Below are 72089 nucleotides of genomic sequence, written 5' to 3' on the forward strand. Positions count from 1 at the left end.
TTTTTCCCAGTGACGAAGAAAACCCAAAATCGGTTTTTGTCAATACTCACATAAACCGATTATAACAATCGGTTTTTAGGGATACCCACATAATCCTATTATTCCATACTTTCAGAAACAAAATATTCTTTACATAGTTTAGGAAATTATCGAATTACATATATAGGAAAATTCAGTATGTGAATTCTTGAATGTGGCACATCAATACATCGTCAATGAATCTCCTAGGACACCGACACAACACCACAATTTCTTTGCGGTGAATGAACTTCTTTTCTCCATTGCGAATTCTTCATAGGTTGTTGAATCGTTCCACATGCAATTAAATTGATTATTCAATGTTGTATGCAAACCTTAAACGATGAGATAGGTATTAAGATACCAGATCTCACTTTTTCAAACCTAATACGAAACCTAGAATAATCTACCTTTTCAAGTCCAACATTATTAATTTTACACGAGTGTACATAATTTAGATGACCATGTGCACGTTGGTGGCCGACTGAATAATTGAATTTATTCGAGCAAACGAAGTTTATCACAAATTTATCATTTTCCACCGTGCTAGATATTAGCAACGTGCAACCTAATGTAAAGTGTTACTTCTACTTGCAATAATAATGTAGAATTGAAACAAAAAAACCATAAAATAAAATTACTAATCTTTTAAATTAAGCTTCTTCTACCCTTAGGATAAGGAACAAATAAAAATTAAAGTTCTTCTTTATAATACTTAGAACTTCTACCCAAAATTAATTGAAGTTACAAGCTTATTGAGGCACCTCCTCACATCAACTCAACTCAAAGAGAAATATTGAAGGAAAGAGAAAAACAAGGGTTCCAACCTAGTCTTTCTTAAAAAAAAACTTGGGAGGAGTGGAACTAGGGCTTGAAACCATATAGTAAAGATGAAGGATAGAACAAGAAATAAAACCAAAGAAAGGGGGCAAAAAAGAGAACAAGATTAACAAGGGTAGAAGTGGTATTTAAGGAATACCACTATGCATCATCCTCCCCAACGTAAGATAAATTCACCCTCGAATTGTCAATATCGGCTTCCTTAGCGTTGTCACCCCAATATGGAACCAAATGCTTCGCCTTAAACACATCGGGTGTGCGAATGGAGCTTGGTAAGTTGAGGCGATAAGCATTGTCATTAATCTTTTCTTCAATTTGAAATGGTGCAATCTTCCTTGCCTTGAGCTTGTTGTATTCACCTACGGGAAAACGTTCTTTAGTAAGAACTGGATAAACAAGATCTCATACTTCAAGCTCAACTACACGACGCCTTTGATCAACCTTGTTCTTGTATTTCCCTGGTGAAGCTTCTAAATGATTTCGGGTGCTTTCATGTATAAGGTGGAATTGGGAAATAAAGTCTTCCGCCTTAGCTTTTGTCCTTTTCAAATCCGGTACTAAAGAGAAGTCAAGTGGTACTCTTGGATTGAACCCGTACACCACCATGAATGGTGAATACCCACTACTATGATTTACCACATGGTTGTAAGCAAATTCCACCTTGCATAAAACTTGGTCCCATGTCTTCAAATTCTCCTCAACCAAGCAACGGAAAAGATTACCTAGGGAATGGTTTACCACTTCTGTTTGTCCATCCGTTTGAGGGTGATAAGCGGTGCCAAAACATAAGTTAGTCTTGACCAACTTCCATAAGTTACGCCAAAAATGCCCCACAAAACAACTATATCTATCCGATACGATGGAAGAAAGAGTACCATGTAAACGGTAAATCTCTTTAAAAAAGAGTTGAGCTACCATGAACGCATCCGTTGTCTTTTTACAAGAAATCAAATGAGACATTTTGGAAAAACGATCTGCTACTACAAATATTGAATCCATACCTCTTTGAGTACGCGGTTGTAGATGGTGGATTTTCGACAAAGGCTAAAATCGTAAACCCATAATTATACGAACTCCTGATCCAGCAATCAGATGTGAGTATTGAGACACGGGTCTCTCATCGAATCCTCTGACTGAGAATACTTTCTCTCAGAGTACATGCAGATATGTAGTCTCTCGGCTGGACAACGGCATATCTCAGGAATACTGAACACTTCAGTAATTATTTCTATATAGAATCACAAGATTGACGTCTCCTAGACAGCTTGCTCTGCTAGTATAGAGCGATAAATCTTCAGGATACAAACAACGAGTTTCCCTGACTATATAAAGGATATGAAGCTCCAGCAAGCTCATGTCAGAATAATTAATGCTCCTAGACAGCTTGCTCTGCTAGTATAGAGCCATAAGTTAATTATTCCTAAATTCTTGGATTCATCCACTGAATTTCCGAAAATATTCAAATATTTTCGCAGTATTTCGTTACTTCAATCTATGGTTCTTCCCAGCAGAATTCCATGGGTTAGTAATAAATATTCGACGCACGGGCATCTGAGCTACCTTTGAATAATACCCGACTAAAAAGGTGCAAGTGTACTCAACGATGATATACTAACAATCACCGCACGAACGAGTATTTCAAAATACGACGAAAGGATGAACCTATGCAAAATAGGAAAGAAAATAATAAATAATTAAAATATTGACCAAGGCGCCAAGGGATTGGGCTCATCGACCCGCCGGCCATGCCGTGACCAATGCCACGCCAGTTTTATATTTTATCATATTTTTTGTTATTTTCCTTGATCTTATGAAAATCCTTTCATTTGAACAAATATCCTTCGTTTTGAGGAAACTCCTCAGTTTCATGGTGCTTCCTTCGCACGAAGGAAATAATATAAAATTGGAAAAAATATTGTGGGGCCGTGGTTGTTGGCCAACCGGTCATGCCTTGATCCCGGCCAGCCCCACACCTCATGGTTCCTCATTATTTTATTATTATTTCCCTAATCTCATGGTATTTTCACAAATCCATGAAAAATAATATAAAATTAGGAAAACTCGTGGGAGCGGCCCCAGCCGTCCGGCAATGCCCTAGCCGGTCCCACACGCCCCTTTATTTTATTATTATTATTTTAAAATTTCCTTCATCCCATGAAACTCCTTGATTTCATGGTATTTCTCTCAAAATTAGGAAAATTCCTTCAAATATGGAAAAATACACGGAAAATACATAAAAATTAGGGAAACTCGTGGGACCGGGCCCAAGCCGGCCAGCCATGCCCTAGTCGGTCCCACACGTCCTTATTTTTATTATTTTAATATTATTTGCTTCCTTGATCCCATGGAAAATCCTTCACTTCAAGGAAACTCCTTAATTTCAACAAATTCCTTTATTTCATGATATTTTCATAAATTCATGAAAAATAATATAAAATTGGGAAAAACACCACGGGACCGTGGTCACTGGCCGTCCAGCCATGCCTTGGCCTCAGAGTTCCCACGCTTCATCATTCCTTCATTTTATAATTATTTTCCTTCATCTCATGAAGTTTCCTCAGTTTCAGCAAAACCCTGATTTTGTCATATTTTCTCAAATGGTTGTTCAAGCGCACGCTAGAAAATATCAAAATTCTCAAGACTGAGACAAAGACGTGTTAACGATGCGAGCATGTTACCTTGACCGACCAAGGTTGGCTCTTTGACTTGCAATGAGCCAGTCCTGCATATTTTCATGATTTGACCTAATTTACGCAATTGCACATATTAGGTCAAAAACTCTTCCAAATAATTTTGGAATTTCATGGAGTGATCGTCATTCGGTCCCACGACCATCCAGGCCTGGTTTCATGACTCCTTGGTCGGTCTCTCACCTCTCCATAACTAATTAGGTTTTATCACCTAAGGCTCAGACGAGCATTTTTCGAATAAATGATTAAACCAGCATTTAATCATTCTTTCATCAACAAATCACCAACTCTTCAAGATACCTTGGTGTTTACTCACATGAGCATATGTGCGCTACATGGTCGATCCATGGTCTCATGTAGCATATCCCTCTTTCATTCCATGGTTGATTTTGAAATAAACCATCAATTGGTCATCAATTGATCAAATTAGGGTTTCTGAGTCCCAGGATCATAATTCTAGATTCGAACACTAATAACTTTACCGCGATATCATGATCAGTATTTTATTAATTATGCTCGGTTCAACTACCAATATTCTAATTAATGTTTTATTTTGGTCACGCTACCAATAATTCATCAGACGAGCAACACTTGCTCAGATGAGCAATATTTGCTCAAACCAAGGAATATTGGTTCAACTATCAATATTCAACAATTCACCGAATGAGCAATACTTGCTCACCTCAACGTGAGAATTACACCTCTGTCTCAACGGACACGTTCAATTTATGAGTTTCAGAATATTTTGCAGAATCATGTTCGACTCAGCAATACATGGACTCATCGTCCCATGAAGTCAGCAACTGACTAAATACACGTCTTCCCTGCAGACTCCACGTTCACGAGACATCAATCGTGTCACTTGGGGGGATATCAACTAGGGTTTTGGTCTGGAGGTCTACGGCACGTGTGTTCATACACACGATGGAATGTGAGCAAGTCGTGCAATCAGATGAAGGAGTTAACAAAGTAGTGGATGGAAAATCGACCAAGTCTCCACACGATGAGCAACTGGTTTCAAACACGATTTCCATTTCCCCACTATTTGATTCCATCAACTGTCACACTTCATGGGATCATGGTGCCTACAATTTCAGAAATATAAATAAGTCTCTGAATCATGATTGAATATACAACGAACAATCTCACGTCTCACATACAACACGATATCAACACCTCATCAATTGAGCAATTACTCTCAACTGAGCAACTTCAATCATTCAGAACTTATCTTATTTAGAATTCACAACACACCTACAATCTTTGATTACCATTGTTTCCACACATTTCTAAGCTTCCCTCCTACAGATCGACCCATCCTCTCTTGTGACCGAATTTACTCTGGAACAACCATTGTCTTGGTTTAGGCCGGAGTACTACAGATTGATCTCTCGAATTCAAAACACTCCCTTCTTGCAGTGCATCTGTGTGAGGTTGAACATTTCGCTCGGTTCAAGGAGTCTCCTCCGTACGGTCGTCTCCTCAATTCCGTAAGAACCAGCAAATTGTTTTGCCCCATCCACAGCGGTAATCCCAAGAAGAAATCCATGATCAAATCTTCCCATGGACGAGAAGGAATGGGAAGTGACATGTATAATCCTGCATTAGTAGTCGTTGCTTTAAATACTTTACATATATAACATCTCTTCACATATCGATGAATCTCCTTCCACATTCCCGGCCAAAAGTATGAGATTGAAACCAAGTTCCAAGTACGATTAATCCCCATATGCCCCTTATCGTGAAGCTCTTTAATAATTTTCAATCTCAAACTTGATTGCGGAATGCAAAGACAATTTTCCGGTAAAGGTACCCATCGAAAAGAACATAATCACTATTGTGGAGTAACCTTTCATCATCCATAAGAGGACCAAAATAAGTATCATTTTTTTAAAAGCTCCCGGATATCATGGAATCCCAAAATACGAGCCTTCATTTGTGTAAGAAGATAAGTACGTCGACTCAAGGCATCCACTACCTTGTTTTGTACACCTGACTTGTGCTTGATGGAAAAAGTGAATTGTTGCAAATAAGAAGCCCATTTACCATGCCTAGTAGAAAGCTTGTCTTGAGAATTGATGTGCTTCAATGCCATGTGCTCCGAAAATAAGATGAACTCATTGTGGATAAGATAGTGTCTCCAATGTTTGAGTGCTTGAACAGTAGCATAAAACTCAACATCATAAGTGATATATGCAAGTCTAGCCCCATTCAAAATTTCACTATAAAATGCCACAGGTTTCCCTTCTTGGCTAAGAACCACCCCAATGCTAGCTTAGAAGCATCACAATGAAGTTCAAATGGTTTATGAAAATTTGGTAATATTAAAATTGGATAAGTACTTAACTTTATGTTTATCAATTCAAAGGCTTCATCCGCTTCGTGATTCCATGAAAACACCCCACTCTTCATGCATTCGGTTATTGGAGCCATTATTTCGCTAAAATTTGCAACGAATCGACGACAAAAAGAAGCTAACCCATGAAAACTTCGAATATCAAACAAAGTTTTTGGCTTGGGCCAATTCCTTATGCATTCAACTTTATCTTCATCTACCGAAATCCCATCCTTACTAACCACATAACCGAGAAACAAAATTTTATCGGTCATGAATGCACACTTCTTCAAGGTAGCATAAAATTGTTGCGCCCGCAAAATCATGAGAACCTCACGAAGGTGACATATGTGAGATTCCATATTGGTACTATATACAAGTATATCATCAAAGTAAACAACCATACACTTCCCAATCAACAGTCTCCGTGCTTGATTCATTACTCACATAAATGTAGTTGGAACATTTGAGCGCCCATATGGAATAACCATCCATTCATACAAACCATCTCGAGTATTGAAAGCGGTCTTCCATTCATCTCCCTCCTTGATACAAATTTGATGATACCCACTTTTAAAATCAAGTTTGCTAAAAACACATGCTCCATTAAATTGATCAAGTAAGTCATCCAAACGAGGAACTGGAAATCGGTACTTCAATGTGATTTTATCGATTTCCCTACTATCCACACACATACGCCATGAACCATCTTTCTTTGGTACTAACAAGGTCGAACCTCACAAGGGCTATGGCTCGGTCTTATAAAACCTTTGATTAAGAGCTCTTCAACTTGCCGACGTAATTCTTCATGTTCTTTGAGACTCATCCGGTAATGGGTTCTTATGGGAAGACTTGAACCGGGTACTAGATAAATTTAGTGTTGCACTTCTCTTAATGGTAGTAATGCATCCGGTAAGTCGGTAGGAAAAACATCTTGAAATTCTTCGATAATTGGCTTGACTAAAGGTGGCACGTAATCATACGATGAAAACTATCTAGCAAGAAGTATATAGAATACCTCGGAATCATCCAACTCTTCTATGAACTTGTGATAAGTAAGTGGAATGCGTAAAGTATTACTTTTACTTGAGTTGAAATTCTTCTTCAACTTCATTCTCACTTTCTTCTTCATCACCTTAATTTTCTATTTCTTCTTCATCAACTTCCTTGCCACCACTTTCTTCTTCATTAACTTCCTCCTCACCACTTTCTTCTTCAGCAACTTCTCTATCACCACGTTCCTTTTCAGTAGGTGTAGCAGATCAGATTCTTCTTGTATTGGTTGCTCCGTGGTGGTGGATCATTGATGCTGATCCCTTTGGCTTTACTCCCCGAGCCCCTTCGATGGGAAGCATTCAAATTTTTACCACCTTCTCGAAGAGGTCCCAAACTCTCTGGAGAATCAAAGTCATTTTTCCTCTTATATTTCTTTTCAGCTTGCTTTTGTTGCTTTCCCTTGTTTTCCCTGGAGAATACAAAGATAAACGGCAGACAACAATGGAATTCAATGCATATTTTTGAATTCTAGGTATACAATCGGTTTACTCGATACACATATAAAGTTCGATTCTTAACATAACACATCTCGGTTTATTTAAGTGCTCATGTAATCCGATTCTAACAAAAAAAAGATACAGAAAAATGGGCATTTTTTCTTACAACAATCGGTTTACTCGATACACATATAAAGTCTGAATCCTAACATATATAACACATCAAAAATCGGTTTTAATAAGTGCTCATTACATCTGATTATGGGATTAACAGTTAACATATGAAAGGCTACACAATCCATATTTGTGGATACACACGTAATCCGATTCTAACAAAAAAATAGTTATAGAAAAACGGGTATCCCTACCATAACTGAATAGGGCTATGTGGGCATTAACATTGACCGATTCTGGTTCAAATTTCTCGAACCATAAAATACATGCAGGATAAATGGTGTTTGTGGGCATGGGCATAACCCGTTTTTATATGCAATCGGTTCACAAGTACATTGACATAAACTGATTCTGGTAAACCCGGGAAAATTTGATTTCAAAATTTCTATTTTTGAGCGATTGCATGTTATTAAAATCTAGTTTAGACGATTGGGTTGATAGTAAAGTACCTGGTTCGATCTGTTCCCCCTCTTGTGCAATCAAAGATGGTTCGTCTTCCTCAACCGTTTTATTCTTCGATATGTTTCCAATTGCTTGAAAAATTCCAGGATTGCTCTCACTAAGAAAATTCATGTTAGTAACATGCTTCACTCTTGTTTGTTTCAACATTTTATAGAAAAAAAAAACAATTAATCGTTTTTGGATTGTCGATAATCGACGATGTTTTGGTTTCAAAAAAAAAGGGGGGGAGGAGAAGATAAGAAGAATCGGTTTATGAGTGGATGAAAATGAATCCGATTTTAGTTTTAGGTTTTATTGTTAGGAGTTAATGGGAATATATTGGTAGTATTAATATTTAAGAGAGGGTAAATTGGTAGTTTCAGCAAATTTAGACACCCCTTATCATTTCCTATTGGGTAGATGAAGTAATCTATAGGCCGCAAAAGATGTGCATAGGCCCCAAACTAGCCAGTTAATTTTGATGGTACATTGTAAAACTTTTCGGACGTGAATAATGTATATATTTTTTGAGTTCCATAGCTATGATATTGTAATGTACTTTAACCAGAAGAATTTATATTTGATAAATATTTCAGTTCTAATTAAAATTTCAGCAACCTAGAATAATCTACAATTTCAAGTCCAACATTATTAATTTGACATGAGTGTACATAATTTAGATGACCATGTGCACGTTGGTGGCCGACTGAATAGTTGAACTTATTCGAGTAAACGAAGTTTATCGCAGATTTATCATTTTACACCGTGCTAGATATTAGCAACGTGCAACCTAATGTAAAGTGTTATTTCTACTTGCAATAATAGTGTAGAATTGAAACAAAAAAATCATGAAATAGAATTACTAATCTTTTAAATTAAGCTTCCTCTACCCTTAGGATAAGGAAGAAATAAAAATTAAAGTTCTTCTTTATAATACTTATAACTTCTATCCAAAATTAATTGAAGTCACAAGCTTATTGATGCATCTCCTCACATCAACTCAACTCAAATATCTTTGGTTTGATCTTTTTACCATCACCATTTTTTGGCTTAGGCATAAGCTCACGATTAGGTACAAGAGTCAACTTCTTATTGCTCCAGATGAAAGAATAGTTGTTAGATATCCCATCATGATTCACAAACCGATTATATTTCCAAGGCCGTCCATGAAGTAAATGACATCCATCCATCAAAACAATATCACACAATCTTTTTCTATATATTTGTTACTAACAGAAAAATTAATAAGACAACGTTTAGTGACTTTTACCTCGCTCCTTGGTTAAGCCATGATAAAGAATATGGAGAAGGGTGTTCTTTTATCTCTAACTTCAACTTTTGAACGACTTCTTTGGAAATGATATCACAACTCCCCGAATCAATCACAAGCTTTCAAACTTTCCCTCCAATTTTCCAAGTGGTTTGAAAAATATTGTGCCATAGCCATCGATCACCTTCATCGAGTTTTGGAGTAAAATAGTTACGCAATACAACCGAACATGGTCATTGGTCACTGGTGATAAACTCCTCTTCCACTTGTTCGTCGGTTTCTTTATCAAATATTGGTGGATCCATAAGATCCAAATATACACCACTTTCATCATCACCATGAACAAGTAAGTTATTCCCCGTGTGACCACTCTTCCTGCATTCGTATGCTTTGTGGCCTCCTTCTCCACACTTATTACATTCACCTTGGAAGACTTGTTTAGAAGTATTGGGTTGTGATGGAATGTTAGTAGTTGGAGCTCGATTAGTTGGCATTAGAGAATTAGTAGTTTTAACACCTCCTTGAGTGTGAATACCCCAATTGGCATGAGAAACTCTCCTTACATATTTCTTCTCTAAAGATAATTCCCTTTGATAAGCTTCCGACATCGAATAAACATCAAATAATTTTAAAGTATCTTGATATTTCATTCTCAAGCCTCATATATACCGTGATACAAGTTTTTCTTCCGTTTCGGTAATATCGTTCCTTGAAATCAATTGATAAAACTCTTTGGTGTTATCATTAATCGACTTGGACCCTTACCTAAGATTTTGGAGTTGTTGATAGATAAGTCTTGTATAATTGTAGGGTAGAAATACAAGTATCATATGTTTCTTAAGCTTCTCCCAAGATTCAATTTTATCTTGACCTTTCCTTAACCTCATTTTTTTAAGTTGTTTCCACCAAGCGTCGGCTCTTCCTCGAAATCGGGTTGCAACCAACCCAACTTTATTATTTTCGGGCACTTCCTTGAAATCCGAGATTTCTTCAACCACTGCCAACCAATTAACAAAATCTTCTTGAGCTAGACCCCCATGGAATTCCGGAATATCAACCTTGAGTCCACCTTCACATCGGTTTGAAGTAGTAACATTGTGGTATCTCAATCTTTCTTCAAACATTTGTCGTCTCCCTTGTGGATGAACATGACTACTAAAAGAAGTGGCCTCCTCATCCGTCACTTCTTCTTCATAATTGTGATGTTGAGTTTTAGATTGATCTTGATGGATATTTAAGTTAACAAGTCTTAAAAAAAAATCTTCAAAATTTGCATTCATTCTTTGTTGCATTTCATCAAACACTTCATGCTTAAAGACTTATGATTCTTCTTTCAAAGAAATTTCACCTTGATTAACTCTTTTTCTTGGACCCATCATGAAATCACAAGGAAAATGAAACCAATTTTACAATATTACACAAAAAGATTCAAAACCCCTAATTACTTGACAAATAAAGAAGTAATCTCCACTAATAATTAAAATTTTCACCACAATCTTCCCCCAAAAAATCAAACCAAAGCTCTTGATACTAATGTAAAGTATTACTTCTACTTGCAATAATAATGTAGAATTGAAACAAAAACACCATGAAATAGAATTACCAACCTTTCAATTTAAGCTTCTTCTACCTTTAGAATAAGGAAGAAAAAAAATTACAGTTCCTCTCTATAATACTTAGAACTTCTACCCAAAATTAATTGGAAGTTACAAGCTTATTGAGGCATCTCCTCACATCAACTCAACTCAAAGAGAAAGATTGAAGGAAAGAGTAAAACAAGGGTTCTAACCTAGCGTTTCTTAAAACAAAACTTGGGAGGAGTAACTAGGGCTTGAAAACATATACTAAAGATGCAGGATAAAACAAGAACTAAAACCAAAGAAAGGGGGAAAAATAGAGAACAAGATTAACAAGGGTAGAAGTGGCATTTAAGGAATACCACTATGCATCACAACCCCATATTTTCTGGTCGAATATTATGTTCATCAGTTATAATGGATAAAAATGTTGTTCAAGGATTTTGTTTTTCAATTTTGATTTGAAGAAATAGATCTGATGGATTTAAACAATAAATTGGGTCTGGAGTACCTTATTACGGAACCAATTTCGGAAACGAGTGATCGAATTCGATCAAATAGGATAAATTATATATTTTATATGTTCTAAGGGATCTGGTACCCTCCCAAATAATGTCGAGATTGAGCGAGAGTTATTCCCAATGTCGATCCCTCATGAAAGAAGGGTGGGACCGACCGACTTTACATAACATCCTACCTAGAAACATGCTTTTGAGAATTCCTCACAGAATTCACGATTGAGAGAGGTGGTTGGCCCCACTTATTCTTTACATATTTCAACGATAGAAAGCGGTTCAGATCACCATCATTCTAACCATACTGATTACATATCCCAATGATAATAATTTAAAGTCAAAAATCCTCGAGTCAATTTTGCACCATTGTAATATATTTTTTTCTTTTTTTGGTAGGCTATTGTAATAGTTAACCACCCAATAGAAACATAGCTTGGAACTATTTAGGAACAATTGCAGACCATGTCTCACTAAACAATTTTCCATGGGTTCTTTTAGGGGATATGGACATCATCTTTGATCAGTCATAGAAATCGGGTGGCCTCCCTTTCAATAAAAATGATAGTATTCACCATAAAAACATGTTGCAGTCTACGGGCCTTTTAGACATGGGGTTCTCAGGTTATGATTACACATGGAATAATCATAGGAAATGATCAGCAAACATACAAGAAAAACTAAATAGAGTTGTCTCAAATGTTGAATGGAATTTACAATTCCCCCAAGCTAATTTAACGCACTTGGTAGCAGTAGGTTTGAATCATTTCCCTATAGCACTAACTTTGAATAACAAATTTGAAAAAATAGAATGGACCTTTAATTTCTATGATACATAGGCAAAAAAAAGGCCTCTTGTGTGCCAATTATACAATAATCTTCGAATCATACTATTAGAGATATTCCAGATAACACATTAGTTAAAAATTTAACACATTTAGGAATCCAATTGTTGGACTAGGAAAAAAAATTGGTCTTCCTTCTAAAAAAATCAAAAAGCTCCTCAGGAAAATTGAAAATCTAAACTCAATAAATTATATTCACAAAAAAAAGAAACGATACAAGACAAATTATGTACTCTATAAAATTGTATTACACACAGGAGGAAATAGCCAAACAACAATCTAGAGACAATTTTGTCAGATTGGGAGAAAGAAACACTAAATATTTTCATACAGTAACTCTTAAAAGAAGGAAATGGAACACTATTGAATGCCTTAGAAACAACAACAATTTTGTTACATTTGACAGACAAGAAATACAAATCATACTAACGGAATATTTCAAGAATCTCTTCTATGAAAACACCCCAGCGGATAATACAAACCCTGAAATTTTTAACAATATAGCGACATCAATTTCTAAGGAAGATAATGAGAAGTTGTTGCTGATCCCCACTAGAAAGAGATCTTTGGAGTTCTAAAAAATATGAAACCTAATAATAAGTAGGAGAACAAGTTATTTAAAACAAAATTGAGGCATAGTAGGAGAACAAGGTATTAAAACTAAAAACCTTAATTAAAAGATTCTCAATTTATTTCGATTCGGGATTCTCCTATAGTTATTAAGGAATATCTTTGAACAATAAAAGATAAGAATTACTGCACATGTTCAAAGTACGTCAATATCTTTATTTTGTAAATCCTTTTTCATATTTACAATCTTGGAACTGATTTGCCACGCTTCCAAACGAGTTTAGAATTGGTTCATCCGACTTCCAAGAACTATGTGATTGATTATCCTATCAAATCACCATTAATGGGTTTCACGGTTCTACCTCAACATAAAGTTTCGGTTCTACCTGCATGTGGGTACTAGGATCGGTCACACTAGTTACCAAAAGTTGGTTGACTAGGTATTAGGATTGGTTACCATATATATATGGTATTTAACTTGTATTCGGCTGCACAAGTCATAGGATCAATTACCAATTACTAAGACTTGTTGCACCTCTTACTAGGATCGGTTCCCCAATGTCTTGACTTTGGTCATACTGATGTGATTTTAATTGTTGTAGAAAAAGTGGTAATAAGATTCGTTCAACTCGGACTCGATAAGATTGGGTTCTAGACTTAAAATAAAAATAGAAAATATATATACAAAAGGTTTGTCACAATGTCGAGAGAGACTGAGACTCAAGATTCCACCAAATTCCATTCATGCGACTCAAATAATAATTCCAATCAATTAGAGTTCAAATAATAAAAATATGGACTCTTGTGCTTTGCCAAAAATAGATTTTTGAAAATCAATGACTGTAAATCAAAAGCATGATGTATCAAAAATACATAGACCAAGCATACACCATCAAACGAAATCACACCCATTCAATAAAAATCATAAATCGATTAAAAATCAATGCAAATAGTCATAAAAGAATTATTAGAATTACCACATGCGTGAAATAGGGCTTCCTCCGTCATCCCAGTAATGGGGTTTAGCTCCTCATATTAATCACTTGCTCAAAATACATGTTTGTTGCTCAAAAAGTTGATTAATAGAGTGAAAATAATAAAATCAGTGATTTTGCGACCCACGGAAGGCGTCCAGAGAAGAACGATAGAAAATAAGTGCGTCTGTTGCTGTTGTTTTAAGACTGACAGGCGTCTGTCCTTGTCACAGTTGAAGAACGACTGTCTGTGGAAGTCTGTTCTTCGTGTTCTTCAGGATCTTCGTGTAGCAGCAGCAGCAGAGACGGGCCTCCTGTAATCTCTGATTCTCGCCTCCTGAGCTCTCATCTCGACCCCAAACTCTCCGTAATTCTTCTAGGGGACCTAAGCATCCTATTTATACACAAAAGGGTCATTGAATCTTTCCCAAGTCGCATCAAAATTCCCTTTTTCCTTTCTTGGAAGTCACGGCAATAATTCCTTCCAGAAATTATTTTACGCGTTTCTGAGCTTTCCCACTTATCTCAAACTCTTCCTTAGATAGATACCAATCTTTGGGAAGTTTTGTAGCACTTTAATCTCCCTAGAATTCCAAAAATAGCTCCAAACAGGGACCCGTGTGTAACTTAACCTTGATTTCCTTTTTCCGGCTATTCTAGCCAAATTCAGCCCATGAAATCACCCATATAAGCATTGTATATCCATATCACGTCCATCCCATGAAAATAGGCCATTGAATCTCATTAAAACACGTCCAATAATCCAACCCTAAATCTGCCAGAACTGTTGTAACTTTTTCCCGCCATTTTTTGCATTTGAATTTTGAAGAAGATGACCTCCCCCTATCCAGTTCTGGTGTCCCTTTAGCACATGCCCGAAATGGGTTACCCCTTATCCAAAGTGAGAGTCCGTATAGTAATTTTCTCCCACGATCACAAAAACCGCTTTTTGAGCCAATTTCGCCGCAAAAGCTTATTTCTCCAAAAACACCTACAAAGAGATAAAATACCGAAATAAGTACAAAAATGGGTACTAACAATATACACAATAGAGATGAAAATACACACATAAATGCGTCTATCAAATACCCCCAAACTTATTATTTGCTAGTCCCGAGCAAATCAAAACTACAAAATAAAATCCTAACTCACTGTCGCAGGTATCGTCGATTGCATTTAGCGTATGCAATAAGCCTTTAAAACCCTAGGTATCCCTAGTGGCGAAGTGTTGTCTCCGGAGGGCTTACCAGAGATATACCCACAAAATCTTTACTCCAGACCCTAGCTATCTACGCAGAACCTTGGAAGGCACTAAAGAATCTCCTTGGTTGGCATACTTATTGACTACAGGAGGAAGTACCCTGATGCGAAATTCCAATTGTTGTACACGAGTTTGCACTCAAGCATACTAAAATTCATATAAAGTGACAGAGCTCTACTCAAATAGTTGCATTATGGACATCAATATCCGGAGTCAAAACTAATCACATGGATAGATCAAGAAGATGGATATAGAAAAACATAGATGGTTTTGATGTTTACTAAGTGAACGGCGTTTCCCATATCTGTCTGAAGGCCTCCGCCAAAATGAACCTATCCTAATGGATTGAGATATTAGTCTGACTAATATCAACACACTGGCATATACAAGGGAACCAGTGGTCGACTTTATTGAATTTGTTCCTTTTGGTCAAATGGTCTGGTCTCAATTTTTTTCTCTTTTTTTTTATAATAATTTTTTTTTCAACTTTTTGGTAACTACCATTTTTTTTTAATCTTTCTCAATCACTCTAATTCACCCTAGCATTGGTAACAACTTGAATCGTGGGCCCCACCTATCACTTAGAGAAACATAGTTTAAAAACAAAATAAAAATAGAAGTGAAAAGGACTCAACGAGATATGGTGAAACTATCATGTTATTTCTAACACCTGAGCTCTGTGCTTTTATGAATAGACTCTTTAGATGTTTCCATCTAATCAGATTGGTTCCTCAACTCCTACAATCAAAATGCTTCCATCCACTTAGGTTGGTTAGTGCCAACCTTAATAGGCATAAATTTCTAGGCTCTAGAGTTTATTTATTCATATTGAAACTAAAAAGTTTCTCCCATACCCCCAAACTTAAATCTAACATTGTCCTCAATGTTCTAAAGATGAAATTAAAAGCATGAACAAGGAGAAACTGTTACCATTTGAAGCAAAAGAGATAAGGAAAGATATTACCGTGTCGCATGAATGTTGGCTTACCTCCCAAGAAGTGTTAAGTTTAAAGTCTTCATCCATACTAAGAAAGGATTAGTCACCTCATAGAATAAAGTAATAGCCGAAATTTCTGTGGGTCATCAAAACCAAATAGAGCTATCACAAATAAAAGGAATCTGCAACCTGCCAAGAAAATTAACAAATAAAGCGCACCCTTGTCTAGTTTCCTGTTTAAGACAACTACATCTAGCTGTGGTTCAGGTTCAGGTTCTATAACTGGGTCCAAATAAAATATTTTCATGGGTTGGAATTCCTCAAAGCTAAGATCCGGTTCAGGTATTAGAGTCTGAAGAAACTCAAGTAAAAATTTAAAAGAACATAATAATAACCTGAATAATTGAGGATCCTTAAAGTCAATCAGTTTTGACTCACACAGCTGACCACAATGAGAGTGGTGGTCTATCTTAAGCAAATGTATCGACCCTAATCTCTTAAAGTAATTAGGTTTAGTCTCAAAACTAAATAATTGACACATCTGAAATTTATACGTTCCCACAATTGGTTGAAAAATATTTGGTGGGAAAACAAAGTCGATCTTGGTATCATAGCCTGGTCTAACCTCATCAACCATAGGATGGGTTTCTAACAACTGAACTTCCTTATGGACATCACTAGGTTCAAGAAAACGTGTGTGAAGATAATCTTGTAAAATGGTTGAGGCACATATGTCAAGTCCCAAGTGAGGGACCTTTCTAATAGTTAAAGCACATGGAGAATGATAATCACCCCCAAACTTAGAGTTTTCAGTGTCTCTAGAAAGACTAGTCACAACTTCCCTAATTTTAAGATCATTAGATTCCTGGAAATGGTCAATTGATTCTTCTAAGTCAGGTTCATCCTCACTCATATCTACGAGTTCATCTTCTTCTTCTAAGACTATTGTTTCTAAATCGCTAGACTCTAAAACATTATTCTCAGAATAAACTCGTTCCTCTACATCATTATCGGCTTTGTAAACAGGAAATACTACATCGTCTAAAACGAGGGTATCTCTAGTCAAATCCTCGTCCTTTTGAATAGGTGAATAATTATTAAAATTATCGGGATCTGAACCAGAAATAACACTATCATCATAAAGTTCATTTGGAGTAACAAATTTCTGATCACTATGCCTACATATTTCAAATTCTTCATCAACAGTATCCTCGTCATAATCATCATAATAGCATGAAAATGGTTGAACCTCATCTAAACAAGTAGTGTTACCAATTTTATCCTCGTCATCTTGATTATGCAAATAACTATCCTCATTTTCAAGGGTACTATTGGAATCGCTGTATTGGAAAGTAAGATTATTTCGAGCAAGTCTTTCGTTCTTCTCAGCCATCAGCTTGAGGGATTCCTCTATAGAAAGTTCACTCATTATTGTAGTTCTTTCGTCTATAATTACACTATTCATCTCAGCTAACTTACGCGTTGACTCAGCTAACTCCCTGAGGGACTCTTCTAAAGGAGGAATAGGAACAGAGGGATCATAAAAAGGACTACTTTTCAATAGTTTGATTGTATCCTCTAGAGACGAAGAACTAGTACTATAATCTTCTTGCTCGTAAGACTGATGTATGTGTGGATAGTAATTGGGCTCACCAGGGTATGGCCCATATCCTTCCAAAGGATGGCGTTCCCAACCACTATTCCCAACATGGTCATAAAAAGGATGATGTCCATATTCAAATTCAGGTCGATAATCATTGTATTGGCTTCTATCATACCAGTTCGACATTCTTAATTGCAAGGGAATTCTACACAATCACAAACAAGGCTGACTCGACCAAAACAAATCTAAATTTCTAGCAAACAAAAAGCATGATGGCTCCACTTAGATTGTCACTAGACCAGCTTCTATTCTTTCGAAAAGGAACTCGTTACAATCTGAGCAAACCCCTCTGGAATCAATCCGAGTCAAAGTAAGTTGAATCAAGGCGAGGGAAGCTCAGTGGAGCTTTGATACCCAAGACCTCACCGGTTACAAGGCGACGCAGTCACGCATTCAACTCACAGAAACCGTCAAGAACTTCGAAGTATGCTCAAAAGCGTAACCAATATTCTTCGAACGACTTTCCTATTAAGCTCGTTATCCTATAGGTCTCGTTCTAGTCAAAATTTTAGGCTTAGGTTCGCGTTTGGTTTCGTGTTCCTAAGGCGGGCAAGAAGAGAACGGTGATGAAATTCGAACCCTTATCTTGTATGGCCAGTCCTTGCCCTTTACTAGGAATTAAAAGCAACCGTATTCAAGTCCTCATCATATATTCACCTTAAGTAATACAGTAAACCCGCTGACAGGGGATTCGCGGGTGTTTCGAAAAACTTACCTCCCGTACCAGACGGGCGAAGAACCGCTGAAGTCGACTCGGGCCACAACTCCTATGTTATGTACGAACCCGAGGGGCCGAGGTGATATTGTAATCACCGTCCTTCCCTGCACACAGTTTGTATTTAAACCAACCCTTCCTTAGGGTTTAAAAATAATAACGTCCAAAGTCCAATGTCCAAGTGTCCAAAAAAAAAAGAAAAAATTACAAAAATAGCAAACCCTAATACAGTTCTCTCTCTTTTTTTTTTAATAAAGGAAAATAAACAAACCCTAAAAAAATAAAATATCTAAAAATAAATTGTCTTCTTTTCCGTTCTTTTCGCTTTAATTTTTTGCTCCAAGTCTTTATGCTTTAAGTTCCATTCTTTACGAAATCACCAAACTCCTTGGCTCAATTCGCTTTATGATCCAAAACCTGTAGACAAAAGACAAATGCCCAAAAACGTAAAAAAGAACAAAAATAATAAAAACCTAAAAAATAAAAAAAAGAAAAAAAAAGAAAAAAAAGTCTAAAAACCCTAAAAGCAAATCCCCGGCAGCGGCGCCAAAAATTGATGTGATTTTAATTGTTGTAGAAAAAGTGGTAATAAGATTCGTTCAACTCGGACTCGATAAAATTGGGTTCTAGACTTAAAATAAAAATAGAAAATATATATACAAAAGGTTTGTCACAATGTCGAGAGAGACTGAGACTCAGGATTCCACCAAATTCCATTCATGCGACTCAAATAATAATTCCAATCAATTATAGTTCAAATAATAAAAATATGGACTCTTGTGCTTTGCCAAAAATAGATTTTTGAAAAGCAATGACTGTAAATCAAAAGCATGATGTATCAAAAATACATAGACCAAGCATACACCATCAAACGAAATCACACCCATTCAATAAAAATCATAAATCGATTAAAAATCAATACAAATAGTCATAAAAGAATTATTAGAATTACCACATGCGTGAAATAGGGCTTCCTCCGTCATCCCAGTAATGGGGTTTAGCTCCTCATATTAATCACTTGCTCAAAATACATGTTTGTTGCTCAAAAAGTTGATTAAAAGAGAGAAAATAATAAAATCAGTGATTTTGCGACCCACAGAAGGCGTCCAGAGAAGAACGATAGAAAATAAGTGCGTTTGTTGCTGTTGTTTTAAGACTGACAGGCGTCTGTCCTTGTCACAGTTGAAGAACGACTGTCTGTGGAAGTCTGTTCTTCGTGTTCTTCAGGATCTTCGTGTAGCAGCAGCAGCAGAGACGGGCCTCCTGTAATCTCTGATTCTCGCCTCCTGAGCTCTCATCTCGACCCCAAACTCTCCGTACTTCTTCTAGGGGACCTAAGCATCCTATTTATACACAAAAGGGTCATTGAATCTTTCCCAAATCGCATCAAAATTCCCTTTTCCTTTCTTGGCAGTCACGGCAATAATTCCTTCCAGAAATTGTTTTATGCGTTTCTGAGCTTTCCCACTTATCTCAAACTCTTCCTTAGATAGATACCAATCTTTGATAAGTTTTGTAGCACTTTAATCTCCCTAGAATTCCAAAAATAGCTCCAAACAGGGACTCGTGTGTAACTTAACCTTGATTTCCTTTTTCCGGCTATTCTAGCCAAATTCAGCCCATGAAATCACCCATATTAGCATTGTATATCCATATCACGTCCATCCCATGAAAAAGGGCCATTGAATCTCATTAAAACACGTCCAATAATCCAACCCTAAATCTTCCAGAACTGTTGTAACTTTTTCCCGCCATTTTTTGCATTTGAATTTTGAAGAAGATGACCTCCCTCTATCCAGTTCTGGTGTCCCTTTAGAACATGCCCGAAATGGGTTACCCCTTATCCAAAGTGAGAGTATGTATAGTAATTTTCTCCCACGAGCACAAAACCCGCTTTTCGAGCCAATTTCGCCGCAAAAGCTTATTTCTCCAAAAACACCTACAAAGAGATAAAATACCGAAATAAGTACAAAAATGGGTACTAACAATATACACAATAGAGATGAAAATAGACACATAAATGCGTCTATCAAATACCAATTACAATATATCGATCATACCATCTCAGGTGATTACTTAAGATCGGTTTCACTAATAAAAGTCATACCAATACAAAAGTCAGCCCTTGTGAATAGTTTTACCAAGATACATAAGCAAGTTATGAGCGATTATATTAAACACACATATTGGTAATCCAAATATTTGCAATGAATAACAATACCAATAAGCCTAGCGATTTCCCTTTCGATTCACAAAACAAGTTTATAAATGTACTTCCTTCAAACGAATTTAAAACATTGTTTCCTATGACGAAATCTTTACCCATACCCATACATAATCACAATAGCATGCATACGATTATGTCGATGTCTTATATACGAAGTTCAAAAGATAGACGTTATACTTCGTATTGTAATTCCATAATACTATGTCTAACTAGAGTATAATATTCACAGCTTCACAGTTATGTTTTCAATATGCACGACTTGAAAGATACGTTAGGAATGAAATAGTTCAAGTCAAATATTACTAACCTCAAGAGGAAGGATGATGTTGTCCATGTAGCTCTTTACTTCTTCACATTCTTCAAGTCTTCACGTAATACTTGTAAATCTCACATCCTAGTAACTTTCTAGCTAACCTATACGAAGTTGACTCTAGCATACAATCAAGCGACTCTTCAAAAGAGTTTTGGTTCTCTAAAATATGACAACCAAACTTGACATACCAACGCTTGGTGGGTTCAACCGAGCTATGCTCTAACATTTGGTATCAAGTATTTTTGTTTAACGAAATTTCGGTGCAATTGCGGTGCTACAATGTCTATGTTTGTTTCAATTGCTTCCATTTAAGAGAAATAATTGTGCAAGTCAATTTACTTGGTTTGTATGTATCTTTTATGGCTTAAAAAAATACGGGATCATTTGTTTAGTCCAATTAGATTCTGGATAAGAGAAACTAAGTTAATTCTGATCTTAGTTAGACTTATCAAATTGAAGGATTTGGTTATTCAAGTCTAATCGAATGCCTTGACAAGAAATACTAGTTAACTAACCTAGTACTTGTCTTGTCTAAATTTAAAGGTCTAAGTTATTGTCTGAATAATTAGAACCTGATGAGAAAAATAAAGTTAATTCTGATCTTTATTTTGGTCTTATCAAAATAAGCGATTGTATTTGTGCAATCGGTTTAGCAAGGGAACTAAGTTTCTTAGTCAATTTGTTTAAACTATTAGAGAAAATTGCTTCGTGCAATTGTTTCCTTGATAACATATTAAAACCCAATTACTTGTACTTTCGGTTTTGATATTGGTTATCTAAAATAGTATGTGAAACCTTCGTGCTTAACTCTTATAGGTTGTATAAGTCTTTTAGATTTGTAAGATCCTTTCGGTTTGACCTTTATTTGCTTGAACCTTTGTCATTTTGTGACAAAAAGGGGGAGAAATATATAGAGTAAACAAGTGATTTGTAATCACTAAGGAAAGGACAATAGTGCTTAAACGTTATATCTAACGAAAGAGTAAAGCATTGACTAAGGGGGAGCAACATATCATATTGTTTTTGTAGTTATCTTGACTACAAAAAGAGAATAAAAAAGATGTTCGGATTGGAAATATACCTATATTACATTTAGGGAGAGTATTATCTTTGTTATTCAAATGTCAACAACGACATTTATGGATTGAATATATGCAGGTTATTGTGTTGTTGAAACTTGGAATCAAGCGTATGTGTAATGAATTCTTGTAATTTGTTTATCCATATGTATCAAGAGTTTTGCCACTAAAATTGACAAAGGGGGAGATTGTTAGAGCATAGCTCGGTTGAACCCACCAAGCGTTGGTATGTCAAGTTTGGTTGTCATATTTTAGTGAATCAAAACTCATCTGAGAGTCACTTGATTATGTACTAGAGACAAATTCGTATAGGTTAGACTAGAAAGTCTAGGATTATGATACATACAAGTATTACTCGAAGACCTGAAGAATGTGAAGAAGTAACAAGATACAACAATGACATCATCCTTCCTCTTGAGGTTAGTAATATTGACTTGAACTGTTTCATTCCTAACATATCTTTCAAGTCGTGCTGTATTGAAAACATAACTGCGAAGCTGAGAATGGTTATACTCTAGTAGTGAGACATGATCACATGATCATAGTGTTAAGGAATTACGATACGAAGTATAACGCTTATCTTTTGAACTTCTTATATATGACATCAACATAATCGTATGAATGTTATTGTGATTATGTGTATGGGTAAAAGTGAAGATTTTATCCTAGGAAACAATGTTTACATTTGTTTATAGGAAGTACATTCATAAACTTGTTTTATGAATCGAAAGGGAAATCGTTGGGCTTATTGGTATTGTTATTCATTGCATATATTTGGATTACCAATATGAGTGAGTTAGTAGAACCGATCATAACTTATGTATGCTGGTATAACTAATGACAGTGCATGAATTATGATTTGTTATGACTTTTATTAGTGCAACCGATCCTAAGTAATCACCTGAGATGGTATGATCGATATTTGTAATTGGTGTGACCGATCACAAATGTAATGTGTAATCGATCCTTGTAATTGGTGTTACCGGTCCTAGTAATTGGTGTAACCGATCCTAGTGACTTGTGTAACCGATCACAAGTAATAACATGAGTATATGGTAACCGGTCCTGGTAATTGACGTAACCGATCCTGGTAACTGGTGTAACCGGTCCTGGTAACATGTGTGTTCGATCACAAGCAAACCATATTGAGGTAGAACCGATCCTTGTGTTTGGTAAAACCGTGAACTCATGATTAGTTATTTGATATTTGATCAATCACATAGTTGTCTTGGAATACAAATGAACCAATTATAAACTTGTTTGGAAGTGTGGTATAATCGATTCCAAGATTGTAAATATGAAAGAGGATTTACAAAGTAAAGATGTCAACATACTTTGAACATGAACAGTAACTCTTATCTTTTATTGTTCAAAGATATTCCTTAATTACTCAAGGAAATCCCTGTACGAAATAAATTAAGAATCTTTTAATTAAGGTTGTTAGTTTTATATGCTTTAGTTACCGGTAATTAAATGCATATCTCTAGAAAATAAAAATTGGTAATGTGCATTTACTAGTTGGAGATTTTCTAGTGAGATTTCGGAAATATTGGACAAAGCATTTCCAGGAATTATGAAAACCTTTTTTGAGCATCTATTGCATATCTTGAGAATATTCGGTTTTGGAAATTCCTTGGTGTCCAAACATCCTTGGTCTATAAATGCCCAAGTTTGCATTTCTAGCAAACTATCTTAAGAGCCATACAAACTTCATCTTTTTGTTGTTTCTGGTGGAGCCGTCTATCTGGAGAGGAAAGTACCCTAATTAGGAAAAATCTCTTACGACCGCTCGTTTAAAGACTGTTGTGGGATCAAGAAGCTCTACGAGTACCGTTGGTGGGAAACTACATAATTGTAGTTTATTTTAGTTTTTGATTGATTTGATTGACTAACGGTTGTTGAACTTTGATTGCACCTAGTTTGTTTATTCTTGAGAATCTTCAGTTCTGATATAAGATTCACTCAAACTAGATCGAAGTGTCGACAAAATCTTTAGAACTGTTTGTAGATCTAAAGACATCTTGTGATAATCCATTGTTAACAGACTCCGTTCTGTGCATGATTGATCACAAGAGATTCAAGTGGTGTCATGCAGGTGTTTATTGAATATTAAAGAAGACTTTAAGACAAAGAAGATTTCTTATTTGGTTTTTATATCTTTGGGTGTGCACAAACCTTGATCGGCTGGGATCCAACTAGAATCGGATTTATTCGATTGTGTAGTTGTGTAAGATTGGCATTACCTTATAGTTTCTTGTTGGAATCTATATTGATTGATTGCAAATATAAACTCTGCTAATTCGGTAGTTGTTGGATAGATTGATCTGACCAGCAAAGGAGTTTATTTGCTAAACGGAAGAGCCTTTGCTTATGACTTGAGATATCTTCATCTGAAACAATCAAGAGAGTTGTTACCAAACAGATTTGTTGTTCCTTTACTGTTTGGAATACGATCCAAAGGAATTGTTCCAGTGCGTGCACTATTGAATGTCGGAAGCGCATGGATACTGAAGAAACTAAGTGAACTAGGTTTGGTGCTTGGTCTAAACTATACGAAGTTGGTTTAGATTTTGTATAACGGCTTAATTCTGAGAGTATTCAATTCTGGACTAGGTCCCGGGGTTTTTCTGCATTTGCAGTTTCCTCGTTAACAAAATCTTGTTGTGTCATTTACTTTTCCTTTCCGTAATTATAATTGTTTTTATTATAATTTAAAGTAAATTACACAAACGTTAACTCCGTATTACTTGATAGTGATCCTATAGAGTTTGGTTAAGTCCGAACCTATTATCAAGTAATCATACTTTGATTGTTGTATTGTATCGACCTCGTATCCATAGACAATCACACAAAGTATGAATACCGATTTGTAGTATTGTCTCGACTTTGTCCATAGACAATCACTTTCGGTAAGAGGACTTATAGGTGGATAATTTAAAAATTGTGGTGTATTTGGGTACCCTCGTCTTTTCAGATGATTTACAGAGAAAATATGTCAACATACTTTGAACACGGACAGTAACTCTTATTGTTTATTGTTCAAAGATATTCCTTAGTTTCAAGGAGATCGTGTACCGAAATTAATTAAGAATATTTTAATTAAGGTTTTTGGTTATATATGCTTTTAATGACCAGCAATTAAATGTATATCTCTAGAGAATAAAAATTAATAATGTGCATTTACTAATTGGAGATTTTCTATTGAGATATTTCGGAAAATATTGGACAAGCAATTACTGAAATTATGAAAACCGAATTTTGCCATTCATTGCATATCTTGAGAATATTTTCGATTTTGGAAATTCCTTGGTGTCCAAACATCCTTGGTCTATAAATACCTAAGTTTGCATTTCTAGCAAACTATCTTAAGAGCCAGGCAAACTTCATCTTTTTGTTGTTTATGGTGGAGCCGTCTATCAGGAGAGGAAAGTACCCTAATTAGGCGAAATCTCTTACGACCGCTCGTTTAAATATTTCTGTTGGATCAAGAATCTCTACGAGTACCATTGGTGGGAAACTAGATAATTGAAGTGTTATTAGTTTTCGATTGATTTGATTGACTAACGGATGTTGAAACTTTGATTACACCTAGTTTGTTTATTCTTGAGAATCTTCTCTTCTGATATAAGATTCACTCAAACTAGATCGAAGTATCGACGGGATCTTTAGAACTGTTTGTAGATCTAAAGACATCTTGTGATAATCCATTGTTAACAGACTCTGTTCTGTGCGTGATTGAACACAAGAGATTCAATTGGTGTTGTGCAGGTTTAATTGAAGATTAAAGAAGATCTGAAGACGAATAATATTTTTTATTGGTTTCTCATATCTTTGTGTTGCACAAACCTTGATCGGCTGGGATCCAACTAGAATTAGATTTATTTGATTGATAGTTTCATGAGATCGGCATTCACAATATATCTATTTGAGATCTATTTGGATTGAGTGCGAATCTAAGCTTGGATACTTCGGTAGTTATTGGATAAATTGATCTAACCAGGAAAATGAGTTTATTAGCTACGGAAGAGCCTTTGCATATGACTTGAGAAATCTTATCTTAAAGAATCAATAGAGTTGTTACCAAACAGATCTGTTGTTCCTTTACTGTTTGGAATACGATCCAAAGAAATTGTTCCAGCGCGTGCACTCATCGAAGTCGGAAACGCAGTGATACTGAGGAAACTAAGTGAACTAGGGGTGGTTTCTTAGTCTCAACTATACAAAGTTGGTTTATATTTTGTATATCGGCTTAAGTATGAGAGTACTCAATTCTGGACTTGGTCCCGAGTTTTTTCTGCATTTGTAGTTTTCCTCGTTAACAAAATCTTGTTGTGTCATTCACTTTTTTTTTCCGCAATTATAATTGTTGTTATTGTAATTTAAAGTGAATCACACAAACGTTAACTCCGATATACTTGATAGTGATCCTATAGAGGTTGGTTAAGTCCGAACCTATTATCAAGTAATCACACTTTGGTAGTTGTATTGTCTCGATCTCATATCGATAGACAATCACACAAAGTGTGAATACCGATTTGTAGTATTGTCTCGAATTTGTCTATAGACAATCAATTTCGGTAAGAGGACTTATAAGTGGATAAATTAAAGATTGTGGTGCATTTGGGTACCCTCGATTTTTCAGCTAATAGAATAAAACCTTTACTTGAAAACATCATTTCTCCTTTCCAAGCCGCTTTTCTGTCCAAAAGACAAATTACTGATAATATAGTAATAGCACATGATATAATTCATTCTTTTAAGAAAAAGAAAGCTAGAACTGGTGGCATAGGGATAAAAATCGATATGTCTAAGGCATTCGACATGATAAAATGAGATTTTTTGCTTAAAGCTCTTCAAACATTTGGTTTCAATCTTTTTATTTTTGAAATTTAATCCAGCAATGAATATCTACTTCTTCTATAGCTGTCCTCCGTAATGGCAACCCAGGAGTGTACTTTAATCCCACTAGAGGTCTCCGGCAGGGAGATCCTCTATCTCCCTATTTGTTCATAATATGTATGGAGATTTTCTCAAGAACTCTTCTTTCTCAAGAATATGAGAAGCACATTCATGGAGTTAAAATAACACCAAAAAACAGTCATATCTCACATCTTTTTTCGCTGATGACTACCTTCTTTTTGTCAGAGCAGACTTGAAAGAATGTCAGAATATTCTTCAGATCATTGAAACTTTTAGTAAAGCCTCTGGTTAGTTAATTAACTTTGAGAAATCAGGTGTTTTCTTTTGCAAGAAGGTACACCTCAAACATCAAAGAATGATTTTTAAACTTTTGAAAATCAAGAAAATCGATCTGGAAGACTCTTATTTAGGTGCTCCTTTATTTATCAATAAATCAAAAATAAAAGTCTTTGAAGGTATAATTGAAAAAATGGAATATAAGTCACAAGGATGGAAAGGGAAAGTAATATATCAACCAGTAAAATGATTTTAAATAAATTATTTCTAGCTAGTATGACAAACTATCAAATGGGTTGCTTCATAATTCATAAGAAAATAACCAACAAAATAGATGTTATTCAGAGGGATTTTTGGTGGAATAATGAAACCAATTCCAAAGGGTATTGCCCCAGATATTACTCATGTCTTTGTAAACCCATAAAGAAAGGAGGTTTAGGTTTCATAAATGCCGAAAAGATGAATATTACTCTAATAGCTAAACTAGCCTGGAGATTATTAACTGAACAAAATTCTCTTTGAGCATCTCAACTTAAACCAACATATTGTAAGAAAGGCTCAGCCTTCAGAACTATAGCTTCAACTTCAAGTTATTTGATGTAGAAATGTTTAAGTAAAGGCATTAAGGTGGTAGAACAACAAAACATCTGGGAAGTAGGAGATGGAACAATCATCAATATTTGGAAGATAATTGGATACCAGATCTAGGGACTAATCTTAATCAACTTAGGAACACCAAAAACACACATCTAACACTTGTGATGGATCTCACAGACCCAATCACAAAAAAGTGGAACTCAAATTTAATTTCCTCGATTTTCCCCTCAAATATTGCAGAAAACATATGTAGGATCAGACTCACACAACCAGTGCTTTCTAACAATAAATTTGATAAGTTAAGATGGATGCTTACTCCCTCTGGAGAATTCACTGTCAAATATTTGTATGGAAATTGAATGAACGTACAGAAAATGCTAATAATTTAAATATGCCAAATTCTTTCTGGGGAAAACTCTGGAAACTGAATCTACCACAGAGAATTAAACTTTTTGCCTGGAAATGTTTACAAAACGCAGTACCAATTAATGCTAAACTAGCCAGATTCATGAGAGAATTTTGACGAAACTATTGAACACCTTCTTTTTCATTACACATTTTCAAAATATGTATGGGAATCTAGTCCAAATTCAATACAAGTGAACTTCGACAGTTCTGTCACCTTCTTAGACATTTGCAGAACTTGGTTAGAAAATCCAAGTGTAGTTATCCCTTTAAAGATTATCTTAACAAAAATTTGGTTTATATGGAAAGAAAAATGTAATTGGGCCTTCGGAAAGAAGTGGAAAACAATTCCTCAAGTAAATCTAGAAATTCAGAGACACTTGACTTACTGGCATTTAGAGAAACAGGTCAACACTTTTGCTCAGGATAACTCAGAAAAACAGGCTAAAGAATCATGGAAATTACCCTTATCTTCTCAGCTCAAAATTAATGTGGATGCAACATGGATTTCTAAAACTGACCCTGCAGGTATTTCTCTAATTTTAAGAAATGGTACATGTGAGTTTGAACATGGAAGAGCAGGACCCATCTCAGCGTCATCCCTAGAAGAAGTAGAAGCATTAGGCTTATTACAAGCATCACCGTGGGCGAAGGAGATGAACCTCACCAATTTCAACATAGAATGAGATTGCAAGAATCTTTTTGGTTATTTGAATGGGATCTCTTCTCCCATCTCTTGGAAGAATCAAGCCATTATGGAGGAAGTCAAGCAAGAAATCAGTTTATATTCAAACGTTTTAGGTTTCTTTTTTGTTCCTAGATCAGCAAACAATGTTGCAGATGTATTAGCTAAAAAGGCAAAACAATTTACACATTTTCCGAATTGGGAGAACTCTCCACCCTTTTGTATTATTAAAGCCTTACAAGTAGATAAATCTAATGCTCGGAACTCGTTCTCCCCGGGAATAGATAGCTCTACTTCTTTTGTACCACGGGTTTCTAACAACCTAAGTTAGTCTCTTTTAATGAAACCAATTTGTAAAATGAAAAAATAAAAAATCTTTGTGAAAATGTGACAATTTGTATGTGGAATATTCGTGCGACCAATTCAATTGTGATGTAATTAATTTCATAACTCATATGGATGAGATGATCATCTATAAATTTATACTCAACCATCTAGCGTTTTGACAATATATACGGATTATGTTAACGAACCTGAAATGCTCCTTGAGTCCCTCACTTCATCATGATTAGAGTTTTTAATATCGAGCAATGTATGATAATTTACCCAAAGTACTCTGGGTATTATTACTTCAAGTGAAGTAGTATTAGATAGCAAACGATACGGTGAAAAGAGTGTGGTCTGCTTCTGGTCGGCACTCTTTTCGTCGTATAATAGTTTCTTTATCTCTGGACACTCCGACTATGCCTTGAGTATCTCCTTCCAACATAATATGACTGTTACATAGAAAAGCTCTACCTGCGGCCTCCTCTGTTGGAGAGGTACTTTAAAATAACAGAAATGTCCCTCCTAAACGGGATGCTACACATACCGCAATTGTTCCCGAGCTAAATCCCGATAGAGGAATCCAATGGCCTTTATTAAACGTTCTTAGCATTGAAATCATTAATGGTTAAAAGTGGGCGCAGCTCTCTCTGTCAGTCCGAATTTTTGTTCGGGCCCAAGAACGGTCAACCTCAGAAATGATATGTAACCGAAATTTTACACTTCGTTGTGTACCATGCTCTAATAGTAGGGGTCCCTGCTAAACTCCAGGGGTGCGGGGCCCACTATCTATTACTGTTTTGGTGCAAACTGAAGTGCAAAATTCGGTCAGTCTAGCATTGCTGGGTCAACCTAGCATTTCCGCACCTAAAATGCACGTTAATCGGTGGATGGCCCACTTGAGTATGCCCCATCCATCCGTATAATAAAATTCGGATTTTTCTTGATTCATTTTTGGTTCTCAACATTTTTTTTTTTTTTTTTGATCAAACTCAACATTGTTACTCCTACTACAACAGTTTCACTAGGTTGTCTTCCAGTGACACCATGGCTAGACGCCATTAACGATTTCTTTACCCCTATTCAGTGTTACAATGAAGGAGATGTATTATTACTGAATAACCAACACTTCACTGTAAGTAGCAATTGTTCCAATCCTGTTAATTAGGGCATCTTTATTATGTCTGTATTAGATTTTCTATTCGGGTTAGGGTTTTGGGCATTGATCAATAATGATACTATTAGGGATTGGAATCCCCGTTAGTAAATTTGTTTCTTTAAAAGATTTAAACTCATTCCCTAGTTCAATTGAAAAATAATGTGATTTTTTTGTGTAAGGGGCATTTGCCCTAATTATATATCAATATATGTTTTATTTGCTCAAATCTTTCAGGAAATGGAAAGTACAAGAATTGATATGCTTGCAGTGGAGGAGGAGGGCGTTTGCGATGTTAATGTAGGAAATGGCCAGTGCCAGCAAGGTAATGAGCAACATTCGGAAGGGAGCGAAAAACTTGAACAACCTAAGGTAGGTATGGTATTTAGCTCCCAAGATGATGTTTATCGTTATTATGCAAATTATGGTATTCAACAAGGCTTTCGTGTACATAGAAGATCAACACGATGTGATGATTATGGGATTTTAAGATATTTCACATATGCATGTTCTCGAGAAAAAAAGAGAGTGAGCACATCAAAGAATAGATACTCGAACCTCACTTCAGGAACTAATTGCCAGGCTAAGATAAGAACTATAATGCAGTGTGATGGTAGTTTTATATTGAGCGTTGTTGCGCTTGATCATAACCATCCGCTGACGCCAGGCGAGACACACTGTTTTAAATATAAGAAGTTGGATCAAGATGCAAAAACAAGAGTACGTCAACAGTCGCGGACAGGTGACATTGTTCAAAGTGGGGTATGTGAAAAGCTAATGGTTGGGGATAAAAGGTCTCGAACTAACTATGGTCAGGTGAAAACATCAATACTTGAGGAAGGTGATGCTGCAGTTTTACAGAATTTTTTTGTTAAAATGCAAACTAGAAACTCAAATTTCTTTTATGTGATGGACATGGATGAAGACTGTACTGTAAGAAACATTTTCTGGGCTGATGCAAGGAGTAGGGCAGCTTATGAAGACTTTGGAGATGTTGTTACACTTGACACTTCATATCTCAGAAATAAATTTGCTCTGCCTTTGGTTCCCTTTGTCGGCGTGAATCATCATGGGCAACCTGTTTTATTAGGTTATGCTTTGCTGTCAAATGAGGATGTCGGGACATTCTTGTGGTTATTTAAATCTTGGTTGGCATGTATGATGGGAATTCCTCCAAAAGCCATTATCACTGATCAATCCCAAGCTGTACAAAAGGCTGTTCAAACTGTCTTTCCTAATGTCCAATATCGATGGTGCTTATGGCAAGTGATGAAAAAGACTCGAGAGAAGCTGAAAGGATGTTCTCAGTACAAAGCTATTAAAATATCTTTGCAGAATTCTGTTTGTGAGTCTACCAGCAAAGATGAGTTTGAAGATGAATGGAGAAAAGTGATTGAGAAATATGGTCTTCATGACAACGAGTGGTTAAAAGAACTGTATGTAGAGCGGCATCGCTGGGTTCCAATTTATACAAAAGAAACTTTTTGGGCAGGAATGTCAACTGCACGACGTAGTGAGAGCAGTTGTGCACTATTCAATGGGCATGTGAACTCCAAAACGACTTTGAAGCAGTTTCTGGAGGAGTATGATAACATTATAAGAAGTAAGGTCGAAAAGGAAAGCCGGGCAGATTATGAATCTCTGTATTCAAGGTATGACTGCATAACTCATTATGAGATTGAGAAACAGTTTCAAGAAGTTTACACCAATACAAAATTTAAAGAAATTCAGGAAGAGATAATGGGAAAGCTGTATTGTTATACCTCTCTTGTCAAGGAGGAAGACTCTATTTTTGTAATTCAAGTCACCGAGCATGTTAAAGTTGGAGACAATAAGAAGGATGCTAAGTTTATTGTTAACTTCAATGCAGTAGACTGCGAGCTGAATTGCACATGTCATTTGTTCAAGTTTAGCGGGATTATATGCAGGCACACACTTTCTGTGCTGACCCAAAGTGAAGTGCAACAAGTGCCATCTAAGTATATTCTCTCTAGATGGAGGAAGGACATTAAACGGAAGTGCACTTTTGTTAAAGCCAATTACAAAGATTTGGATGTCAACCCAAGTGCGCAGCGATATGATGAGATGTGCAAGTGTTTCCACGAAATCGCAACGACGTCAGCAGACTGCAAAGACCAGAGTATCACTGTGATGAATGCTTTACATGAATTAAAAGCAAAAATTGGTATGCCGGTTTAGTCAAAGCAATGTAGTCGCACCTGTTGTTTCACCAAATGGTGTAAATGCCAACAACCAAAGAAGGCAAGAAATAAGAATCTGCCTAGCTCCATGACATTAAACGGAAGTGCTCTTTTGTTAAAGCCAATTACAAAGATTTGAATGTCAATCCAATACGATGAGATGTGCAAGTATTTCCATGAAGTCTCAATCATGTCAGCAGATTGCAAAGACCAGAGTATTAGCGTGATGAATGCTATAGATGAACTAAAAGCAAAAATCAGTAAACGCAAGGTAATTGCACCTGTTGCTTCGATAAATGGTGTAAATGCCAACCACGCAAAGAAGGCAAGAAATAGGAATCTGCCCAGCTCCGTGTAATTGACAAAATTCAAGTAATGTTTTTATTTTGTTTTTTATCCACGAATTTGGTTCTCATTTTTACCTGTCATCAAAATATTGCACTGCCCATTATCCGGACACCAGGATAAAAAAAATAAAAAATGGTATAAATCATTGTTTATTTACTAAGATGTCCACATGGCTAAGATTAGGGTTTCTTGTATCTATATAAATAGAGGCCTAATCTCTTGTATTGTACACACAATAATAGAATTTTTCCCTTCTTCTGCCTCTCTACTTTGTGTCTCTTTCTCCTCTTTCTCTATATTACAATACGTTATCACGGACGAAGCTCTAATCTCCGAGCGTCTCATGATAAAAGCCGTCGATTATAAGCAACCTCGAGTGATTGAAACCATAACAAAAATATATAGTTGATGGATATGCAAAGTCGTCTGCATAAGGAGGACGAAAAAAGGATTATTTTTTTTCCACACAATCTATCTTCTTTATTTTTATTTAATGCTATTTGTATGCTGCAGCACTTTCAAAGTTCTAACTATTCTTGTTGTATTGTAGGCAGGATATGAACCGATGGGGGTTGATGTAACCTTAAGAGATCGGCTATGCACATGGTCATATAAGTCTCCTAACTCATGTCGGTTATTTAATATGGGCCGACTAAGGATGATTTTTGCACATTGGATTTAGGAGCAGACAACAGGTTACAATGTTTTAATAAGATCTTCTATTCGATTTTCTTTATATTGTTTTCTTTAACTTGAAGTTTGTAATACGTATCATGGCGGTTTTTCATTGGAAACTATCAATTTAATTTACCACGATCTCAATAAACGTGGTCAAATATCAAGGTGAATGGATTTTGTTCACCTATCTTGCACCTCCAAGGTTATTATTATAACCATTTTTTTTTGTTTGGAGGAATTGATATCCATAATTGAAAATAGACGCAGTCATGGAATCCGGGTGATCAAGTTTTAACAAATACATTTGATTTCCTTTCTTCTCTATTTATTTTTATAGAAAAGAAAAAAGTAAAATCCATCAAAAGGTGGTCTAACGTTTCGATACCTTCCATGAAACTGTAATCACCAAAACTTGGTATTACCGTAATTTAATTATTTTTACGATAGCCAATCACGTGCATGGTTGAAAAACCTCCGGCCCATTAATACTGGTATCTTTGTCCATTGGACAATGATCATGTGATTTTCTTTTGGCTTTATTCTTTTACAGAAATCATTTTTTACCGCACAAAGGATTTTCCATAACAAGCAGGATTTTTTTTTCCCGCCGTTTATACGATTTTGGTATATCGTTTTACCAATCGGTATTAGTCTTCTCCATAAATTCTCTATAATGAGATGTAAAATTGGCTTTCTAAGTATTTTTAGCCAATTTTGGTTTTTGATTTCTATTCCTCCAGAGAAATTTTCATCAACCAAAAAATATTTTTTTCTACATAGAAAAGCGACTACAATTTCTTTATTTTCTCCAAAAGAAACATATCAACCAATTGGAATTAGGATATAATTGGACGGTCAAGATCAATGGGTGTGCACCCGGTTTGTTAGCCTATCTTATTAGTCTTTGTAATGACTATATTGATCTTAAAATTAATTTATTTTGATGAAATAAAGTGTCCATAATTTCATTCTTAGGTGAATGGATATCTCGTCGGCTTTATAGGTCATTCTAGATTTGGTTGCATATTTTTATATATTTTTTCCTATAACCATTAAAATCCATGCTTTATATTAAATTTGTATGTCAGTAGTAGACTACAATTTTTAAGGACAATTTTATTATGGCTTTTAAAGTCATTATCTATAGTCTAACTGGTATTATTGACATCCAGAAATTATTATGAGTATATGTCCTTGAGTGAATCGGATAATATTTTATGATTGTTTTCGTATATGAGACGAAAATATTTCCGCCAAAATCAGGGGGAGACTATACACCACTAGACGTTGGTGTTCATTAACTTCAAAGTTATATCAATTTTCTCCCATCACGATAAAATCAATTAAGGCTGTCATTATATGATTGGCGTGAAATTTAGCATTTTGCTTTTATAAAAGTTTTTGCCTGTTAAGAGGAAATCCAGTCACATCTAGAAGATAAGTAGCGTTCTATAAGAGGCTATAGGTAGTGCTTCAATTGAGTATACCAAATTATGATTCATGTTCTCGAGTTTAATATCTTCTCACTTGATAATGATGAGATTATAATGCCCGCGAGCACTGGTACCAGTTGATTGAATTTTTTTTTTAAGATATGCATACACTGAAAAAAATTGTGGTCGAATATTCATTAACCCCTTTGTAGAGGAATATCGACATATGTGATTGGTTGGCATACAATCCAAATTAAATTGGATTAATTTCTCAATTAACGCAATTTTGGATCCAAGACTTAACACCATAAAATTGCCAAGACGGTGTAGTCATAATGTGTTGTACGAGAAATGTGTTTGTTGTAAAAACGATTTGAGGGTTCTATTTTTGCTCACACCCTAGGATTGTGTCAATGAATTTTTGTTCTCCATGTATGATGCCTTTGGCGTGGTAGTCCTGGAAGGACTCTTATGTGGTTGGGAACATATTCAAACTTTTAATCCTTATAGGATTAAAATTATATTCAAACAGCCGCCTGACTCGATCATGTAAGGATTAACAATCCTTTTATGTGTTTTTAGAAATTTGGTACAAAAGTAAAGATCCGGATTAATTAGTTGATGATATCAACTTTACATGTCTCTTGAGGAGTCCTTAAAACACAAATAAATCCACGCTTTAGCAGCATAGATTCTATTTTCTTTCTTTCTTTCTTAAATCTGCGGTTAGAATTATGCTAGCTTAAACTCGTCTTTAAGATAGATTAGAGTTATTCTTTTGATTCTTATTTTTTTTAAACTCATATAGTTGAGTTAGCATCGATAAATACGTCAAAAGTTGTACTCTTTTCCCTTCGTTTCAGGTTTTGTCCCATGTGGTTTTCCTGACAAGGTTTTAATGAGGCAACATCTCTGACGTTTCAATTTCTTTTAATGTTGATATTTGTGCTCTTTTTCCTTCGTCCATATTTTTTTCCCCATTGGATTTTATTGACAAGGTTTTAGTGAGGCAATTTAATTCAATATGATGGTCATCTAAGGGGGAGTTGTATCAATTTTGGTTGTTTAGTGGATGCCCACATTTGATTAAACAAATCAACTTAATCATCTCCTAAGAATTTGGATTTCCTTCTCACAAATACAGTTTTGTTCATGTATGGTAATTTATCTACATGTTGGCACTTTGTTGAAGAAACTACATCAACAACTTCTGCGAATCATCTCCGAGAATCTACCAACCCATGACACAAGCCGTCAAGGTACTTAAAGAAGCATGTAGACTAGAGAAAACTACTATTAGAAGACTAACACAAAAAAAGACTTTATCAAGTAGTAATTTTCTTCACGAAAGAACAAGAATCTTCTGCATTCAAGAAATCCGTTCATCAAATAGGGAAGTCACTACTCAAAGATTTGGAAGTCAAGATTTAACTGAAGTACTCATCAGGGGGAGCGCCATCATCAAAGGTGCATTTACTGGGCTTAGCATGTTGTACTCTTTTTCCTTCGTCAAGGTTTTGTCCCACTGGGTTTTCCTTGTCAAGGTTTTAACGAGGCAACATTTGCGTCCCACATTGTTTTGGGTCTTTACATGCTTATACAATTTCAGGTTTTTCTCTTTTGAGTTTTCCTGATATGTTTGTATTGATTTAGCCACTGTGGTCATCAGAGGGAGTGTTATAAACCATTGTTTATTTACTAAGATGCCCCCATAGCTAAGATTAGGGTTTCTTGTATCTATATAAATAGAGGCCTAATCTCTTGTATTCTACACAGAATAATAAAAATTTTTCCCTTCTTCTACCTCTCTACTTTGTGTCCCTTTCTCCTCTTTCTCTATATTACAATAAAAAAGTAGTAATCCTGTGAACATCTTTTTTTACCAGCCCCATCGAAATCTGATATGTGTATACTTATTAACATGACAACAATTTCCATACTTCATGGAAAGCAAACTGACATTCGGCCCAAGACTCTAGAGAACTGTATCAAATTGGGAACATTATATTTATCTATAATATTCTATATACCCCTAATATAAGGGCCATTGAAATATACCCTTTTCACCTTAATATATATGGAAAATGGGTCATTTGACCAAATATTTTTAAAACATGGTCCTAATGGACGAGTAAAAATTAATATAGGTGAAATGAACACCAAAAAAATAGCAAGAATGAAGCTGGATTCATCCTGACTTAAACTTAAAAAATAGTGAGGATGAAACTGGATGCATCCTGATGTAAATTAAAAATAAGAAAAATTATTTGAAAATGGGTAGGATGAAACTGTTTACATCCTGGCTATTTTTACATTCTCGTCCATTTAAACAGTATCAAATTTTACATGTCTTTTTCACCTAGGAAGTCGTTATTGGGTTAATTGACCAATTTTGTGTAATATATATCCCTAAGCTTATAGAAGCTCAAAACCGGAAAAGTAGTTTACCAAAAAAATCCTTATGTAAAATGTAAATAGAGATAAGCATTACCAAAAGATTAATTCAGCGTTATTCATTTCATTTCTCCTGTTATTTCTCTCCTTATTTCTCTCAGTCGAACTCGAAACTGAGAAAACAGATCAAAAAAGTTCAAAAATCAAACCTAAAGAAATCTCTTCTCTACTATTTTTAACTTCATTTTATTATTACAAGATTCAGAATCAAAATCCGTGAAGAAAAAAACCGAAATTAGGGTTTGAGATTGAAATCATTATGATGTTTAACTGTAATCTTCGTATCTAACTTGTAACCAACGATTCAAGGTGTTGAATTAGTTTGTGTTTCAATTAATTTTGATTTTTTTATAGTGTTACTAGATTTATTTTTAAGTTTTGTTTGATTTTTATTCAAATCTTCCTTAACTGCTAATGACGTTGATTTGTTCGATTTTGTTCGTCGGTTTGATTTTTGCTTCAATTCTCCTTCATATGATACAGATCTATTCATGATGTTATTTTTTTGTTTCAAAATCGATGAATATGTTACATATCTATATCATTAATTTTGTTAATTTACTGATATTTGTTGAATTTCACACTGATTCGGTTTCATATATTGTTGCATGCAATCGATACAAACCACAGTTGGTACTGTTCAAAATTTTACCGGTGTTGTTGGAGTTGAGAAGGGAGAAAACTATGAAGTTAAAATACAATTTTTGCTTGTTTTGATATATGAAGATATGTTGAAGAAGTTTATATTTTGTTTGTGACAATGTTGAATGATTATTAGCGATTTAGTGTCTGAATTAGTATTATGGTTTGAAATTTCCCGTTCAATTGTAGTTCATTGAGTCTGTGTAATTAGGTTGGAAATGTTAATCATAGATATCATAAAAATTATGTAATTTGTTGGTTTGATTTTAAAAGAAATGTTAAATCACACAAACTGTTGCAGGTGATGTGTGGTTTACAAAGTATTAATTGAAGCTTGTTATTAACATTTTAAGTATTTTGTATCTCAAAGCTATTTCCGTATCTCGAATTTATATATCTCTGCATTTTTGTTGTTGAGTAAGTTATGTTTCCCAACTCACTCCTATTAACTCCAACATTGCGATGTGTCCGTCCATTTCCAGTTTCCATTGTCGTGAATCCTTGTTTTAGAACATCATAATCATGATATGTAGTTATACTTGTTGTGAATCCTTGCTATGAACCCTTAGAGAATTTGAGTGCACTTTTTTTTTTGCAATATTCAGAGAAATGCAATCCTTGATGTCGTTTTTTTAATTTCACTCTTTTCGGTAAACTTGATGTTGAGACCATCAGAGTATAATCTACCCGATACAGTGTTTCTCAAGTTGGCTCCAAATATTAAGTGGAAGAGCCTTTGCATATGACTTGAGATATCTTTATCTTGAAAGAATCAATAGGGTTGTTACCAAAAATATTTGGTGTTCCTTTACTGTTTGGAATACGATCCAAAGGAATTGTACCAGTGCGTGACCTTTGAAGTCGAAAGCGCAGGGATACTGAGAAAACTAAGTGAACTAGGGGTATTTCCTTGGTCTCAACTATACGAAGTTGGTGTAGACTTTGTATAGCGGCTTAATTCTGAGAGTATTCAATTCAGGACTAGATCCCGGGGTTTTTCTGCACTTGCAGTTTTCCTCGATAAAAAATCTTGCTGTGTGATTTACTTTTGTTTTCCGCAATTATATTTGTTTAAATAATTTAAAGTAAATTACACAAACGTTAACTCTGATATACTTGATAGTGATCCTATAGAGTTTGGTTAAGTCCGAACCTATTATCAAGTATCACACTTTGGTAGTTGTATTATCTCGATCTCGTATCCATAGACAATCACACAAAGTGTGAATATCGATTTTTGTATTATCTCGACTCTGTCTATAGACGATCACTTTCGGTAAGAAGACTTATAGGTTGAAAACAAAAAGATTGTGGTGTATTTGGGTACCCTCGTCGCTTCAGGAGGATAATTGGATACCAGATTTAGGGACTAATCTTAATCAACTTAGGAACACCAACAACACACATCTAACACTTATGATGGATCTCATAGACCCAATCACCAAAAAGTGGAACTCAAATTTAATTTCCTCGACTTTCCCCTCAAATATTGCAGAAAAGAATATAGGATCAGACTCGCACAACCAGTGCATTCTAACAATAAATTTGATAAGTTAAGATGGCTGCTTACTCCCTCTGGAGAATTCACTGTCGTACAAAAATTGCTAACAATTTAAATATGTCGGACTCTTTCTGGGAAAAACTCTGGAAACTGAATCTACCATCGAGAATTAAAAAAAATTCCTAGAAATGTTTACAAAATGCAGTATCAATAAATGCCAAACTAGCCAGATTCATGAGAGAAGTTTCTCCGAAATGCACTTTTGGCTGTGATTCTGACGAAACTATTGAACACCTTTTTTTCACTGCACCTCTGCAAAAGCTGTATGAGAATCTAGTCCAAATCCAACTCAGAAAATATGTAAATTGTTTTTCCGTTTTAACTAACAACATTGGTATCAAAAAAATTTAAAGCTTAAGGGGTGTTTTTTGGAGGCGGAAATACTAAAATACCCTTTGGTTAATTAAAAATATTATAAAAAGACCATATTACCCTTCCCACAAAATAAAAAACTTAAAACTTAATATCAAAACCAAAATCAGTATTCCCTATTCATTTTGTTTCGGCACTCTTCTTAAGTTAGGGTTTTGAAAAAAAAAAAATCTTCATCGTTCTTCATCGTCGACTCAAAAATATCTTTGTCGATTACCCGAATCTATAACCATGCCTCCACGAAAGAAACTCAATCCCAATCCGCCATCAAAATCAAAATCAATAGCTCAACAAAAACAAGAAGAAAGGATCAATCCGATTGCTCTTGAAGAATAATAATAATAAGAAGAAGAAGAAGAAGAAGAAGAAGAGGATTCAGACCATCAAACTCTCGAGCAAATGACTTCTATGAGAAGGTATGTGCTTCTGAACTGTTCTATAAGTAATCTAATCGATTTAAGGAAGTGGGTTTAGGCTAGAATCCGCGAACCCTAACTCAAACAGTTGAGTGTCAATGCCAGCATTGCAATTAGTATGAATACAATGCTGATACCCGTTTACGACGTTGAATTTAGTATGAAGACCATGCCGGTAGCCAGTTTCGGCATTGAATTTAGTATGAATACTATGTCGGATACAAAACTAAAATCACCTGAAACTGAATGTTTAGTCCCAGCATTGAAATTAGGATGAATACCATGCCGGTAATTTGTTACGGCACTGTGTTACATTTTTTCGAGTATGCCGCCAGTGCTCTTTTGGTATACAGGAATAGCCTAGGAACTACCTAACACTACCGGCATTGAAATTAGGATGAATACTATGCCGGTACATGGTTACAGTATTGTTTTGAATTTTACGTCTGTGCAGGTAGTTCTCTTTTGGCATACAAGAATAACCTAGGAATTACCTAAGCCTACCAGCATTGTCGACATTTATTCGACAATGCCGACTTCATGTCTCGGCATAGTTTTTTGTTAAATTACTATGTTGTTTTCTAGTCTCGGCATGAACGTTATTTCGTGAACCAATGCCGTCAATGATGATTCTATGTCGTTATTCAGCATAGGTATGTCGGCATTAGATATGATTATGAGTTGTCTTATATTTATTTCGTGTTTTTTTTGATACAGGGCTAAAGCCAGGGAAGCTAAGAAAGCAAAATCTAAAGATGATGGCATCAAGAAAAGAAAGAAGAACGATCTTGGTACTCATGAGTCTCTTTCTCTTCGAGGGAAAGAACAAGGTCGCAACAAACGTTTGGGGGAAGGCTCTACAAGAGGGAAAATTTGGGAGAGTGGTGGTGACCGTAGAAAACTCGTAATCTGTGAACGTACTGGAACAGTTGAGCACGATGAGCATGATGAAGAGGAAGCCGAGGAGGAACATAATGAGGTTGAAGGGGAAGATGGTGGGCCAAGTCAATTAGCAACCCAAAGCGAAGTTTTTGAGGAAGGTGGTGGGCCAAGTCAACAACTGACACAAGGTGAAGGTGAAGGGGATCAAGAGAAGAATAAAATAGTCAAAGTAAAAGGTTCGCACCTTTCTCATTCTGATGACATGATACCTAACCTTGGTGGTGATAAATTTTAGGATGAAGCTGGCGGTCCGGTACAACTATTTAGATACAAGGACATGTGGGCTCGTACTATCTATCAAACATGTGTAAGAATTTTTATCGCATGCATATGTATTGTTTTGTATTTATGTAAAATCTTCTAATTGTATTGTCTCCTAATTGTAGGATCATAAAAAACCTGTGCGTGTTTGCCGACATCAAGCCGCGAGTGATTGTCCTTTGAATAAGGAATGTAAAGAGGTTCGGAAATTAGTAAAGGACTCCGGGCTATATGCTTTTCTTGAAAATTATGTGAAGTATGATCTCTGACAGTCAATTGCTCCATCGGGAGGTATCAAGGTCAAACTGATACCATGCATTTCTCATTTGGGAAGATGACCTTGATCCATAATGATGCTAAGAATATTCTAAGCTTATGGGTTTCCGGCAAATCAGTTGCAGAAGGAGATAAGTGTCAGGACTTGGAATGGTCGAAATTACACGCTCTTACTAACAAGTTGTTTGGTTGGGACTACAAAACTTCTTTGGAAAGCTTCTATGTATCTAAGAAAAGTAGGACAAAGACAATCAAGTTGAAGATGCTTAAGGAGAGATTTGAAGGGACCGAGGAGACACGAAAGGAGGAAGGATGGGACCCCGCAAAAATTTGTTATACAGCCGCTACGTACCTGTTATTTATTTTGGGAACTAAGGTATTCCCTGACGCTAGTGGGAACAGGGTGAGTGCAAACCACCTACAATGCTTGGATCCGTTGGAAGAGGTCTGTAGATATGCTTTGGGCATCGTGGTAATGGCACATTTGATGACGGAGATGAGAAGGGCCTCTAAGGTTGTTACCAACCAATTTTTCGGTAATTTCACTCTACTTTAGGTAATTTTGTTTTTAAACATATGTTCATATATATATTGTTCACATGTATCCTTATTATTAGAAACAAAATTTACTGCTTCTTATATGTATCGTTCCATATTGGCATAGGTGTGGGCTTATGAACACTTCCCAACATTGTTCACGAACTACGAATTCTTGAAGATAAAAAACATTTCTGATCCCGAGGAGCCTAGAGCTAAGAGATACAAGTTCAATAATATTCTGAAGCCCGGTAACAATCGTCGACTGACAGATATGAGATTGGCTCTGGACGCAATGACTACCAAAGAGGTTGTGTTCGACCCTTACAAGGAAGCTAGATAAAACCGCCACTTTCTGAGGTATAACAAAGTTGTATTTTACAATGGACCGTTGTTCCACCCAAAGGGATACGTTATGGTTGATCCCCAACGTGTGATGCGGAAACTGGGATATAAACAAGAAACTAGTTGTGAGACACTTGATTTTAAAAGGTACACTGTTGACTATGAGCGGAGCATGTCATATTCCTTAAGGTTGAGGGTGGAGTATACGCCAAATACAGAACCAACACATTGGAGGGATAGGGAACCACATCGTTTGGTAGATATTAGTAATTGGAAGATTGCGGAAAACGGTGATGAAGCCCATCCCGACTACATGTGGGATTACCTCCAATGGTCACATCCTTTTGTTGTGCGCCCAGATAACGTCAAAGTTCCACCCAAGAAAAACCCTCACGTTCCAACTCCTATAGAGGCACCACCTACAATGGTCGGACTTGAGAAGACCGTTGGATTTCTAGTAAGTATTGTTAGTTTCTTAGTCGTTTAATGTATACATATTCTTATATTAACATATATATACTAATTATGTGTTCGATGTATGAAACTAGCGACGTCGGCTTGGCAAGTTGAAGAAGATGTTTGGTTACAAGAACAAGAAATGAGAGGTTTTATCCCCTGAAGAAATGAAGGAAGTTAAGGAAAAACTTGATAAAATGGAAAACCCTAATGCAAAAGCTTTGTTCGGGGCAACGAGGAAGGTCGTCTCCAAGAAGCAAAAGACCAAGTGATATTAGATTTGTATTTGTGTTTCTTCATTTGGATAGTGTTTGTTAAGTTTTGCACAATCTGGAACTTGTTTGTTTTTTTGTAACTCATGATGAACTCTTTAGTTGTTTGGTTTATTTTTGGTTTATGATAGCTGGATTAAGAACATTTAAGCACAATTCAGTTGTTTGGTTTATGTTGAACATGTTTAGATAATCTTTAGGTACGCCAATGCCGGCAAGGTTTCCGGCCTTGTTAAGTAATTATAATTCCATGCCGAAACTAATTCTGGCATTTAATTTTTTTCTAAAACTAAGCCGGTAAATAAGGATGAAAGTTACCAAATTCCTGTATAGAATTTGGACCATGTCGACATGGAAATATTTCTTGAATCTATGCCGGAAATCTGATTTTTTAAAATTTGGAGAATTTTCCAGAAAATCGGCATGGTAAATAAGTTATCTGTCCATGCCGGCATTCTGTACACCCTTCAGAAATTTTGGTTTCAGAATTCTGGCATTGGTTTGGATAAAAATACAATGTCGGGATGATTATAGATAAGTTATGAATGCTCTTTTTATTTCATTCTTAGATAATCTATTACATTATATGAAACTTTAAATTAAAACATACTAAAACATGCGAATGGAGTACTTTTGGTTTAAGATGATCTCCTAATCTATTACCATCCCTTTTCAACAGTTACGGTACCTTTGAGCCTTTCACGAATATCTTCAAAGACATCGTCTGGAAGCTCGGTGTCAAGGACCATCTTCATTGGTTCATCTTCTCTTTCAACATATTTATTTCCCTTCATATAACACTCATCACACCCATCAATAGGCTTGCATTGGCCCTTGTTTTTTTCTCTTAGAAACATTCTTCCATTTTCAGCATCATCAGTTTTTGCAATCCAAAACCGGCATGTCCCATCACAATTTCTACACTTCGAATAAATATATGGACAGTCCATGGCTAAATGAGAAGGTAACTTGCAAATTTGACAGCTGCAATGATGACTCTATGAGAGAAGATTGTATTAGTGATACGTCCTAGTAGAGAAGATGTTAACTGTCCATATAGTATTAGTAATGGTGAATATACTCACTTTGCAAGTAGAGCTTGATGGTGGTTTGGAAATAGAGCTTGTTTATGAATCTCCCATCGCTTTTGAAGCTTGAACCATGCTTGCTTGATCTATTTTTTGACGCTTGAAAATGCGGGGGTCTAACAACCTCACCCAATATTACGATTAGCAATCTGTATGGACTAACTCCAATATAGTTTCTAGAGAATCAACTAGACAGTCAGACTAAATCTAGATAAAAGTATATCAAAGAGTTCATATCTCGATCTCTCGATTTGATCTATACTCGAGCAAATAGAAATCTGCGAGTCTTTATCAAATACTAGAGAGATAAACTTGGATGGTACCAAAGACCAATATCCAAGTGTCAGTCAATTTAAATCAACAACCAAAGGTTGGATATTCTAATTGATTGATCTTATCGCACAACCTATGATATTTCAATTATATAACAGAATATAATGCGGAATAGAAATAACACAGACACCAGAGATTTTGTTAACGAGGAAACCGCAAATGCAGAAAAACCCCGGGTCCTAGTCCAGATTGAACACCACACTGTCTTAAGCCGCTACAGACACTAGCCTACTACAAACTAACTTCGGTTTGGACTGTAGTTGAACCCTAATCAATCTCACACTGATTCAAGGTACAGTTGCGCTCCTTACGTCTCTGATCCTATCAGGATACTACGCACTTGATTCCCTTAGCTGATCTCACCCACCAAGAGTTGCTACGACCCAAATTCGAAGACTGTAATAAACAAATCTGTATCACATAGAAAAGTCTATGATGATAGATAAATCTGTCTCCCACAGATAAACCTAAGAGTTTTGTTCCGTCTTTTGATAAAATCAAGGTGAACAGGAACCAATCGATAACTCGGACTTATATTCCCGAAGAACAACCTAGAATTATCAATCACCTCACAATAATCCAAATCGTATGGTAGCGAAACTAGATATTGCGGAATCACAAACGATGAGACGAAGATGTTTGTGATTTCTTTTTATCTTGCCCTATCATAGATATAATCTCAATCCAATTATTCAATTGAACTCGTACAATAGAAAATGGCAAGATCAGATCGCTCAACTACAAGAGAAGTAGTTTCGTCTGGCTTCACAATCCCAATGAAGTCTTTCAGTCGTTAACCTATAGGGTCTCGAGAAGAAACCTAAGGTTAAAGGAGAATCGACTCTAGCAAAACTAACTAGTATCACACAGGAGGTGTGGGGATTAGTTTTTCCAGTTGCTAGATGTCTCCTTTATATAGTTTTCAAATCAGGGTTTGCAATCCAAGTTACCTTGGTAACAAAGCATTCAGTATTCACCGTTAGATGAAAAACTGATTTAACCAAGTTAATATCTTTCAACCGTTAGATCGAAACTTAGCTTGTCACACACAAATGAAATGTATTTCATTTAGGTTTGAGCAATCGTACCTAAACGTGTACACTTAGTTGGTTCACAAATATTTAAGAAATAGTTAGCCATATGAGAACTTTCATATTAACCGTATTCATCTTTATCATAACTAGTTCAATTGACTCATAACAACTAGTTGAAAGAGTTGTTCAATTGCTTAGGTCTTTATGAATAGACACAATTGAAAAAAAATCGGTTTGATTCACTTGAATCAATTCATGAACAATATAGCCATAGTTTGCAAAGATTGCATTCCTTATAGTTTATTATTTTAAGTTCATGAACTTCCGATTTGAGAAATAACCATCTTGGGTACGCGTACGGGTACGTGTACCATAGCTACCGGATTTGAGTTTAGAAACTCAACAGAAATTTTCGGTTCGAAAACTTCCGTGGGTACGCGTACGAGTATGCTTACCTAAGGTGACTGGTTTAACAGTCTGCAAACTTACAAACTTCAGCAGAAATTTTCGGTCCGAAAACTTCCGCTGGTACGCGTACTCAACCTGTCTCCTTCACCAATACCGTTGTTTGAGGGTAAAAACTGGTTCTGCTGTTTTTGGTAAATTTGGGTGTGTTGATGAGAAACGAATTCAAACCCTAAACAATGCACTGCATGAGAGTACTTTTAGATTCGAGAGATCAATCTGTAAGATTCTGGCCTAAACCAAGAAATGGTCGTTCCAGATTCAATTCGGTCACAAAGTGAAGGAGAAGGGGTTGATCTTAGGGAGGGAAGCGAAGAAGGTGTTTGAGATCAGAACGTTGAATTATGAAGGTGTGATTGTTTATGACTTGTACCAGAATGTGGAACTGGCTTGCAGAATCAAAGCTATCAGTTCTTGGCGTTTTCTGGATACTGTGTTGATAACACTTGTGTTGTTGAAATAGGTTGAAATCCTAGTTATACAAGTCATGTTCGAGCACCCCCTGATCTCGTAGGAAGTGGAGGTGATTGAGCAGTGGAGAGGCGGAGTTGTATAAAAAGTGGTGATCACCACGTTTCTATTACGAGGAAAAACTGATCACACTTTCACCCACTACTCTAATTTTTGTTAACCGTCCGTTCTTTCCTGACACTTTCTAGTAATGGGCGCGTTGCACGCCGCACGCTGTAAACCGCCAGACCAATACCTTGATGAATATCCCCCAGTTTGTGACATGTTTGATGTCTCGATTATTTTCGTGGAAAATATGCAGCAGGTTGCTGAATGGGTCTTGTTTGCAAGACCTAGTTATTCTGACCAATCACGCGCAAGCTAGGTGGCTCATGTGTGATTAGCTGCCAGGAGCTATCCATGTACATTAAAGATATGGTGATCGGTCCCTATACGAGATTAGTGGCTTGTAGCCATTTTGACATCCTATTGGTTGACCCAAATTAAATCTAAACCATTTAAGTTGGATATCCAAGTTGGATGGTTGAGATGATTCGCAAAAGTTTGTGCTAATTCATGAAATTTCGTAATCAGAAAATTCAGATGTGAGACCCTCACTAAAATCGCTGTAATACTTCTCATACGAACTCGGATTTTGACGGTCCGACCCTCCATTCTGATTAGAAAAAAATTTCCTATCTTCCCTCGCGGGAATATATAGGTTTTGAGTTCGTTTAGGAGGTGAAAACAGCCCGACAGTAAAACTCAGGAAGAATTCAGGAGGAATTTTGTCAGTTTTCAGCCATGACCTAGCTTGCCTTTTAAGCTGTATCTTTTAGCTCGTTACTCCGATTGATGTGATTTTTTAGTATGTTATGTTAGACATCCATACGAAAATGTTTGCATGTAGATCATACTAAAATTGTTTACCAGATGCTCCCAGTTGTTTCTCCAATCTTTGGGTGATCGTTTAGAAGCCATATGGGTAGGCCGCGGTGTGGCCGATTGTTCCTTATGGAAGAGGAGCGTCCAATGGTCATGGGGACATTTGGTTGAACGCCTAGAATAGGAGTGTGGCCAGCCGATTCGACTAGCGAAGTTGGGCGGCCGAGATGATTTGCGGCAGTTAATGGCCGTCGTTGATTAATTTAGGGTTTAAAGCCGTGTGGCCAACGTTATTTAGGTTAATCGAACCAAAGCGCTGGGCGCTGCTTTGAACAGGCCGATCAGCCATGTATGAAGACGAGCCGCCAGTGAGTGTGTTGACATCTCCTGGGTCGTCTAAAGTTATATTTAAACCACTCGATTCGGCTGGCGAAGATGGGTGATCGATTTGCGGCAGTAGCATACTACCGCAAGTACAAATTAGGGTTTTAAAACGGCCACGTCCATCCTAGTTCGATCAAACGACTTAATGCATTATGGACTTGCCGCGGGTAGTTCGATCGACCAAGGGAGGAGTTGGGACGCCAATGAACACATGGTACTTCTTTTATCATTTGAGAAGCGATCTAGGTCGTCCAACTAGGCTAGCTAAGTTGGACGGACACGATCTATTTGCGACCGTTGTATACTGTCGCGACCCAAATTAGGGTTTTGAAAATAGCGTGCTTTCCCTAGTTTGGACAAACGATTTGTTGCTCTACAGACTTGCCGCGGACAGGTCGATCTGGCAAGGAGAAAGTTGGGCCGCCAATGTGCATGTTGGCGCCTCTTTGATCATTCCAGGGAAGATCTACACCGCCCAACAAGGCTGGCAAAGTTGGACGGTCATGATGTATTTAACCCTTTTTGACGGTCTCGTTCGAGCTTTCTTTCAAATAGCGCGAACACCCATTCTAGGGTTGACATTCGGAGCGTTTGGAATTTAATTAAATAGTACTCGATCGAATAGGGCATTAGTGGGCCCGCCGGTGATCACTATGGTGATTGCCTAGTCCTGCTAGGAGTAGGCTACGCTTGTTGGATCGTGCGGCCAAATTGTGTGGCCGTGATCGTTTCTGAGACTGATATTAACAGTCTAGATTTCCTTTAAGGAATTAATATGTGTTCGATCGCGTTAACTTTAATTAAAAAAGTGTGTGAACGCGTAGATCTCTTTGTCAGAGAGCGATGCAACCTATATGAGTATTTTTTGTGCAGATCCCAATACTGGCACTTCGGGAGATTCATGCTACTCTGCTGAGAGTGAGCATTGATCGTCATGTCATGTCAATATTGAGAGTTCGGCTGGGAACATAGCTTATGCAAATACTAGTCAAGTCATGCATTAGTTAATAATGCTGGCAGAAAATAGAATTCACAAAATATTTGGGATTGCTACTATGCGCACCACTCTGAGTGAATTTCATATATATAATGAGTTGCTCAACACATATATAAGCAAAGAGGTTTGAACACTCATTACTTTTAAATGGCCTTTATTCCTTTGCAGGATTACAACACTAAATATAGGGTTTTACGATTTTGACCCTGAACTAAAAACCACCATCAACAACCGTATGCACATGATAAGTGCATATTTTATATATCTTTAGTGTCCAATCCATGCTAGTAATTGTTATGTATTCTTGCGAATTATTGTATATTACTCTCGTTTTCTTTTATTTATGTTCTGTTAGGTGAATCATCCGAAAAGAAGTGAAAAGAGCTACAAAAGTGAAGTCTACAAGTGGAGAATAGCCAAAGACCAAGTAGAGCTTGTTCATATCTAGGAGTCCTTGATATCATCTCGAACAGGACGAAAAGATGAAGCCAATGGCGAAAGAATGGAGTCAATCCGACATCGTATGAAGAATCTGGAAGCATTTGAAGCAAGCCGAAATTGTCGAAAACTAGAGAACCTACAGAACTGTTATAGGCACCCGAGTTTCTACTCAGGGCAGCCACCGAATATTAATTAAATTGTCAGTCATGACTGACAGTTGAATGGGAGCTCTGTTGAGTATCGATGGGAAGGCTAATGGCTGTAGTTGAATGAGACGCAGATGGAGCTTTGGCAATGGCCGCGGTGAGCTTGCCGTGACTGAAAGATGCTGGAAGTTGGCAGTGGTGATGAAGACGAGTTCAGAGCTCGGAGTTTGAGAAGAAGACAATGACTGGCAGTGAGGTTTGATCGGTGATTGACTGTGAATGCCGGTGATTGATGATTCTGCTGCCATAGACGACTGTGAAGGGAGTTATATATATGCTGTGGTTCGAGTCTGTGCTTGTTAGTTCGAGATGAAGGTTGTTGTGATTGATGGAAGATAGAGAGCTCGAGGAACAGCAGGAAAGAAAGAATGGTAGTGTTGCTGCCATTAACGAAGCTGTGGAGTATATAGTGTTGCAGCGGAGATCAGAACTCGAGATGGGATTCGAATTGAGTTGAGCTGTTATACCAGTTGGTGATTCTCGTTGCTTTTGATAACGAGCCGGTGATGGGTTTGGTAGTCGATGGAGTTGAGGTCTGTTGGGTTGAGTCTGGGAAAAGAAGATGGAGTTCAGCTCGAGAAAGTTAGATGCAGGTTCCTGATCAATAAGAGAACGAGTCAAGGATGGAGCTGCAGATAATGGCAGCGATGAAGAATGGAGCTGTATCGAGGATTTTGAACTGTGGAATTCGCTGGTGATTGAATGGAGCTCGAGATTGTGATAACTCGAGAGTTCTCTTTCTTAATGGTGGCAGAGAGTTGATCGAGTTACAAGGAAAAGTCAGGGAGTTTGAAAACTCACGATGGCCAGACTGTCCGTGGGAATTGCCGGAAAGTTAAAAATCCAGGGGAAAATTATTTTCACGATGAGAAGACTGTCCGAGGGATTAAGGGTATGCTGTCAGTTTCGTCAAACTGACAGCTGAACGAATTTGAATGGACCGGGCTTCTCTGGTTTGAACGCAAGCCCATCAGCTGCTTTGCGAGTCTCTTTACACGGCCAGATGTAGAAAGTGAAAACTACAGACAAACCCATTTTAGAGATTCTTTCCACTGTGAAATCCACGCTCAGAAATTCTCAGGCGCGCACTCATTTTTTGAGAGAAAATTATTCTAGAACCCATAATTTATAAAATTCTGTTATCAGTGTGAAATAAATACTGTGCTGTTAAATCCGAGAGACCAAGAGAAGAAGCATTAGGTCACGGTCTGAAAAGAAAATGGATTGAGGGTTCGCTTCTGATACGAAGTAGAAATGGGTGTTGCTGCTAGATGAAATTGATGAACATAGATCGAGATTCAGATGAGTTGAATTAGGGTTTGGTTCGAATTGTATAAACTCAACTAATTTGGGATTAAATGTTAATTTCTACATGGGAAAATTAGGGGGAGACCCAAAAAAAAATATTCTCATTGTCAGGCCCACAATTAATTTTATCTACCGTGACACCCGTAATTATGAAAAATATCTACCGTGACACCCATAATTATCCGAAATTATTAAAAATGTCTGCATGACGGTTTATGCATCCGCATGACGGGTTATGCATACTATTTTTCTGGGATAACTCGTTATGCATCCTAATTTTTTAGGGGTATAATTGGCAACAAAACTTGGATATAACATATCTAAAAAACCGCGCCTTGGAATTTAACAAATTTTATATCATTGGAAATCTTTTAAAGAGAGCTACCCAACGAGTACAAACAACAATATCAAATTTTTGTTTTTCATGAAAAAATCGGAGGTGATCATCATTTTAGGAAAATTTTTCGAAAACTGACTACATATTCATTATGGAGCCTCCAAAAAAGATGCATAACACATTATGCAGACGCATAACAAATTATGCGACCATTTTTTCGATTGCATAACATATTATGCATCTGCATAACAAAGTTATGCATCTATAACAAGTTAGGTAGCCATTGTTTTTGTTGATTTTAGTGCGTACATAAAAAATTGATGCATGATGCATTATGGAACCATATTTTCGGATGCATAACAAGTTACGCGTCAATTTTCTCGATGCATAAAAGATTTTGCAACAATTTCTCGATGCATAATGCATTATGCAATCATATTTTTGGATGCATAACATGTTATGTATCAATTTTCACAACTGCATAACATGTTATGCAGATATTATTGTAGGTGCATGACAAGTTATACAGTCATTGTTTTTGTTGGTTCCAACAATAAAAAAAAAGTTGATGCATAACATGTTATGCAAACATTTTCTGGACTACATAACAAGTTATGCAACAATTTTTCAAACTGCATAATAGGTTATGCATTTATTTTCATAGCGCATAACAACTTTTCGAAACCTGGAACAGTAACTTTTTGAAACAACAGTTGAAGGTTCAGATTATAAATCCAATAGCTTTCATCTTTCAACCATTACCAATATCAACTTCTACAGCTCCATACTTGGTTGTTTTCTTGGCCTTAAACACAAACCCAAAAGTGAGATCAAACTCCCAGCACCTGTCCATTCTTCTCCCTCTAGCTCGAAACCATTGCTAACCTTTATCGCAGACTCACAAACACATAGATAATCAGTGACACAGAGCTTGGTTCAGTGAGCAATAAGAGCTGCAGAAAAACAGGATATACAGTCAGGCCTTTGTACAACCATCTCTTTTGCAGTTCTGAGTTGGTGATGGATTGCATAATGGCTGCATCTTGGAGACTATCAAAATAAATTCCTTCCCTGCAGTACGCATTCAACACAAACCAAGACTTAAACAGTCACAAATATTCGAAATACAACTTAATCGACCAACATTCATCTTCAATTTGAGCAGCAAAGAGCTAGTATCTTCACTGATTTTTCTTGGCAGCAAAATGAGTTCAAACCAAACCAGACTGGCACAAAAACTCTCTTTAGATTCAACCACCATCTTCTATCAATCGATAGCAGCAATCAATTACCACCACATACCCGTTAATCACTACCTCAACTCTCTGTAGATTCAAAGCCATCTGCTCTCTTCTATCAATCGACAGCAGCAATCAATTACCACCACATACCCGTTAATCACTACCTCAACTCTCTGTAGACTCAAAGCCATCTGCTCTCTTCTCATGAGCGAGCACCATCTTCAATTCTCTGGTACTGCAACCATCAGCTCAACAGCGTCAGTTCAATCGAGCAGAACCCATTTGCTTTCTTGTCTCGTTCTCATGATTAATCACCCAAATTAGGATCCAATCCATCATCTCTTTTTTGTTGTGTCTTCGTCACCAACATAAACCCCAAATTCATCAGCTGCTCAGTGATTTCAATTCGAACCAAACCCTAATTCAACTCATCTGAATCTCGATCTATGTTCATCAATTTCATATAGCAGCAACACCCATTTCTACTTCGTATCAGAGGCGAACCCTCAATCCATTTGCTCTTCAGACCGTGACCTAATTCTTCTTCTCTTGGTCTCTCGGATTTAACAGCACAGTATTTATTTCACACTGATAACAGAATTTTATAAATTATGGGTTCTAGAATAATTTTCTGTCAGAAAATGGGTGCGTCCTGAGAATTTCTGAGCGTGGGTTTCACAGTGGGAAGAATCTCTAAAATGGGTTTGTCTGTAGTTTTCACTTATACATTCTAGTCCTGTCCCCTCAAGCCTAGTACTAGGAGGTCCAAATTTACTAGATGTAGAACGAGTTAATCCTTTTTCAAACGATTCAGTCCAAAATGTACTTTTTAGATGACAAAAGTAACCCTCGTACAAAATCTACAGTAGTTTGTTCCTAGATAATTCATTTCTTCTCTATTCTCGTTTCTGAAAAGAATTAGGTTTCGTCGACGGAGAAACCTAAAAGCAATCTCACCAAGTTTTGATGTAAATTAGCGGAGTTAGAATTCGTAAATTGAGTCTAAGAAGACGTAAATCGATTCAATCTCCATCTTCAAAACCAAAATCTGAGTATCAATGCCTGAATCCGACATCATCGACATCTGTTCTTGAAGAATTAGCTGAAACTGTGTGGAAGGGAGAAGAAATCACCAACAGCAATTGCAACAAAAATGTTTAGGAACAACATTACTGATAGAATCGATATTTTCTCTTCGTCTTCATCATCGATTAGGTTTTCTGCTACTCCATATTTGAGTCATCATTTTAATGGAAATGATTGTCGACGGATTTGTGAGATGACATATAAAGAAAGGTAAATGATGAGCATATCTTGTTGATACATTAGCTCTTGTAATTATTCCTTCCAATTTTGATTTTCTTTATATGATTTATTATTTCTTTTTGTAGATTTTAGGGTTTGAGATTCGGTAGGTTTGGATACTTTAGTCCTTATGAATATTAAATATTTGTGTTATTTATGATTAGAAAATTAGAGAAACAACCTTCAAGGAATTGAGATTTAGTTGATGAAGCTACACACAGGAATTAGCGTCATTCTGAGGAAGGCAAGTGAGATGATGATGATAAGTTAGATTTCAGCAATACTCAAATATACCTTAATCTCGTACTCAAATTTGAAGGGTTAGTTCAATTCCTAGCTAGTTCTTCTTGATTGAAATGTTAAGAAATCGTCGTTGTATATATCTATTTTTTTTGTTGATTTCGATATTTTGGTATTAGAAATATGGTTGTACCCCTAATTGTTCTCATTGATTGGAATCTTAAGATGTTTATCCATCGATTGAGAGGTCCATCTTTGAAAACCCTTGGTTGTTATATTTTTAGGTTTTAATTTTACGGTTCACTTCTTATTTGTGTAATGCTAATAATCTGTGTTATCATTTGCTATTCAGGAAATTCAATATAAGCTCTCTAGTGATACCATCGAGTCTGGCAATGCTAGTTCCTCTACAGAAGTGATGGAGAAGTGGGTATATGTTGATTATGTAAGAGCTCACACTCGTGATGTCAGAGCCTTGACGATAGCAGTTCCTAGTGACAGCAATGGTTTGTTCAACTGATGTTCTGTTTTCTCTTTTAATGTGTTGAATAGGGTGAAACTTTACCGATCAAAAAAAAAAAAAAAAGAATACGATGAAAATTTGACCTCCTTAATTATTTAAGAGCCATCAGTTAATTCACCAACTTTGCCCCATATGATATTTGTCCTGCACCACAAAGAGTGCGCATGCAATTGGTGTAGAATACACTCATTGATGATGCTTTTATGATATTAGCTCAGAACTCCAACTCCTTGGATGTTTCACTTGTTCACTGGCTCTAAAAGGAGTACAAGCACATCGTTGACCAATTAACATCGTTTCTTATTCTCTTGTGCAGATAAAAGGCGATTCACCTGAAATGGTAGAGTGTCGGGCATCGAAAAGGAAAATTGATATTTGGTTTTCAAGGTTTGTTTCAGCTAATTATGATTTACTAATAAAACTTGGACTGCAACTAAAAATATTTTGTTCCTGCACATCTTTTACGTATTATCGAATGTGCAGATAGCATGTCCAAAGAACTGGCTTGTGGTGAGCTAGATGATGTTGGAACGGGAGGTGTCAGTGAAAGTAAATTTCTAATCGATCACTGCGGAAGTAAAAATAGTGGCCTAACTGTCTCTTCAAAGGTCTACACCTGAATAGTCCTCCATTTTATTGATGATTGTCTTCATCTGTTAGTTTATGTGGCTACCTTTAATTGATTTCCAAAGGTTACTAATGCTTCTTTTCTGATTCAGGTGTTCTCTCCACATTCGAGATTTATAAAGTACGAGAAGGCGTTTCAAGGATCCTTATTCTTGGTGGCACTTCCCATGTACATCATTATAAAATTCATTTATAAAATAGGTAAATGTCAAACTTTTGTCCAAGTTGATTGACTTGGCACTGTTGATACCTTTCTTATGGATCCAAATATATGATTTGTTTCAATTTTTTTATATTTTTAATTATGGTGACATTTATCATTTTTTATTTAAATGGGTAATCAGTTGGAGACATCTGATTTTTCCAGAATACTTGAGGTGATTAAGGTTGATCTCAACACTCTGTAATTTTCATCCTTATTGTTTTCTTTTTTCTTAATTTTTAATGCGCGCATGTTTGATTTTTAATGTGTACATAATTGTACACATGTTGATTTTAAATGTGCACATATTTGTACACCAGTTGATGTTTATGTGCACATAGTTGTACACCAGTTGGTCGTTAATTTGTACATAATCATACAACTTTAAATCTTATTATTTTATTTGATGCTGACATGGGGGCTCTAGTATTATTTTTCGCATGGAATTTATTAGTCGGTCAGTTGGTTAATTATTGATGTTAATCATAAATTGACGGAATGAGTTTTCATCCTCTTGTTCAGGTGGAGAATCATAGGAAAGCAGCAAAGGTAGCATCAATAAAATTCGTTGTTGGAGCATTTCATTTGGGTGGAACTTCTTAGAGATATTTGAAGAGTCCTTACGGTACTCTTTTAGCTCTATCGTCTCAGTACCAAATATTGTATTCTTATCATGTGCTTTGAAACTAGAATCTTAGTAATTAACTAACACGATCTGTGAGAAAATAAGAAAATAAAACTACTGGAACCTGTATCATCTCATGTTAGATTCTCAAATGATTTTTTTGTTTTCATTTTGTAGCGATTCTTTTCACTTCCATCTCATATATATATATACGCCTTAATTTGTCAACTCACCCGAGATGCTCACCAATACTTACAAGGAAAGGTAGACACACGTTGCATGGCAGACTACTAACGCTGGAATGTGTCTAGTCTCTATATTCTCTATCTTGCGTGGTTCATTCTGTAGGCAGTACACTCTATCACTTAGGATGTCGAGTAGTAGATGTCATTTTTGTTCTTTCTAACTTTCCTCTCAAATTGACATCTTGTCAGCATAAATAATCGATGTGTGTGGCGTATATGTACATAGTTGTACACATGCTGAATATTAATGTGTACATGATTATACACATATTTATTGACAATGTGTACATAGTTGTACACATGTTTATTGTTAATGTCTACGTAGTTAATATATTGTCATCAGTAGTATTCATTATTAACAACAAATGATGCTTACTAGGGGTTGCCATATTCCAGCCGTATGTTTCGTTTTACCTTTTAGACATGATATCTTACAACATAAGATACATGAGAAAATCAGACCGTGAATAAGATTTGAAGTAACGAAGCTTCTCAAGAAGGAAAAGACTAGTGTGGTTGTGATCAGGTTTTCGATGTTATCCGAAAACAAAACAGTCAATTCCAAATGTTGAAGCTGCTTGAACTGATTGCAAAGATGATGCTGAAATGGTTGTCAAAAATCTATGGAGGACACTTCTCTATTAAAAATATTACAGGTATAAATGACCATGGCATGACATCCCCTGATCATTATTTCTTTCTTGTTCTTTTTTAATCATCCTGCTTAGCTAAAAGTACAACTGGGACAAGATGATATGTCGCACGTAAGTTTCATTTTGGCATTTCCCCCCGTCTCTTTTACAGTTTCATTATATTTTAGTAGCAACATTTTATGTTATGAAATTGAGATTGTGAATGAATGACCATGTAATAAGTAACCATGTATTAGTAATGTATTGTTCGGAGAAAAAGCATTTGAAAATTTGAATGTTGGATGTTAATTTAGGAGGTATAAGACTAATAAGTTGTTAGGACACAACAAGGTGTACTTGATTGTACACTTGTTCATGGTGATGACTTAAGAGAGGAAATGACTTGTTCATTCATACAGGATGTACACATTATTGTACACCGCAATTTCACTTGGTGATGAATGGAGAAAGCAAATTATAATCTTCATTTTGGATTATGAATGCTATATTTTGTTAGGTTTTTATAAATGTGTATAGTTTTGTACACTGGTATGCTCGGTGATGAATGAATCTCTAGGTTTATAGGTGTGTACATAGTTGTACACCATTGTGATATCTCAACAATATATGGCATGTTTTGTGGGGCGGGTGTTACATTTTTGTAGATATGTACATAGTTGTACACCTTCTCATGTGTACATAGTTGTACACCATTTTGGATACGGAGTTGAGTTAATTAGTTAGTATAGGAAAACTTGAGAAATGTCATGTGTACCCTATTTGGCAGCAGTACACCTTGTATGAAGTTGACTGTGTACTCCTAGTTTCCGACCGTGTGGATTTGCTTTTATTCTTTCTTTTTTATTTCTGTTTTTTCTTCCTGTTCTTGTTGTTTTATGCTTATTACTTCTACTTTTAACTTTTTTCTTCCCTTCAGATTATGCTCTGGAAGGAAGTGAAGGCATACCATTGCAGGTATATTAAATGTTCCTACTGTCTAGTAAGAACATACATCAATTTTCAACTCTACTTAAGGATCCTTGTTGGTCACTAGCTCATCTTATATGGATGAATCTTGAGCTTTACCCACATCTATCATTCCTTTTCCTCTGGAGTACCCATTCAAACCACTAGGCATCAAGTATTATTTAAGAACAATGCAAGCAGAGAAAAATACATGCCAGGAGGGAGGAGAGATTACCTCAGGTAAGACGATGCATTTAGTTCAATTTAACTTCTTGCCTACCTAATAATAATTATCCTTATTTTTTATCATTTTTTTAATAGCTTAGTTGTACACATGTCGATTCTTAATGTTACATAATTGTACACGTCGATTTTTAATGTGTACGTAATTGTACACGTCAGTTGTGTACATAATTGAATGATCTCATATAGACTGATTCGACCATATTCGACGTCAGAAACTTTCATTTCTGGACATTAGGAACTGCTAGTTTTGTCAAATCGAGTCGGTTCTACTTCTTTGTTTGCCACTCAAGTGGGCTTCCGTAAAAGTTAAGAGTATGATGTGAACCACTCTCACACTTCTTTTCTTGTACTCTTTTTGTACCATTCAACTTCTAATAAGCGTACATGGAAATGAAAAATGATTTCACACTCTTTGTTAAGGTATACGATCCCGTAGTATATATACTCTGCAAAGGATTTTGTCACATCCTTGATGAATCAGGTAGTCGTGCTTAGCATGTCATCAAAGTTTAAGATAATTCATTAGGTGGTATGGGAAATTGCAACCTCCAATCCAAGAGATGCATTTAATGTAGTTTTTTTTGTATGTGTACAGGATATGTGTTGACAACCTCCTACTCAAGGATGGAATGATAAAGTTTTGCATGAAAATGAATGGAGGTGCCACCACATCTTTATGGGTAAACACGGCTTTACTTGTTTGTATAACTAAATGGATATGTTTAGTTTTAATCAGCTAGACTTACTTGTTTGTATAACTAAATGGATATGTTTAGTTTTAATCACCTAGACTAAGTCTAGAATGGTCGTTTTGCTGCATGTTTTTATAAAGGTGTACATATTGGTGCAAGAATAGAATTCTCATAAAAAAGTAGGCTTGTGTGCGGTTATGAATGGTCAGTTTTATGCATGTTTTGCAGGGGGTGTACACATTGGTGCACCAGTGTATTTTCCATGTAAAAGTAGGTTTTGTGTGGTTATGGAGGATCGATTTTAGGCATGTTTCGCATGGGTGAACATATTGGTGCACAAATGTAATTCTCATGATAAAGTAGGTTTGTGTGGGTTCATGAATGATCGACTTCATGCATTTTTTTTGTAGGTGTGTACAAAGTAGTGCATGTGAAAAAATGACTTCATAAGCTTATGTAAATTTTGTGTATGTTTACTTTTTTGTACACATTAGATAGGATAAAGAAAATTATTTTTTCTAAATGAAAATTGTAGTCATATGGATACTCTTTTCGCAGGTCCCAGAAAGAGCGTTAGTGTTGCTTAGATGGACGATTCTAATTGTATGTGTTGTACAAACTGGTATATCTTGTATTGTCTTTGGATTTTTTGGATTTTTGTAGCAGTGTAAACTAAGATTTTAAAAAAAAAATGAGAATTAAATAGTCATATGGGTACTCTTTTTATAGCTCTCGGAAAGAGCTTTCCGAATATATAAAGTTTGCGAATTTTGGACAAACGATTTAAAAGATAAATTATTTTTTAATTATTTTTATATATTTAAAGTGGCTGACATCATCATAAGTCATTTTGGACTAAACTGTAAATATTTGGACTAAATTGCAAATCAACAAGGTTATATGTGTATTTTCCATACTTTAAGTAACTTTTGGACTAAATTGTACCTAGTTGAATGGGTGTGGACAAACTAGTATATTTGGATGTGATTTTGGACTAAACTGTATTTTACCCGGCCAGATTTCCTAACTTGGGAGTTTGGCTAGGTTTTGGCAACCAAATTCGACCGGGAATTAAGGACGGACACTTCTACAATTTGGAGACTATATAAAAAACTTCTTAACCTAAATCAAATATCTCTACATCTCATATTATACTTTTGTTCTTCATTAAAAACTTAGGATTTATCCCTTTAGGGGGAAACCGAGAAAGGTGTAATCATGAGAAGCTAAACTTTTGTTGATTAAGGATAAATTCAATATTCTAGCGTGAAGCTTTATTAGTTATATAAATATACTCGGAGTTATAATCACATAATCGTTTGTTTTCACTATTTCTAGGGTTTATGATTGATTAATTAGATTGTTTGGATTGCACGCTGGATTAATCTTTTGATCATTCTATTGCTAGTAAAGGGTTAGGATATCTGTGTAATTGTTGAATAACCCTTACACAAGTGGAGAACGTGAGACCTCGCAGAGGGATTCTGTGGAGCAATCGTGTGTGAAGACAACACTAGTAAGTGGACCTTGCGCTAAGAGTCTAACTGCTAGGATCAACCTAAGTTCACATAACTTAAAACTTCTGTTGGGTTACACCTTGAGTGCGCTACTACTTGGTGGTTCGGTTGGATAGAACTTGATATGCGAGCGCTTCGGTATCCGGTTACACAAGGAACTTTGGGGATAGCACTGCTCTACATGCTTTCCTACGGTTGGTGATGAATGGTTCTAACGAAGATAGATAAGTATACTATTGAGTCAACGTTTGGTAACGGCGAAAGAATCCTTGATCATCCCTTTTATCTTATTCTCTTTTTATTCTTTTTATTTTACTTTAAACCAATCCCCCTTGTCTTTTATTATTTTGTTGAACTAAATAACATATCAATTACACATCTCTCTGTGGGAACGATCCTTGCTACCGCTATATTATTATTTAATTAGTGGGAAATATCTTGATTAATTTGTTGTGGTTACGACATGCATCAGCACACATATGCACACACTTGGTTTCCGACACCTGAATTTATATACTAATGTGCGAACACACTATATATGCTTATATCCATAGTTGGTTACGTAATCTCAACTCTACATTTCAATCATTGAAACATTCTTCTATAATGTTATAACAGTCGTCATTCACAACTATCGTCATCAAATCTATTTTCAAGATTGAAACGTCATCATGACTTTCGTCACGGGTAAAAATGAAAAGTGGTTAAAGCGAAAGCTTACTAACACATATTTCGAGAAAAATATAGGCGAGTAAACTCGGCTCGAAATATCAAATGTGTATGTATGAAAACTATCATACTTATACGACTTTGTCTCAAGAGTAGGAGATAGAGTAGATAGACTTTTGAGTGATAGATAAGTTCAAGTCTCTACATAACTTTTATTCGGATGAAGTTCCACTAGTTCCTTGAGTAGTTCTTCGTCTTCATAAGATGATCGCCATGGAGTCTGGAGCTCAACTACACTAAACTGTCCTAAACCGAGACTTAGCTATAAGTAGTCTAGAAATCAAGACATATAGTTTTGACAACTAAACTTGACAAACATGCTTGAGATAGCAACGCATGCGAGTTCGACCGAGCAATTCTCTAACAATCTCCCCCTTTCTCAATTTTTGTGGAAAAACTATCAATACATATGGATTAAAAAATAAATAAAACTTTGTAGCTTCTCGTCCACATGCTTGATCTCCTTGGTGCTTCAACATTACTTGAAAACTTCTTCTTTTCCAAGTACTCCCATGATTCCATAGGTGTTCAATTCAACATCATAGTTGTTGAAGATATGTAGCCATAACAATGAGAAAACAAAATCTCTCAATCATTGTTATACAGTGTTATAGTATTATTACACAGTATCAAATTTCTTATATCACAACTTCAACAACAATATTATGGTGATATGTATCACCCCCCTATCTTTTTCTCCCCCTTTTTGTCAATAAAATTGGCGAAGGTACGAAAACGGGATCCTAATGAAATTTCTACGGAGATGCTTCAAGACCAAAGAAAAGTACATATCAACTTTGTTTAGATGCAATCATATAGACGAAGCTAAATGCATTCATCAAGGAGTTTATAAAGATACAAGATAACCCCTAAAATATTCCACAGCCGCACTCCCCACAAAGATATGGAAATTAAGCGCAAGTTTAAAAGAACTCTCCCCCATTTGATGTCATTCCCGAAAGAACAACAAGAGCGACCTTACTTTTACGAGAAAAGAAGGATTTCTTTGGACACCAAAAACCACAAAAATGATTTTGTATCCAAAATTCTCAATCAAACTAATCGCAAGAGAACCCATGATTAATTTAATCGGAATACACAACCAAATTAACCACAAACGAATCTATGATTAGTCTAGTCGGAAATGCTCACACAAGAAGACTTATGGATCCGCACAGTATATACATAAAATATGGATCAGGGAAGATCAATACTGTGGAATAGATAAGGATTCATTCTATTTTCCATCACTATTTGCACAATGACATACAATTGACATAATCCTCGTGAACAAAAGATTTTAAACTATTTTCCATCAAAGAATTGACATAATAGGTTGAACTTTTGTTTGTCAAAAGTTCATAAATCTTGTATCAATACATGCATATCGACATATTAAAGAGATTACTTTTGACATTGTATGGGACAATAATAGTTTAGGGACGCAAATACACATATCCCATAACATATTGCAATATATAAAACCATAAAGATTAATACTGCAAACATCATCTTCCAAATCACTTTAGAATTTAAATAAATAAATCTAAAAACATTGCAAGATGAAAACGTTGGACATAGCTATGTGTACTCACAATAATGGCTATTCCAAATTCTAGTTATCCTTCATAACAAAAACAAGAATAAAAATTCTCTTAAGAAGTTTCCTAGATAAATAAAGGCAATTTAAGACCAATATAAAGAAGTACAAAAGGCTACTCATCATCTTCATCTTCGGAGACCACGAAGGTGGAACGAACTTTGTCCATGTCTTCTTTAATATCGGGATACTTGATAGCAATCACAAGTAATTGTTCTTGAACACAATTTACTTTGGTATTCAACTTACAAACACCTTTGTAAATTTGGCGAAGAAGCTTCGTAGAAGAATCACTCGAGCCATCAATTGTGTCACACCTTTGCCTCTTGCATTCATATTCCCTCATTCGACTGAAGGTACACGGTCGAACAATCTTGGGGGTCCCAATGGAATTCCCAATCGGCTCAATGGAGAAGTTGCGACAAATACGCTCAATCAAGCAAGGAAAGTCTAACTTCTTGTCAACGGAAGTCATGTCTAAAATTTACAAAATAATAAATCCACAAATGTCAAGACCTTTGGTTTCCATCACAAGGTAATAGACTAATCCGCAAACTCACGGCTCCAATGAGAATTCTCAACCGTGGAAGGACAAAGGTTAGAAATACCCAATTTTCCAAAAGACTTTAAAGGAAAATCTAGTTGATTAGTGGGAAATTTTCCTCTATTCCACACAACACTCTTTCCACAAAGCACTTTTGAAATAACTTCTTGTGAAGGTCGTTCATCGCTTGGTCTAGGGAGGCGAAAATCTTCCAATGGAATTCCGGTAATTTTAGAAATCAATTCTCTATTAACTAGAATCCTTACTCTACTAACCATGTCCTTGAATTCCATGTCCTCAGGAACAACATCATAAATGTTGGCATAGAAGATTCTAGTAAGAGTATCAAAACCTTCACCAAGGCCATTAAAGATGTTTCCAAGCTTGAATTTTTCAAAACAAGATAAATCCTCCTTATAACCACTTGTATCATCCAATTTCTTTTCTAAAATAAACCCAGTAGAAGAAATCTTTTCAAATACTTTGATACAGGATTCATCCACAAATCTAATCCTAATATAATTTTGTTCAACAGGAAGATCCATTGAGGAGGATGAAGAACCTAGGTTATTTGAAAAACCTTTTGAACCCTTAACATTCTTCATGATTCTAGAAGGAAATAAGGGAGTGGGCAAGAGATTACTTACTTAACTTTTATCTTGAGAAATCCCTTCACAAGTTTTTCTCCAACAAGCTTTAATGGAGAAAAAAATTGAACCCTAAAAGTTCACGAACGCGGATAGATGAGGGAGGAAGGAGGGTTTGCGTACCCGTACTTCTTCTAATCCCACAGTTGGGCTTGGACCCGTTCACGAACCGCAACCCACATAAGGAATGTAGGTTTTTTAGAGGTACACGTACTGGGATAAAAACACCAGTATGAAGAAAGAATACTTGCACAAACTTTTTGAAAAGCTTTTGTCACAAGGAAAAAAGGAAAAAGAGTTCATAAACAAAGTGTTAGAGCATTGCTCGGTCGACCTCGCATGCGTTGCTATCTCAAGCATGTTTGTCAATGTTACTGATCAGAACTATGAGTCTTGATTTCTAGTCTATATAGCTAAGTCTCGGACTAGGATAGAAAAGTGTAGTTGAGCTCAAGGACTTCATGGCGATTCATCATACAACGACGAAGATCTACTCAAGGAACCGTGGAACTTCATCAACAAAAAGGTATGTGGAGACTTGAACGTATCTATCACTCAAAAGTCTATCTCTTTTATCTCCTACTTCTTATGAGACAAAAGTCGTATGCTATATAGACTGGATCATACACATTTGATATTTCGAGCCGAGTATATCTCGCCTATCTATAGCTCGAAATCATGTGTTGGTAAAGCGTTTCGCTTTGATCGGGTTTATCTTCACCTAGTGACGAAAGTCATAATGTTTCAATCACTTTGAAAATCGCTTTGACGAGAAATAGTGTAACAACTATATAACGTCCTCTAAGAATGTTTCAATGGTTGGAATGAGAGTTTAGGTCTATATAACCAATGATGGATATAAGCATTGTGTGGAAACAGATATGTGCATAAGTCTTATTCCTTAATCCGAAGTTTGCGAACTTTGTTGATTGAGAGAAACCGGAGGAATTTGCTTTTCCAAGTCCGCGAACTCAGTTTGCGAACTCAGTCCGCGAACTGACGGAAGTTCTCTTGCCGATAATTTATATTGGGATTTTCCAAAAACTCGTTTGCGTGTTTAGTCCGCGAACTGGCGGAAGTCTCCTTGCCGAGATTTTCTCCTGAGTTTGGAAAACTCTGCCGGTTGTCTTAAGTCCGCGAACTTGTTTGCGTACTTGAGTGGGTTATGATCTAAAGATGTGCTCTGAACATGAAACTTAAATTACTAAGGAATGCAGTATGCAAACTGTGGCTATAAAGTTCATGAGCCGATTCAATCGAATCGAATCATCTTTGTTTCAATTGTATCTTGTGTAGTTATATAAGATCTCATAGCAATTGAACAACTCTCTAACTAGTTCATTTGAGTCAATTGAACTAGTTATGGTGAAGAAGAACAAGGTTAATATAAAATTCTCATATGGTTGACCTTTTGGGTTACTATGTTGAACCAACATACACGTACACGTTTGGGCACGGTTTTCACAAACCCAGTAAACGTATATCTCAAGTGCGTGTGACAAGCTAGGTTTTCGATCTAACGGTTGAGAAATATTAGCTTGAATCTAAATCAGGTTTCATCTAACCGTGAATATTGATTACTTTGTAACTAAGGCAAACCCCTGATTTGAAGACTATATATATGAGACATCTAGCATTGGGCAAAACCAATCCCCACACGTATGTGTGATACTAGTGCGCTCGCTAGAGTCGATTCTCCTCTAACCTTTGGTTTTCTTCTCTAAAACCAGGTTAACGACTTAAAGACTTCATTGGGATTGTGAAGCCAGACCGATACTACTTTTATCGTAGTTGTGTGATCTGATCTTGCATCTTCTGTCGTGCGAGTACAATCTTTGATTGGCTTAAGATCGTGAGAGTTCTCCGATAGGCAAAATAAAGAAGTCACAAACATCTTCGTCTCACTATTTGTGATTCCTCGACGTCCTCTTGTGTATTCAAGTAAGACTGTTGAGAGGTGATTGATTAATCTAGGTTTTTCTTCGGGAATATAAGACCGAATTATCAATTGGTTCCTGTTCACCTTGATTTCATATCTTAAGACGGAACAAAAATCTAGGATTTTTCTGTGGGAGACAGATTTATCCTTTGATAGACTTTTCTGTGTGAGACAGATTTGTTTATTATCAAGTCTGCGATTTTTGGTTGCAACAACTTTTGGTTGTGGGTGAGATCAGTTAAGGGAATCAAGTACGCAGTATCCTGCTGGGATCAGAGGCGTAGGAGTACAACTGTACCTTGAATTAGTGGGAGACTGATTGGGGTTCAACTATAGTCCTGTCCGAAGTTAGCTTGGAGTAGGCTAGTGTCTGTAGCGGCTTAATACAGTGTGTATTCAATCTGGTCTAGGTCCCGGGGTTTTTATGCATTTGCGGTTTCCTCGTTAACAAAATTTCTTGTGTCTGTGCTATTTCATTTTCCGCATTATATTGTTTATCTTTATAATTGAAATAATACATGTTGTGCGTTAAAGGTTAATCGATTGGAGATCCGACCTTGTGGTTGTCGATTTCATTGATTAACACTTGGACATTGGTCTTTGGTACCGTCCAAGTTATTCCTTGTATTTGATAAAGACTCGCTATTGTTTTTAGCTTGAGTAAAAATCAAATAAATAGAGAGATATTAAATCCTTGAGATACTTTTATCTAGATTGAGTCTGACTGTCTAGTTGATTCTCTAGCAAAGTATTTCGGATTTAGTCCATACAGATTGCTAAGCAAAATATTGGGTGGTGTTGTTAGACCCCCGCTTTTTCACAAAGTCAACCAGTTACTTGCCCCATTTCAAGTTATATACAAATGGGGTGATGTCATTCCTGAATTTAGGTGGTGTAGACTGTAGAGAATTTCTCATGCAAATTATTTAGTTGACATTTGTGGCCAGAATTAGGAGTAAAATCATAATGATAAAACTCAGTATCCGTTGGGCTCTTTTTCTTATGACACATAAATGACTTTTTCTGACAAATGGTTCCTTTACCAACCTTACAGGAAATCTTTTTATCAAATTCAAGTGACTTGGTGATGGGAAAAATTTGTACAACATTAGAACATGATTTGACCGGTACAAAACTTTTATCAGAACGATTCAATTCTTCTATGGAATTAAGCTTTTCTAAGAACTTCAAAACATTTTCAAACGCTCTAAACAGATCCTTGTCAATTGATCCATTATGATAGTGTTCCTCAAAGAGATTAAGAGTAATTCTTTTGAGGGTCCATACCTTTGCACATTGATCATGTTTCTTCTGAAATTTCTTCTTAGAAGGTTTTTTTATTTTTCCTTTAGACTGTTTCACATCATCTAGATTCGAAGGTATTCTAGATGGTATAATATTATTAAAAAAGACCATAGGTCTAAAGAGTAATAATTTATGGACAGTTTTTAAGGAGCTCTGGTGTGCGTTACATATGCCATGATCAAGTCCCCAAAAAGATTTCCCATAGGGATAGACTTTTGAGGATCGGACAAACACAAACTTATAAGGTTTGAGGTGTTTGCCTGCTCTGATACCAATTGAAAATGCGGGGGTCTAACAACCTCACCCAATATTTCGGTTAGAAATCTGTATGGACTAACTCCAATATACTTTCTAGAGAATAAACTAGACAGTCATACTCAATCTAGATAAAAGTATATCAAAGAGTTAATATCTCGATCTCTCGATTTGATATATACTCAAGCAAATAGAAGTCTGCGAGTCTTTATCAAATACTAGAGAGATAAACTTGGATGGTACCAAAGACCAATATCCAAGTGTCAATAAATTTAAATCAACAACCAAAGGTTGGATATTCTAATTGATTGATCTTAACGCACAACCTGTGATGTTTTAATTATATAACAAAATATAATGCGGAATAGAAATAACACAGACACCAGAGATTTGTTAACGAGGAAACAGCAAATGAAGAAAAACCCCGGGACCTAGTCCAGATTGAACACCACACTGTATTAAGCCTCTACAGACACTAGCCTACTACAAACTAACTTCGGTCTGGACTGTAGTTGAACCCTAATCAATCTCACACTGATTCAAGGTACAGTTGCGCTCCTTAGGTCTCTGATCCCAGCAGGATACTACGCACTTGATTCCCTTAGCTGATCTCACCCACAATAAAGAGTTGCTACGACCCAAAGTCGAAGACTTTAATAAACAAATATGTGTTACACAGAAAAGTCTACGATGATAGATAAATCTGTCTCCCACAGATAAACCTAAGAGTTTTGTTCCGTATTTTGATAAAATCAAGGTGTACAGGAACAAATCGATAATCCGAACTTATATTCCCGAAGAAAAGCCTAGAATTATCAATCACCTCACGATAATCTAAATCGTATGGTAGCTAAACTAGATATTGCGGAATCACAAACGATGAGACAAAGATGTTTGTGATTTCTTTTTATCTTGCCCTATCGGAGATATAATCTCAAGCCAATTATTCAATTGAACTCGTACAATTAAAAATGGCAAGATCAGATCGCTCAATTACAAGAGAAGTAGTTTCGTCTGGCTTCACAATCCCAATGAAGTCTTTCAGTCGTTAACCTACAGGGTATCGAGAAGAAACCTAAGGTTAAAGGAGAATCGAATCTAGCAAAACCAACTAGTATCACACGGGAGGTGTGGGGATTAGTTTTTCCAGTTGCTAGATGTCTCCTTTATATAGTTTTCAAATCAGGGTTTGCAATCCAAGTTACCTTGGTAACAAAGCATTCAATATTCACAGTTAGATGAAAAACCTGATTTAACCAAGCTAATATCTTTCAACTATTAGATTGAAACTTAGCTTGTCACACACAAATGAAATTTATTTCATTTACGTTTGAGTAACCGTACCTAAACGTGTACACTTAGTTGGTTCACAAATAGTTAACCAATGGTTAGCCATATGAGCACTTTCATATTAACTGTATTCATCTTTCTCATAACTAGTTCAAATGACTCATAAGAACTATTTGAAGAGTTGTTCAATTGCTTAGGTCTTTATGAATAGACACAATTGAAACAAAATCGGTTTGATTCACTTGAATCAATTCATGAACAATATAGCCACGGTTTGCAAAGATTGCATTCCTTATAATTTATTGTTTTAAGTTCATGAACTTCCGATTTGAGAAATAACCAGCTTGGGCAGGCGTACGGGTACGTGTACCATAGCTACCGGATTTGAGTTTAGAAACTCAGCAGAATATTTCAGTTCAAAAGATTCCGTGGGTACGTGTATGGGTATGCGTACCTAAGGTAACTGGTTTAACAGTTTGCAAACTTACAAACTTCAGCAGAAATTTTCAGTTCGAAAACTTCCGCTGGTACGCGTACTCAACCTGTCTCCTTCACCAATACCGTTGTTTGAGGGTAAAACCGCTTCTGCTGTTTTTAGTAAATTTGGGTGTGTTGATGAGAAATGAATTCAAACCCTAAACAATGCACTGCACGGGAATACTTTGAGATTCGAGAGATCAATCTGTAAGATTCTGGCCTAAACCAAGAAATGGTCGTTCCAGATTCAATTCGGTCACAAAGTGAAGGACAAGGGGTTGATCTTAGGGAGGGTTTTTAAGGTGTTTGAGATCAGAACGTTGAATTATGAAGGTGTGGTTGTTTATGACTTGTATGAGAATGTGGAACTGGCTTGCAGAATGTAAGCTATTAGTTCTTGGTGTTTTCTGGATACTGTGTTGATAACACTTGTGTTGTTAAAATAGGTTGAAATCCTATTTATACAAGTCATGTTCGAGCACCCCTTAATCTCGTAGGAAGTGGAGGTGATTGAGTAGTGGAGAGATGGAGTTGTGTAAAATGTGGTGATCACCACGTTTCCATTACAAGGAAAAACTGGTCAAACTTTCACCAACTACTCTCAATGTTGTTAACCGTCCGTTCTTTCCTAACACTTTCTAGTAATGGGCGCGTTGCACGCCGCACGCTGTAAACCGCCAGACCAATACCCTGATGAACATCCCCCAGTTTGTGATGTATTTGATGTCTCGAGTATTTTCGTGGAAAATATGCAGCAGGCTGCTGAATGGGTCTTGTTTGCAAGACCTAGTTATTCTGACCAATCACGCGCAAGCTAGGTGGCTCATGTGTGAGTAGCTGCCAGGAGCTATCCATGTACATTAAAGATTTCGTGATCGGTCCCTATAGGAGAATGGTGGCTTGTAGCCATTTTTAAATCCTATTGATTGGCCCAAATTAAATCTAAACCATTTAAGTTGGCTAGCCAAGTTGGATGGCTAAGATGATTCGCAGAAGTTTGTGCTAATTCATAAAATTTCATAATTAGAAAATTCAGATGTGAGACCCTCACTAAAATCGTTGTATAATTCTCATACGAACTCGGATTTTGACGGTCCACCTCTCCATTCTGATTAGAAAAGAATTTCCTATATTCCTTAGCGGGAATATTTAGGTTTTGAGTTCGTTTAAGAGGTGAACACAGCCGACAGTAAAACTCAGGAAGAATTCAGGAGGAATTCTGTCAGTTTTCAGCCATGACCTAGCTCGCCTTTTAAGCTGTATCTTTCAGCTCGTTTCTCCAATTGATGTGATTTTTTAGTATGTTATGATAGACATCCATACAAAACTTTTGGCATGTACCTCATACTTAAATTGTTTACCAAATTCTCCCAGTTGTTTGTCCAATCTTTGGGTGATCGTTTAGAATCCATATGGGTAGGCCGTAGGGGGGACGATTGTTCCTTATGGAAGGGGAGCGTCCAACGGTCATGGAGACATTTGGTTGAACGCCTAGAATAGGAGTGTGGCCGGCCGATTCGAATAGAGAAGTTGGGTGGCCGAGATGATTTGCGGAAGTTAATGGCCGTCGTTGATTGATTTAGGGTTCATAGTCGTGTGGCCAAACCTATTTAGGTTAATCGAACAAAAGCGCCGGGCGCTGCTTTGAACAGGCCGATCGTCCATGTGTGAAGACGAGCCGCTAGTGAGTGTCCTGACATCTCATGAGTCGTCTAAAATTAGATCTCAACCCTCGATTCGACTGGCGAAGATGGGTGGTCATGATCGATTTACGGCAGTAGCATACTACCGCAAGTACGAATTAGAGTTTTAAAACGGCCACGTCCATCCTAGTTCGATCGAACGACTTTATGCATTATGGACTTGCCGCGGGTAGGTCGATCGACCAAGGGAGGAGCTGGGCCGCCAATGAACACATTGGTACTTCTTCGATCATTCGAGATGCGATATAAGTCGTCTAACTAGGCTAGCTAAGTTGGACGGACACGATCTATTTGCGACAGTTGTATACTGCCGCGACCCAAATTAGAGTTTTGAAAATAGCGTGCTTGCCCTAGTTTGGGCGAACGATTTGTTGCTCTACAGACTTGCCGCGGACAGGTCGATCTGGCAATGAGAAAGTTGGGCCGCCACTGTGCATGATGGCGCCTCTTTGATCATTCCAGGGAAGATCTACACCGCCCAACAAGTCTGGCAAAGTTGGACGGTCATGATGTATTTAAGACCCTTTTTGACGGTCTTAGCTCGTTCGAGGTTTCTTTCAAATAGCGCGAACACCCATTCTAGGATTGACGTTCGGAGCGTTTGGAATTTAATTAAATAGGACTCGATCGACTAGGGCATTAGTGGGCCCGCCGGTGATCACTACGGTGATTTCCTAGTCCTGCTAGGAGTAGGCTATGTTTGTTGGATCGTGCGGCCAAATTGTATGGCAGTGATCGTTTCTGAGACTGATATTAACAGTCTAGATTTCCTTTAAGGAATTAATATGTGTTCGATCGCGTTAACTTTAATTAAAAAAGTGTGTGAACGTGTTGATCTCTTTGTCAGAGAGCCATGCAGCCTGTATGAGTATTTTTTTGTGCAGATCCCAATATTGGCACTTCGGGAGATTCGTGCTACTCTGCTGAGAGTGAGCATTGATCGTCATGTCATGTCAATATTGAGAGTTCGGCTGGGAACATAACATATGCAAATACTAGGCAAGTCATGCATTAGTTAATAATGCTGGCAGAAAATAGAATTCACAGAATATTTGGGATTGCTACTATGCGCATCATTCTAAGTGAATTTCATATATATATTGAGTTGCTCAACACATAT

The 72089-nt window shown here is 36.4% G+C and overlaps 1 protein-coding gene and 1 long non-coding RNA gene across 2 annotated transcripts; both read left to right on the forward strand.

Annotated features, from left to right (window-relative positions):
* The first annotated feature begins 30131 nt into the window (after positions 1 to 30131).
* Positions 30132 to 36760, forward strand: LOC113282585 (protein FAR-RED IMPAIRED RESPONSE 1-like). The gene is made up of 2 exons (XM_026531624.1): positions 30132 to 30276; positions 30535 to 36760. The coding sequence occupies exon 2, from the start codon at positions 30538 to 30540 to the stop codon at positions 32494 to 32496; it is 1959 nt and encodes a 652-aa protein (XP_026387409.1). The 5' UTR covers positions 30132 to 30276; positions 30535 to 30537; the 3' UTR covers positions 32497 to 36760.
* A 651-nt stretch (positions 36761 to 37411) lies between these two features.
* On the forward strand, positions 37412 to 38408 carry LOC113277769. Its single transcript, XR_003325136.1, has 2 exons — positions 37412 to 37720; positions 38042 to 38408. It is a non-coding gene; the product is annotated as an uncharacterized LOC113277769 (long non-coding RNA).
* Positions 38409 to 72089: the final 33681 nt, after the last annotated feature.

Source organism: Papaver somniferum, chromosome 5 (assembly GCF_003573695.1).
Source record: "Papaver somniferum cultivar HN1 chromosome 5, ASM357369v1, whole genome shotgun sequence".
Classification (NCBI taxonomy): Eukaryota; Viridiplantae; Streptophyta; class Magnoliopsida; order Ranunculales; family Papaveraceae; genus Papaver; species Papaver somniferum.

Bases quoted from the DNA above. Each gene is read 5' to 3' on its own strand.
- LOC113282585 (XM_026531624.1), top strand. From the start codon at position 30,538: ATGGAAAGTACAAGAATTGATATGCTTGCAGTGGAGGAGGAGGGCGTT.